This window comes from Myxocyprinus asiaticus, chromosome 23, assembly GCF_019703515.2.
Source record: "Myxocyprinus asiaticus isolate MX2 ecotype Aquarium Trade chromosome 23, UBuf_Myxa_2, whole genome shotgun sequence".
Taxonomy (NCBI): domain Eukaryota; kingdom Metazoa; phylum Chordata; class Actinopteri; order Cypriniformes; family Catostomidae; genus Myxocyprinus; species Myxocyprinus asiaticus.
Window position 1 is genome coordinate 18,485,429 of NC_059366.1, and position 72,089 is coordinate 18,557,517.

The window sequence follows — 72,089 nt, forward strand, 5'->3', positions numbered from 1 at the left end:
TCTCTCTCTCTCTCTCTCTCTCTCTCTCTCTCCCTCTCTCTCTCCTCCCTCCCCCTCTCCTTCCCCTCATCCTGTTCCTATTCCCTAGAAAAGGGGAATTAAGATGCCAAAACGGTTCCCCAGTCCTGTGGACCTTTCAACCTGCCGGTTTTCCCTAACCCTCTCCACTTTCTCCCACAGGCTGGTGAATCCGCTGCCGCGGGTGTGGGCGTGAAGTCTGGGCCGGTCTGCTGGAGCTGTGGGGAGCCTGGGCACTTCCAGGACCAATGCCCTGCGAAGGAGGTGGAGTCATTGGTTCCGGATCCTGACGCGCCACAGGCCGCCCCCGATCGAGCAGGAGCGTACCAGATACCATTTGAAATTGATTAGGTCATATCTTCAAGACTTGTGAATAATTATTTTGTCACCATTCACTCACCTATATCTTGGACAAATGGACAAATATTGACAAAGTTTTCTTCCTGTTCTACCCTGCTGTTCTAGCTTGTCATGTTTGCCTTCAGATATTGTAAGAGATTTCTTTAATCATCAGGCCTGTGTCATGCTGAACTCATATCATTCTCGTTCAAATAAAATGTCCAAACAAATGCATGCAAATACAGTCTCTAGTTATTTTTAGCACTTTTTGTGGTGTGGGGTTTTTTTGGTTAGTAAAAATGCTAGTATCTTTGGAATACCACTAGCCACAGTGGCCAGTGATCCAAAAAGTTAATGTCAAGCCCTGGATGTATGTCTGTCTTCACTAAGTACAGTATGTGCTGTGGTCCTAGTATGAATCATATAGCCCTCCGGGGCCTGCAGCTGTCTGTTTTGAAGTCTGAAGTGATGTGAATTTAGTCTTTCATGTGAATGACTTCACCAAAAAACATCAAGAATGTGAAGTTCAAAATGTTTGATGTGTAGATATATGTACTTACATGTTTTTATGCATTTCTGAATATCAAGTATGGCATGAATTATATATACAGTATAGATACAGTATACACTGGCGGCCAGAAGTTTGGAATAATGTACAGATTTTGCTCTTATGGAAAGAAATTGGTACTTTTATTCACCAAAGTGCCATTCAACTGATCACAATGTATAGTCAGGACATTAATAATGTGAAAAATTACTTCTTAAAATACTTCAAAGAGTTCTCATCAAAAATTCCTCCACATGCAGCAATGACAGCTTTGCAGATCCTTGGCATTCTAGCTGTCAATTTGTTCAGATACTCAGGTGACATTTCACCCCACGCTTCCTGTAGCACTTGCTGTAGATGTGGCTGTCTTGTCGGGCACTTCTCACGCACCTTCCAGTCTAGTTGATCCCACAAAAGCTCAATGGGGTTAAGATCCATTACACTCTTTTCCAATTATCTGTTGTCCAATGTCTGTGTTTCTTTGCCCACTCTAAACTTTTCTTTTTGTTTTTCTGTTTCAAAAGTGGCTTTTTCTTTGCAATTCTTCCCATATGGCCTGCACCCCTGAGTCTTCTCTTTACTGTTGTACATGAAACTGGTGTTGAGCGGGTAGAATTCAATGAAGCTGTCAGCCGAGGACATGTGAGGTGTCTATTTCTCAAACTAGAGACTCTGATGTACTTATCCTCTTGTTTAGTTGTACATGTGGCCTTCCACATCTCTTTCTGTCCTTGTTAGAGCCAGTTGTCCTTTGTCTTTGAAGACTGTAGTGTAAACCTTTGTATGAAATCTTCAGTTTTTTGTGAATTTCAAGCATTGTATAGCCTTCATTCCTTAAAACAATGATTGACTGACGAGTTTCTATAGAAAGCTGTTTCTTTTTTTCCATTATTGACCTAATATTGACCTTAAGAGATGCCAGTCTATTACATACTGTGGCAACTAAAAAACAAACACAAAGTTAAGCTTCATTTAACGAACCAAATAGCTTTCAGCTGTGTTTGATATAATGGCAAGTGATTTTCTAGTACCAAATTAGCAATTTGGCATGATTACTCAAGGATAAGGTGTTGGAGTGATGGCTGCTGGAAATGGGGCCTGTCTAGATTTTATCAAAAATGACTTTATTCAAATAGTGATGGTGCTGTTTTTTTTTTATTACATCAGTAATGTCCTGACTATACTTTGTAATCAGTTGAATGCCACTTTGGTGAATAAAAGTACCAATTTCCTTCCAAAACAGCAAAGTCTGTACATTATTCCAAACTTTTGGCCGCCAGTGTATATACAGTATATATATATATATATATATATATATATATATATATATATATATATATATATATATATACTGTATACTGTAGATAGATAGATAGATAGATAGATAGATAGATAGATAGATAGATGTTTTTTACAGTATATATTTGTCAGGTCTAATTAATATATATGGTGCCAGATGGGCTGGTTTGCGTATTTCTGTAACTGCTGATCTCCTGGGATTTTCACACACAACAGTCTCTAGAATTTACTCAGAATGGTGCCAAAAACAAAAAACATCCAGTGAGGGGCAGTTCTGTGGATGGAAACGCCTTGTTGATGAGAGAGGTCAACAGAGAATGGCCAGACTGGTTCGAACTGACAAAGTCTACGGTAACTCAGATAACAGCTCTGTACAATTGTGGTGAGAAGAATAGCATCTCAGAATGCTAGATTCTTTTGGAACACTAAAGAAGGTGTTTTAAAGACTGTTCAAGCATTTCTATCCCATGCAATGAAAGCTTATAGTGACCAATGGCTGTCAAGTAGGGGTTTTCAAAACTATAATATATCGTATAATATTTTCATACTCGACTAGTTGGTGGGTCGTCTCAATTACTAGTCAACTAATCCGTCTTAAGAAAAGCCCTGCATAATTAGGCTAGTTTGGGTCATGTCCACCAAACGCTTAGGTGATGTTCACATTTGATGCATTAAAAAAGCTAGATAGAATGCATAGGTCAAGGTGCATTTTTAAAAGTTGAACTATTTTTAATTTTACATTTCATCTTAAAGGAATAGTTCACCCAAAAATGTTAATTCTGTCATTATTTACTCTCATGTCGTTCCAAAACCGTATGCCTTTCTCTCTTCTGCGGCACACTGGCTGAATTCAATACAATGGCAGTACATAGTGATTCAATTTAACACTTAATAACTCACCCAAAGGTGTCATAAAAGTAATCCATGCAACTTTTAGGTGATATAACAAGTCTTTTGAAGGCCGAAATTTAAGTCATTGTTCACTTTCTTTTTCTCCCCAATTTTGGAATGCCCAATTCCCAATGTGCTCTAAGTCCTCGTGGTGGTGAAGTGACTCGCTTCAATTCTGGGTGGCGGAGGACGAATCTCAGTTGTCTCCATGTCTGAGACCATCAATCCACGTATCTTATCACGTGGCTAGTTGAGCGCATTACTGTGGAGACGTAGCACGTCTGGAGGCCCATGCTATTCTCCGTGGCATCCACGCACAGTTCACCACGTGCCCCACCGAGAGCGAGAACCACACATTATAGCGACCATGAGGAGGTTACCTCATGTGACTCTACCCTCCCTGGTAACCGGGCCAATTTGGTTGCTTAGGAGACCTGGCTGGAATCACTCAGCATGCCCTGGATACGAATTTGTGACTCCAGGTGTGGTAGTCAGCATCAATACTCGCTGAGCTATCCAGGCCCCCCCATTGTTCACTTTCAAATCAAATCAAATCAAATCATTGATAAAGTCCATAAACAGTGCTGAAATCCAGTGTTGCAGCTTCGTTAATAACATCAAACCTCATTGGCTCTTGTGCATCGTGTGACCAAACATCATGACGAAATGTTGTTTGGTCAAGAGATGGCTAGCGCACAAGTCGTATATTTTATTGTGGTTTTTAGTCCATTTTGAAGCTTGACAGTCAATATTAATTTTTGTAAAGAATTTTTTTATCAGAGTGAGAGTGTGTGATGTGGTGAATAGATTGAGTAATTTATAAGGAGAGTGTATGACTTATCAAGGAAGGCGTACTGATCACAATGACTCCTAAAATGTCACTACCAATCAGACATTAGAGAGAGGTGACTAAGAGTCTTTCAAGAGCCAAGCAAGTCAAAGGCACACATAGTAAGAACATACGCAAGTGAAAATGCATATGCATACATCAAAACACACCCATTTATACAGTAAATAGAGACATGCACAAAATTAACACACACAAATATCTCACATATCAGTTAGAGCACACATGTATGTAATAATCACTTAAAAAAATCACACAATCAAAAATTTTTGTTGTGGGTGTGTGAGTAGGAGGAGAGGCAAAGAGGATCTGATGGTCACTTCATCCAAGCATATGAGTCATTGAATCAGACAGCTCAGCACTATGAAGTTGTGCCCAAATGACTTATTTGTCCCCCAAATCAATGACCCAAGCACTAAAACAGATATGCTCACCTGTCAGTCTTTCAGATTCATGCCCTGCAGGCATCCAGCACATCACTGCTCATCTACTCTGTTACATTACATCACATCCTAATGCTGTTTTTAAATAGACAGAAGTACTGTACAGTATGCGCTGACCTTTTTTTTATTATTATTTTACAGAGCAGCTATTTTCTGTCCAGTCTGGTTTACAGTTGCATCAGGAAGTTGAGACCCATCCTGTCTGAGCCTACTATAAAGCTCCTTATTCAAGCTCTTGTCATCTTTAGACTGGACTACTGCAATGCTCTTTCAGCTGTCTTTTCTGCATGTGCAGTTAAGCCTTTGCAAATGAGCCAGAATGATCTATTTGGTCTGCAATTTGTTCAAGATAGCCTTTCCCTCCAAAACCCAGAAGTCAGTGATTGAGTAGTGCCTTGTTGTACCAACATATAAATGCACAAAATCAAATTCAGCGGTGTAAAATTTGGTGGTGGAATGATTTACCTAACCCTTTCCGAACAAAATGAGTACCTCTCTACCTTCAAGAAACGTAAAAAAAAAGAAGAAAAAGAAAAAAAAGCATTTGACACAATTAATGAATGCACTTTCTCAATGCACAACTCACAATTGTTGAGTTCACCTTCTGAATGCACAAAAACAAAAAAAAACAAAAAAAATGTTTTATTGTCTCTCATTGTCATCTCTAGCCTGTATTTATTTCCTTTGCAATTTTGAAACTTTGCATTGTGGCACTTTTCATGTTACTGCCTTCTAGTATGAATCACTTATGTAGTTGAATTGCTCACTCAAGCACACACAAGTTGCTTCAGATAAAACCATCTGCTAAATGATTAAATGTAAAAATGCTGTAATGTGAAAAGTGGATACATGCATTTGTTACTTTAAGGAGTCATTTATACCTGATCTAACCCTTAAAAATTACTTTAGTCTGTGTAACCTAATGTAGTCAGCTTGATTCAGCCTTTTAAAAAAACACTGAAACTTGAATGGAACCAGTTTTTTTAGACGTTACCACATGAAGCACATTTTTTAAATGTTTTTCAACAGTAATTTACCTTAAAAACTTAAATACAAAGATATGTCTTAGCATGGTGCCAGAATGTTGTCTGTAAATCTGGCTGTGTGGTTGTTATACCATTTGGGGTCCAAGAATGGTCAAGTGTGTAGATGAGCAAGTGACCTTCATATGGCTAGTTGAGTGAAAGAAGCAGATTGGAGAGACTGACCTGGAGTTTTTGCTGGGGTGATGGCATGCATTTAAGTGGTTTCTTTAGCTCTGTTGTGGGTCAGAATAAAGGTTTTGTGTTTGGTTTTAGGAGCTACAGAAAGTTTACAAATAAAGCCTTGTCTCTATTTATCTCTGTCTCACAAGACAGTGGTGATATGTCATTGCATAATGAGGCTGCATAAATGATGTACACATAGTTCTTCACAAGCTGACAATCTGACTCTACTGTGGTGAAACTGACAAGAAGTGCCATAATGTTACTCCAAAATATAAACATTATAATAAAAACCTCATTAATTCTCGATTCTCTGAAATATGACAGCAGATCTTCTCAGGATAGATTATGTAAATGTTTATGTAAATGTACATAATAATTATGTTTTATAATGTTTATATTGTAAAACGATATTGTTTATGTTTATGTAAATGTTTTAAAAATGGTGCAAGCCTATGCAGGGCCAAATTACTTAAAATTAAATAAATCAATAAATGCCCCTTGTATTTCATTTTAGCACTAGTTTGCGTCCATTGTAATTTTTAGCCATATCTTTGGTAACCCCATAAATCAAAATCAAAATGAAAAGAAAGAGCTTGCACTTAAATGGAAATAAATTCAATGATTTTTATTTAAACACAAGCTTTGTGTCTTTTCATTTAAGCACAAGCTACGTGTCCTTTCATTTTAAGGGTTACGGTTATCAATACATCAATCAACTACAGTAGGTGTCACCTTTCAAAATTGATTTTTTTGGACTTTCTGATTAGTTAGTTTAGACACATTTTGTTTTTCACTCTGCAGCTATGGCTAAGCTTGGTACAATAAGAGATTTCTTGTTAACTCTTGCAGATGAAGTTACCAGCCAAAATGTTGACAATCACTTAATTTTAACCCATAGAAAATGTAAAGGAAATGTTGGCTGAAATAAATGCTGTAAATGTATTTGCACTGGCTTGGGTGTGTGGACCATTCTCAATAGTCGGTATGTCAAAAGTCGATACTAAAATAAAAATAAAAAAAATTCACGATATGTGTTTCTGCAGTACCAGTAGTACCAACTCAATTCAATACCCACACGCTGTCTGACTGACACACAACTGCTTTCAAATGCTCACACATGAATTTGACATACAACAGGGGTGGGCGATATGATATGAGTCATTTTATATCACAATAACGATACATAACACTACGCAGTAAATTTTGGGAGGAAATTAATACAAATTGCCTTATGTATTAAATAATCATTTTGTAATGTTTATTTTTGAGTAATTCTGTCAGTGAATTAAATACTTTCAAATATGTATTATATATTATATAATTATATAATTAATTATATAATTTTCTCTTCATTTAGAGCTTGACAAAAGTCAAAGTACAAACGAACCCCAACTTGGTTTTAAATCATTCTTACCATTATGCTAAATTTCACATTATGCCACATTTCAGTCTGATATGTTGTTGACCATTATTATTATAAACTTTCCTCAAGAAACACAAGATCTTCTAGAGAATAATTCAAAAAAGAAAAACTAATGCAATGAAAAATTAACACTTCTTGCAGAAAATATCCAAAATTATGTAAACACGTTGCAGAAAATAAATATGAAATAAATATAAACACTTCTTGCAAAAAAATAAATAAATAATTGCAGCCGAATTAATGTGGAGTGCATCTTTTGCCTTTCATGATATTCTTTTGCATGCTTTATTTTGAGGTAAAACAAACTGCTTGTATTACGAATGATTCTCATTGTGCGACACAGTTGGCATATTATATATTTTCTGCTCTGTGTTGAGTTTGTGAACCTACACAGATGTCGCACCTCTTTTCATAACAAGCTCTTCTTCATTTTCTTGACTTGTTTGTTTGTTGTCCCGTTTTGTGGAAGTGTTTTTTCAGGATTTTTCCTGGTTCAAAAATAATTGAGTAGCATGAGTGATCCCACTCTGCGCTCTCCTGTAAATATCATGAATCCTGTTGGACTCGTGCTTCAGAGAAATCGCACGTGACGCTCACATGAAACACATATGCGCACATCAGATGAGAAGCATATTAAGCGCTTATGAAACACCGAACGCAAGATGAATGTAAATGAATTGTGGTATATGAGATGACAGAGCAGAGCACTAATCCACTATGAAGCATGCAGCACATGTAGACTATATATTTATATACATTTAAGCACAGCGTTTGTGCTTAATGATCACACTGGGCCATGTAATGAACTGCGTGTCCGGAGGTGTGAAGCTTCTGTCAAAAACATGTCAAAATAAAAGCTCGATTCAAAATAAAAGCTAGACACCTGAAATTGAAGAAAGTATGACATAAATACATTACAACTGTATAGTAAAGTGTAATATTCACTGTTTTGGTAATAATAATAAATAAAAATAATTAATGAATAATTATAATAAAAATAAAATTAAGCAATATATTACAAGCAAGAGTGCTGTTGTACTGAATAAAAGTATGTTAAAAAAATGAAAGTGTATGTTGAAAAGTAAAGTTGTTCTATGTTCATTTCTTAAAAGTTTTAGGAATTAATTTGATTAGACACTGTTTGATAATGAAATTAAACTTTAAAACATGGAATTGGTATCGAGAACAGTGAAATTTCATTGGTATCGGGACCGACCACTGAAACTTTGGTATTGTGGCAACCAGGGGCTGAAAAAAAGTCTCTTTGATATAGTGTACATATTATGAATTCAGAATAAATATGAAGTATTTAGCTAAAATTAATGTGGGATATGAACTTTTACAAAAATTTGTAAACAAAATTAACAAGTTTTGAACAATACAGTTTGGTAAATGGCAAAACGCCTTTCTGCTTTTGAATAAAACTGAACTAATGTTATAGCTAATTAGCAAATTTAAGCATATTTAAATAAATCTAGTTTAAACCATTTGTTTAAATCTTACTTTTGTCATATTTTTTATATATAACAAACTACTCCTGTCTCAAAATAGATGTTTATTTATTTATTTATTTTTACTGTTTTTCTCTGCAATGTCTAATAAATTTTGCATTTTTGTGAGTCAGTATTTGATATTTGCATAGAGGCAGTCCAGCCATCTTATAGAGGAGCCCCAGCCATCAGCTGCCCTCCCACCTGTAATTACACAGTAAGTGGGTAGAAAGATTCTCATTTGTATATGTGTATATGTGTATGCATGCAGCCATGACACGATTTCACATTAAAGATTAGTGTATTGGAGAGGATACATTTTTTTATTTTTCTGTGCTCTGTCTGTTGACATGTTGACAGCACACGCTATGGCTAAAAGAATTTGCTTAATGAAGAAATGTAATAATGTTTTATGGCTAGAATACAAATAACTTAGCTTTACAGTAAAAAGAGGTCTGTTCTACACTAAAACATTTTGATTTATTTCAATAAGTTTGGCTGTGCTAGTGCTACTTTTGGTGTTAATCAGGACAAATGTATAGGCTCATAGGGAGCAACAATATGATAATTTAGTTCAGTTTATTATTATTCAGTAAATTTCATTTGCGCAAGAGTCGCATTAAAACATCCAAACACACAATTCAACACAACACAAAAAGCAAAAAGAGATCAATATTTAGGTCAAGAGGTCTGGATTCATCAGGATATACACAAATAAATTCATAATTTCTACCCAATAAAACTTATTAAAATAATTGTGCACAAACTACAATGAGTTTAACCTACTGACTGCTACAGGGATGAACGAGTTTCCAAATCTTTTAGTTCTTCCCTCTGGCATTCTATACCTACACCCTGATGGCATAAGAACAAATTCTTTGTAAAGTGGATGGTTTGGACAATGCAGTATTGTATGCATTTTCTTTATGACTTGTTTGTTAGAAATTTCTTGTCAGCCTATTTTTACTACTCAGAGTAATATTATTAAACCACACCACTACACAATACAAAATAACAGATTCAATAAAACTATGATAAAACAATGTCATTAATACACCGCACACATCTGTTTTGGCAGTATTTATTATTAAACAACTACTACTGGACCAAGAAGCAAAGTCCTCCACCACCGGTCCATGAGACACCTCATGATCTTTCAAGAGACTCACAATGACTGTATCATCAGCAAACTTTAGTATTTGCTTATTTTCATACACACTTTTACAGTCATTAGTGTACAAAATATATAGTAGAGGAGAGAGGACACACCACTTCGGGGAACCTGTGGAGGAGTATAACTTGGAAGATAGAATACCATCAACTCTTACACTGAGTCCTATTTCATAAAACATTCACTATCCAACCTGTTAGGTAAAATGAACAGTTTAAAAAGCTTCTTAGCTAACACAAGTGGTTGTATAGTGTTAAAGGCAGATGTAAAATCAATAAAAAGAAGCAGAGCTCTAGTTTTAGGTGACTCTAAATATTGAAGTAGAAGACTCAATAGAGTAAGCATGGCATTCTCAACCCCCCTCCCTGCTCTATAGGCAAATTGAAGTGCGTCTAACATACCCTATACAGGAGATACTATATACTTCAGTATCTCCTGTCTAACAACTTTCTCAAAGGTTTTCATCACCAGAGAGATGAGGGCTACTGGTCTCAAATCATTTAACACTCTGGGATTTCTACATTTTGCCACTGGAACAATTGTAGCATGTTTCCACATATTTGGTACAGCTTTCATCTGAAGTGACATGTTAAAAATTAGTGAGAATATGTTACTTAATTGCAGACTACATGACTTCAACACTTACCAATGATATTATCCGGTCCAGGGCTTTTGTGTACTTTAATAGTTTAAAAAGCCTTGCCACCATTGATATTAAAAACAGTGCTGCTGTGAGACATCATATCAATCCTTAATTTCATCCTCATTGGGAACGTCTGAATTAAACCTTATATAAAAACTGTTCATGTCAATAGCTAGCTGCAAATCTGAAGTGTACCCCTCAGGGAAACCACATTTTTTTTCTCCTGGAGACCTGTCATAACTTTCATACCATTCTACACAGCTTTAAGATCAGAGCTATGTATATGCGTATACGTATCAGAGCATTAGAACGTCAGAATAATAATCTGGCTTCTGTCTATCATGAAATGTGCATTAAATCTGCGTTTCCTGAAGGAAATTGCACCGCTTGCAAGGCAGCAAAGGTATTACGTTTTAGGTAAGTTTAGGTTTCAGGATTTGGTTCTCTGTGTTTGAAATGTTGCATCAGAGCCGCTTTGCCGTTGTCATGACACACTCAACGTGCATATTGTGTGTTTTCTATCTTTGATATGCAATAGCATATAGAAAGACAAGACCGATCACAATTCAGTATGCAAATAGATGTAAACATTTTGAGCTTTCTATCAATGTATGTCAACAAACGAGAAAAATGTAATGAAGTTTGAACTGATTTTTTTGTACATTAACCATGTTATACAGAGATAGATGATAGAGCAATTGGAATTTTGCTGAACCATACTTTTGTACATTAAGCAGTTCAGGCTTAATTATATGTAGAAATTTGTGGAGAAGAATAAAAATAAGTATAGGAATTTCAATGTAGTGCTTGTCTTGCAAGCATTATAAAAATGTCAGCGTTATGAACCATGCTGGTCAAAATTAGTATACAGTATAGGAATGAAGAGGTATTTTCTCATCATTTCCAGTTGGTATGTGAAAGAAAAATATTTGTTTTTATGTTGATTTGTGAGCCTGTTCCAAACTAATCTCTTATTATCATTCCTCATGAGCTTCTGCCAGAGCTGAAGAAGAGGATGAGAGCTTCCATTACAATTAATGGGGGTAACACAGCATAGGAAAATATCCTGATGTTACCATGGTGATCTCAGTCTCCGAGATCAAAGGTTTAAGGTGTCATTTGGGGAATCAAAATGGTTGATTCCACATTGCTAGAGACTGGCACAATCTGAGACATTAACAAATGCTTTTTCAGCCATCACCAAACCCGCATTTAGATATATCAAAGGATCAAGGCTCATCAAGCACTTAACCAAGAGAGAAAATGAGAGGCAGAATTAATGGTGGTGCTGAAACAATCTGTATACTGTCCTTGAGGTCAGGTCACAATACGATCCATGGTGCTGGAGTAGTCAGGTCAAGTATTGATCAAATGGACAGAGTAGCACATGTCTACCAAGACATTTATTCTTGAAGAGAGAATGCACAGACAGGGATATAAATTATGGGAAAGGGAGAGAGAAAATCAAAGTGTGAGGCAAAAGGGAATTTATAAGTGGTCTTACTGTGAAATGGGATCACTGCTTCCCATTAGGGGGTTGTTAAGGTCTTTGCATTGACTCTGAACTGGATTCTGCAGTCATTCCTCATTTATTTGCTACCATATAATACACTAGTGTACACTTTCAGGCTGCAATGCAGCTCAGCTCATTTTCATTTAGCACAGTTCTTAAATACCAACCAGATTAGATAAGATGAGCAGTGGCATAAATGGCTTATGTGAATAATGTACAAAACTACAAATCACATTCATCCACTCTCTGTAATTCTTGGCATTAGCAATAGTGTACATAAGGTGCCTCTAAATGCTGTTGATCGAACTTAACTTGTACTGAACCCAGAATATTCCGATTCAACTGTTTGAATATTGGTATCTCTCATCATATTGCTGTTGCCATCATTTATAAAAGCAATATCCCACTCAAGTCTGTTCATTACAGTGATTTCATCACAGATAAGGGGGTTCTAGGCACAACATTTCACTGTGGTAAAATCACTGTAACACAATTGCCTATTTGATTATACCACCTCCATTTCTCTCTCAATTTTTCCTTCTTTCTCACTCACTTTTCTAAAAGCAGTGTGTTGATAAATGGACCTCAGATGAACGACTAGAGGAGAGTCCATCTGTCTGGATTGGATTCATATTTAAAGGCCCATCCTCATGCAATATTCATACACAACCACTGTGACATAAACAGATACATCATGCACACACACACACACACACATACATACATACAGTATATACACTCATCACATACACACACACTGCTTATGCCATGAATTAGTTGTGGTTGATCAGAGCTGAGAGTGTAAATAATTAAAGATCAGTATTGAGTGTAGAGGTGCCATGAATGAATTGTGAGAGATTTATTGACCAGCCAGAGATTTTCTGACCAAAAACCCCAAGGGCTTTGATATAAAACTAAATGTGCAGACTAAAAACCAGTCTCAGAGAACAGTCATGAATCTTAATCACTCCCATTATTAATTTTTAACCCCTATCCATATCCACACTCGCATATCTCCCTTTTGTCTCTATATTGCCACATTGGCTGCTGTGTCCTCCATAAACATTATGTTTATCCTCTTACACCTTATCTCTTCCAGACACACACACACACACACACACACACATTTCACTTCCGCTCACATGTAATAAATCAGAGTTGAGTTTATTACCAGTGGGCTGCCTGTGGGCAGTACTGCAGTGACAGCTTTGCATTATCATAATGGACTAAAAACTTAAAAGAGTCTCCCTTCACCCCAGTCCTTTGTAAAGTGGTATACGGAACACACACATACTGCTTCAGGTGAGCCCATGCTGCAGGTGAATGCACAATATGTTGATAAGTGACAATTGAGGATATTATTGAGTTTTCAGTTGAGATTAATAGTGACAGGGATCAAGCTGAATGTATTCAGAAATTGTCTTTAAAGTCAGAGTTCAATGAAGATTGCTGTAATGTCTCTGCAAGTTGTTGTGAAAGTAAAGGGCTCATATTAAAGCTGCTGTTCTGACATATAGTGCCTACTATGAGTGTGTCTGTGAAGCACTGAGCATATTAGAGTGTGCTGTTGATAAGTGTGCATAGTACAAATAATAGCATAGGCCTACTACATTTTTATAATGTTTTTGTGCATTCATACTGTTACTGCAGCCAAGTAACTACATTTGCTTGAGCAGCTTAAAGACAGCTTTATTTTTCCATGTAGGTAATGAACACATTTACAGTGTGTGCTCTTAGAAGAAAAATTAATTGCTCAGATGTTGTTCTTTCATAGCTCCTGAGGCATAATGTAATTACTTCATGACTTCTCATTTTTTATTCTTTTCAATGTCAACTTTTTTCAGATTTCTCGGATATTTATTCAAAGAAATACAAATATTCACAAATAAGAGTGTACTGTATATAATTGTTGTTGTTGTTGACATATAATTATAGATAGTAGAGCTACTCAAATTATGTGAATTGCATAACTCTATAAAAATAATTTGGTCTTGAAAGAATTTGATGAGTAATATTTGAGTTGAAATGTTTGACTTTTGGAGACTTTGTAATCTTGGAGAATCTGAGCAGATTTTGAGTCATTATCAAGATCTCTTCTGAAACTCTAGAGGAGTGTCATGGGATTGCTGGAGTATTTTTAACAATTTGATAATTTGAGAAGCTTGAGACTTAAGCAAAATTCTCAATTTGAATGGCTTTTAAGGAGAAACAATTGAGAAATAACTGTATTGAGATCTCACTTGTCTTTGCTATGGGCTGGTTTAAAAAAAATAAAAATAAATAGGAGCAGCTACTGTATATAGGGGAGTGCGGGGCTAGTTGTTCTCCTCTTTTAAAATCTACACTTTCATTAAACAGCCTATTAAAGGATTTTCAGCAAAATTTTACAAGTAGCACAAATTTTAAGCACAAATTGATTTATTTAAAAAGAAAAAGGAAAAGGTAAAATCCAAAAAATATCAAAACCTTGTTTTGGCCAACAAATTTAGTTTTTGTAATTAATAATATGTGTACATTTATTACATTTAAAACACATGACAACCAGCCCTGATAAAATTGTGACAATATTCACCAACCTGGCTTTCATGAAAAATACCTTCCATCCTAAGAACACATTTTAAACTCTTGCCTGAATGTATGCCAGTGTGGTTTAATTACACTGGTGGCCAAAAGTTTGGAATAATGTACAGATTTTGCTCTTATGGAAAGAAATTGGTACTTTTATTCACCAAAGTGCCATTCAACTGATCACAATGTATAGTCAGGACATTAATAACGTGAAAAATTACTATTACAATTTGAAAAAAAAAATTCAAACTTCTTAAACTACTTCAAAGAGCTCTCATCAAAAAATCCTCCACATGCAGCAATGACAGATTTGCAGATCCTTGGCATTCTAGCTGTCAGTTTGTCAAGATACTCAGGTGACATTTCACCCCACGCTTCCTGTAGCACTTGCCATAGATGTGGCTGTCTTGTTGGGCTATTCTCACGCACCTTCCAGTCTAGCTGATCCCACAAAAGCTCAGTGGGGTTAAGATCCATAACACTCTTTTCCAATTATCTGTTGTCCAATGTCTGTGTTTCTTTGCCCACTCTAACCTTTTCTTTTTGTTTTTCTGTTTCAAAAGTGGCTTTTTCTTTGCAATTCTTCCCATAAGGCCTGCACCCTTGAGTCTTCTCTTTACTGTTGAACATGAAACTGGTGTTGAGTGGGTAGAATTCAATGAAGCTGTCAGCTGAGGACATGTGAGGTATCTATTTCTCAAACTAGAGACTCTGATGTACTTATCCTCTTGTTTAGTTGTACATCTGGCCTTCCACATCTCTTTCTGTCCTTGTTAGAGTCAGTTGTCCTTTGTCTTTGAAGACTGTAGTGTACACCTTTATATTAATTCTTCCTTTTTTGGCAATTTCAAGCATTGTATAGCCTTCATTCCTTAAAACAATGATTGACTGACGAGTTTCTATAGAAAGCTGTTTCTTTTTTTGCCATTTTTAACCTAATATTGACCTTAAGACATGCCAGTCTATTGCATACTGTGGCAACTCAAAAACAAACACAAAGACAATGTTAAGCTTCATTTAATGAACCAAATTACTTTCAACTGTGTTTGATATAATGGCAAGTGATTTTCTAGTACCAAATTAGCAATTTAGCATGATTACTCATGGATAAGGTGTTGGAGTGATGGCTGCTGGAAATGGGGTCTGTCTAGATTTGATTAAAAATGACTTTTTTCAAATAGTGATGGTGTTGTTTTTTACATCAGTAATGTCCTGACTATACTTTGTGATCAGTTGAATGCCACTTTGGTGAATTAAAGTACCAATTTCCTTCCGAAACAGCAAAATCTGTACATTATTCCAAACTTTTGGCCGCCAGTGTATGTTGGCTTGTAAAACCAAGTGCTATAACAAAACCATGATTGTGAAAATCTAGTTTGAAGGGTAGAAAAAAAAAACAATGATTTAAGAGGGTTATGTTGGAGGGAAAAAAGCAATGTAGATTTTGCTGTACTAATGAATTACAGCAAAATTAAGTCTGCCATTGAAACAGGCCTTGGCATAGCATGATTAGTTATTCCCTAAATAACCTTCCTCTCCTTCATTAGTCAGTATCGTTCCATTTATCTGATCTGCTGTCACAACTGTTAAAATTGCAGTCTCATCAAGTGTTTCTCTGTACTTTCTTCAAAGGGATGAAAGGAGTAAAGCGGAAAGGGGAAACCCACCTACAGTGCACCGTGTGTGTGCGGAAGTAACACAGCAATGTGGGGGAAAGAAAGTGGAGTTCAGCTAAACAAAGCTTAATTCACCATGGGTGTATTATCAAACAAACAAACAGTTTCAGTTCATGAAGAATAAAGGAGTTTGTGGTATTGGTAAAGGCCACTGAGATTTGCTTTGCATGGTTTGAAGCATTTTTGAAGATGTTTTGTATCAAAACAATAATGTCTTTCTCGTTTAAATGCCAAGTGCCCTTTGCAAAGCGCTCTTCTGCACCTATATTCTCGTTCTCCTTCCCTCTTTCCCTCTCTGTAAAGGTTATGTATTTTTCATGCTAAAAATATGTTTTCCTCATGAAATATTGGTAAATGTGTGCCTGGACTGAAAGCACATTGATGTCCTCATGTATGGACAAAACAGACAAACTGCAGTACACACACAAACACATCCTTTTAACAGGGTACAGCAGAGTTTTTGTTATAAAATTTTCAGAGCCTGACCATCTACAATGTGTTCTGAGCAACACCTTGTTCAAGATTGTGGTTTTATCATCCTGCTTTAACTGTTGTTGTCCCTGCAGGAGATATTGATTTGCGAATGTTCTGGTGTCAACATCTCTCTCAAACTAAATCAAAATCATTTTTTGTTTCTTGTCTTCCCTTCAAAGTATTTCTCCTTAAAGGGACAGTTCAGTCTATATTAAATATGAAAACTCGCATCATTTACTCACCCTCCTATCATTCCAAACCCATTTGATGCAAAAGCGCAATATAAGTAGTACAGACAACTTGTGTGCTGTATATCAAGTCTTCCGAACTCATACAGTAGCTTTGTGTAAGAATTAGACTTAAATGTTTAGTCACTGATATTCTTCTCCAGTACGCTGTAAACTCGAGAACTGCTCCGACCAGATCATTGCTTTAGTGAGCTGAACTTGATAACCAGATCGATTCCGATTCATTTTTAGACCAGGAATTAATCAGACTGGTTTTGTGAACCAGATCAACAGATTAATTGACTTTTTCATTTAGTCATTTAGCAGATGCTTTTTTCTAAAAAAAAAAACATACAAATAAGGAATAAAACAAGCAATATACCATGCAAAAGTCAACAATATTTGCAGTTTCTCACTGTCAAGTTCCAATGGTTGCACTGGAACATTGAAACAATGAACATTGAAAGATTAATCGAAACAGACCTTAAAAAAATGGCTTGTTCATGAATCGAACATTGCTACTTTTCTTATGAACTCTCATGTATGCCCCAAGAAGAGCTAGGGCAGATGTCAAGATCTTCAGTAAATAGTGACGTAGCCTTTGGTCTGTTTCTCCCTCAAAGTTATCATATGAGTCATATCACTTTAATTACACTTTTACACTGCTTTTACACCCTTTTTTAAGCTTGAACTCTTCAGTCCCCATTCATTGTAATTGCATGGAAAAGAGCAACCAGTACACTCTAAAAATAAAATCTGTTAAATTTATGGTAAAATACTGGCAGCTCTGCTTGCCAGAAATTTATTGTAAAAAATATGGTGAGCATGTTTCAGACTTTATGGGATGTAATTTTGATGCCTGTATATTTTTACCATTCACTATCTTTTATTCTGTATTATTAAATTATATATACTTAAAATACTAACCTTCTGGAACTATAAAAGTCTGCTTTTCGCTTTGAAATGTATTGTTAATCACCAATAATTACAAAAGGCCACATGATGACCTTCCAGGAGCAATATTATTATTGCACATGTAGAGACAGTGCTCACTCACACAAACACAAAACATCATCAGGGTAACACATGTGGCACTAAAATAATGCATTAAACACTAACTAAACTGCATAAAATATAACACAGAGCACCCCAATGTACAAATGAATACCCCAATGATATTAAAAATAAGAAGAAACATATCTATTCCCATAAAATATAATGAAATGATGGGTCATGCAGGGACTTCTGGGGATGATCGATTATTGTTTTTCACCATCATTTTAACAATAGTTTATAGTAAAAAGTGCATGTATTCTCTTTTTAAACATAATATACATTTATCTGTTAATTATATGGTAAAATCATGCTTTTTAGCCTTTTTTTAAAAAAAAAGAAATATATATATATATATATTTTATGGTAAAATTACATGTATTGTCTTGTTGAATATATTATAATTTTGTATCATATATTTTAAGGTAACTAACTACCCATTAACCAATTAATGTTTGTTTTGTTTTGTTTTGTTTTGTTTGTTTGTTTGTTTGTGTGTTTTTTTTACTGAATTAAAAAAAAAACATTTCCATTAAAATTACGGACATCTTTTACAGTGTACTTGCTTTAAATTTCTGTTTGTGCTCCATTCACTAAGTAGAAAGGCTACAAAACAGTTACTCACAAAGTAGAGTTTAGGGCATCCCTTTACAAATAATGCACTTGTGGAATTTTACTTACTGTATGTAGAATTACATGATGTTCTCAGTACACACTTAGCAAATGTGAAAGATAGAGAAACATTTGGGTACAGAGGCAACATGATCACACGGGAGGTCGGCATGTTGTTTCCAATAGTTCCGATACACTAGGATCGGCGACATTATGCCAACTCACTTACCGCCGTCATGTCCTCACAGACATGTCTGCAACAGCTCCAGCTCAATTGCCTTCTCCTGTGGCACACCCAGAAGCGTGTGGCATTTGGATGCTCGTCACATCAGCGGGGAACATCATGGATCAAATCCCACTGTGATCAGGGAGTAATTGCGATCGCATAATCAGTGATGGCTGCTCTGAAGACGTGCATTTTCACATCTAACATAACATTTTTCATACACTAATGGTTAAGGTTAGGTATAGGTTTGGGTTGGGTTGTAGACTTTATAAAACAGCCTTTCCTCATATGTCCCTGTACAGCAGAAAACAACTCACTTCGCGGACATTACACCCAGAAAATGGCACTCACATTTGACCATTACGCCCAAGAACACTTACCGCTTTGGCCACATGGGGCAGTGTTCCGAATTTCAGTAAGTATACGCTGATTTTAGATAAAGAAAAGTTGACCTAATCTTTCCGATCTCACTGTGAGATCAGTTTGACAGGGAATCCAATGCAAAAAAGGTTGTAATAACAGACATATTGTGTAGGTTTCCTAGCCCTTTTTATGAATGAATTTGCATCACTTTTGATTACTGGATAAGGATTATAAAAAATCATTTTTTAAATGATGTTTAATTTTTTTTTATTTTCTGATGTTTCAGTTGTTTAAACATCAAGAGCAATTTCTAGCCAGTGAAATTTTTTAGAGTGGAGCATAGCTGGAGACATTTGTATCCACTATAGATATTTTTATATAGGAAAGTTATTAATTACTGTACTCTATATTAATTTTATTGCAAAAAGTTGTCATGTATTACATTTCAAATTCTTGTAATCAAATTACAGTTGCTGACTTTCGATTAAGCTAAGTACATTTAAGTATATTATTTGGGTTACATGTGTCTAAAAGAATATTTTTGTAGAATACATGTAGAAAACAAATTACATTAATTGTACCATCTCTTTGTGTTTCAGGGACAGCTGAAGCGCGTGTGCCTCCTAACGAGTCAATGAACAAAAAAACAAAAAAACAAAAGCTTTTCTGTGAAAATGTTTTAGAAAGTAACTGAAAAGAAATTAGTAATGTGAAAACTTTTCTGAAGTATTCAGGAAATTAAGTAATCTGATTACAATTTTAGAGAAGTAATTTGCAATTTGTACTGAATTTCTTGTTTTGGAGTGACTTACCCCAACACTGCCTGGAAGTAGCTATTTAAAAATTCCCTGATATTTCTAGGTTTTCTATGACTGTGGAAACCCTGCATATAAAAGGTTCAATGAGCATCTTGCCTTTGAGACATTGGATTTCTTTACTTCTAAATGGAAAATAATTTCAGTGGACATTAATCTGCTCTCCAACACATGCCAGCTGTCCATATAAGCATGTCAGACCAGGGTTTCACAAATAATGATTTTGTAAAGAACAAAGTGTGTGAACAAAGTACACTTGTTACTGCTTTATAGAAAAATCACATGATGCATCATATATTAAGTATTTAAATGAGGTGGTATCAGAATAACTAATCCTAAATTCCTCACTCATGTGTGAAATAACAATTAAGATCCATAAATTACCCCAAATTAATTTATGCTAATAAAAATAATGATAATTGTTGCTCTTCCACTTGTGGCAATAATTACAAAACTAATTTTGGCATTAACACTACAAGATCAGTCGCCTGAAGAAAAATATATCCTACCTTTTTTCCTGACGCTTTGGGATTTCTATAAGATATTGGGTCATCAACAGATTTTGAGAGAGTGTAGAATTTTATTAATGTTTTGCAGGCACTGTTTTATTACTCACAGTGTTCAGAGCTACAAAAATGTGTGTACACATTAAGAGCATGATGTTTAGCACTAACAGAGGACATGGCAACAACATCCAGAACAACTGGAGGGCAAAACAGACAGAGATGTATAGTTGGAGACAGAGTCTGCTTTGAATACACACTCACAAAGATACACACACATGCACACGCTCACCACAGATAACTGAAGGTTATCATTTTGTATTATATGGTAAGAACAGCCTGAAACAGACTGTGTTTAATACATATCCTTGTAATAATCTATTTATATACAAATAAATTCATAGATTTTATTTCTATATATTTCTTTTTTATTTCTACTACTATCTGGCTTTTGCTTTTGTTGCATGAGTTCAAAAACTGTGAGGCTGTCATGAAGAAAGGCAAATATTATTCAGATAGATTCAACTACAGGGCACAAAACAGAGTAATGTACAGCTCTACTATATAACAGATGTTCAAAATGGAGACGATAGAGCAGTCTCTATAATAAAGGCTTGTGAGCCTAATATAACATCCAGCAAAAGACATACCACGTGTAAGCATTTAAATAAAACAAGCAAGCAACAGCTGAAAGCACACCAGGAGATTGCAAAAAAAAAAAAAAAAAAAAAAAAAAAAAGATGACAAATACAATTTGTACACAGATGTTTTGAGAGTAGGGTCAAGACATAGTATGCTATCTCAGTTTGCTTGCACACACAGCTACTGCAGTTTTCTATTCTCTATTAATCCATCTCTGCAAATCAAATAGTCTGAGATCAGATTATTTGATCAGAAAGGCTCTGAGATCAGATTAAGCAACTAATTTTCCACATGTAACACAAAACCATCATAAATGACCTCTTGACTTAAGTCTAGTACTGTGCAGAAGGCATCCATGGTTTGTGTTATGAAGACTGTCTGACGGAGCTGTCAACAGAGCTTTTTCAGCCCCTTTTCCTCCTGAAGAGAGTTCGTCAGACTGATTTCCAAATATGGACTGCTTAGTCATAGGAGCTCAGATGAGTCATGCAATTACACTAACACAAAGATCACAGACATCTAACTATTTGCAAAGAGAGATAAAATGCTCACTTGAATACAGATAGGAGAGATGAGTTTGAGCCTGTGGGCTACTCTAACTAATGACTCTGAACAGCTGTAAATTGTAATGGCTACTGTATTCCTATTTGTTAATGTATAAAAATGTACACATGCTCATTTGGAACCCTTCTTTGTTGGGCACATTGGCATTTATTTTTTGTCAGCTATTGCAGAGACAGCTTAGTTCAAGTCAAGAACATTTCACAGTATCATTATAGGCTAATTCCAAGTAAAATGGCTTCTGGATGGATAATTCTTGAGCAAATCTTCAAATTCTTTTCAACTGTTTAATCTTCAGACATCTATGCTTTGGTTTGTTTAGTACTGAGTTAAATTCAGGTACTTCACATATAAATGCATTTACTGTAGAAATAAAAACCTCCTAAAATATTAACACACAGTATGTAATATTTTTCTGACAGCTATATGAGCTGTATGATGACTTCATTATCTTGGCAAATTAGTGTCAGAAGCTGATATCATCATATTTTTCTTACCACCTATTTTTCACTGGAAATAATAACCAGAGAGATAATACCCTGCGGTTATCTCATAGCTACAATAGTGATACTAGAATTTCTGCACTTTGCAGTTTAAAAAATCTGCAGGTGTTTTGATGGTTTTCAAGAGATCATTTTCAAGTTAGATGAAATCTGTTTGATATGGCCATTAATGAAATCAAACTTTTAGCATTTCCTTTGCAAAAACAAAGGCTGCTGCTGGTAATATTCAGTTTGCAACAATGCAGAACCACAGTAGACCTTCTATATAAGATTCTAATCCTGCAATAAATCCAACCTGGTCTCACAGAATCACGTTACCATAACTACATTTTGCAAATAAGATTTTGTGGCTCATTGTACATATCATGGCAGTTTCCTGGTAAAATAACAATAATAACTTTTATTCACTTTCATACAAATCATGAGTAAAACAGCTGATTATCAGTTCATAAACACTTACTGTACTTTTCGCTCTATCCCTTACAAAATGCTTTCTTAAGACATCAGCACACTTTTACTATAGCGCATGACTTATGAGTAGAGTTGTCAGCTTTCTACCAGCCAAATGCTGGACAGTTTAGCATCTGTGTAAAGCAGCAGCTGATATCTCACACAACTCATGTGAAAGATGTCTGTGTTTCAGGTCTATTTCTCTCAATGTGTGAAATGTTCTCAGCAGGGTGTGAGACACCAAAATATTGGACATATGGCGTCCCATATAGATTCAATACGAAATGCAATTTGGCAACCCTGCTTGTAAGGTGATACAATTTGACTTTTGCATTACATAACCAACTTTATTTACAAGTTTATTCGAGTGTGATCAAGTTGCATTGAAGCTCTGCTGACAGAGTGTTGTACTGAAGAGCATGCGAGTCCACACGTGAGCCAAAATTGTCATAGAAGCACCACAAAAAGACATGGTTGCTTCAACACTTATTTTTCATCTTAAATTAGCTTTTAATGACAATGTGAGTTAGATTTAGGTTTAAGGTTTAGGTTTTGCTGATTTAGATAGAGCATTAGCCTTAAAAACCTCATCTGTTAGGTAGAACAATTAATTACATTTTAGCGCCACACAGGGGACATTTCACCTCAGAACTTCCGTGATACGTGTAATGAACCACATCATTTCATTTTGCAAATATGTTGCCTCAGTCACATAATGTTTATGAGATCAGGCTGAATAAATCTGATACTAGGTACAATAAAAGACACATCAAGTATTAAGACATCCAACATTCAGGTCTCACGCATCCCTTTCTCTCAATGACTTATGCTGCCAGATTGAGTGGATGGAGAATTAACAAATGGCTTAGCAAATATTACTAGAATCGAGTCCCTCTCCCACTTGCACAACATCTTTAAAGATACAGATACCCAATCCAGTAGACGAGGTTAAAGAGGCCAAATGCAGTTGGGAAGAATATCCGAGAGTAAGAGTCGATTTTGGAGACATGGACGTGCATTCTGTTCTCACGCCAGGCTCCTGTGCGACAATCATCAAAGCAGCAGAAGAAACTGGTGCAGTCTTTCCCGTCCAGACATTCATATGCATAATCGTCATCTTCATGATAGGGAGCAATGTTGTTCATCTGCAGCAGGGATGTTCCTGGTCTGATGTTCACCATGCTGGGTTTCTACATACAGGAACAGTGAAGTTACTACCCCCTTATTTACAAAAACAGTTACTTTCATAGCTTCTACACAACACGCTCAATTTGAGTACAAACAACTGCAAACAAGAGTACAATATGACCTCTGTTAACCTGAACTGTGAATAGGTATTTAGCTTAGTTAGTAAGCTAATAAAGTGAACATGTTATTGATCAGTTATTGTATAGCAGGTGCTTAATTATCTGTTGTGTGCTATCTTAAAGGTGATGTAAGCAGTGTTAGGGGCCGTTCAGCCGGAACACGTTATTGCGTTAAAAAAACTTAAGTTGAGCAGTGTAGTTGAATACAGGTGTCTTGAGACCTGACACAGCAACTTAAAAATGTGCCGCTACTGTGCAAGACACAGCACAATGGTCAAAAATGTCCATCTTATGCATGTTTACATAGAAAAACTATTGGAAAAACAGAGCAAAGAGTGCAAAAATGAGCAAAAACTTGTTCAGAGCGAACGGCCTCTTAGCGTTTCTGGATCTTCTGCCAGACTTAGCCACTAAATTAGACACATCTTCTCTTTCTAAATCTCTGCACTACAAAGATACTATTGTAATCAGAGATGGAACAGGAATACAGCAGTAATGGGGATTTTGATTCATCCCAGTGACTTGAGTGTTTTGAATCCGTTCACCAAAAAGATTCATTCAGACTCACTCACTGATTTGATCAGATTTCTACAGATATTTAGTCCAATAGGTGGCAACAAATGAGGATCTACTGATTTGTTGATTTAACTGAGTCTTTCACAACTGGAACAATGGAAGTGAACGAGAATGATTCATTCACTTAAAGCTACACTATGTAACTTTTGGCCCTCTAGCGGTTAAAAAATAAAACTGCATGCGTCTTGCGGAAGAACATTATTTTGGTTGTAGTTCGACTCTGCTCCTCTGCGCGGATGAATGTGGTTTGAGGCACCGGTGTACACAAGGAAACAGGACATCTTATCAGAGTGAATGGACAAATAAATAACGAAAGAAAGGAAAAGACGGATATCCGAAAACATCAGATACGTGCCATATCTTCTGCTGTTGTTTTGACTTATTATAAACCTTGATGTTTTGAAATAAATGCCATTACAAAAGTACAACGTTTGTTAACATTAAGACATAACGATTGCTAGTCTGATCAGGTCAAACGTTGTAAAGTCTTTATAACTGCAGGATATTCTGGCCAAATTGACAACAATAGTAACTAATTTATAGATTGTCATTGTTACCAACCAGTGGTCAACATCATTTCAAGACTCACATGTCCTTGGCAAGTCTAGGACTAAAGGATTTATTTATATAAATTATTGCCGTTAGAAAAAAAATACACACACGTGCTAGCAAGTGAAAAGTTCTGCACCAATTACAGTATAATTACTGTATTTCACTACACACACACAGACGTGAATGTATGTGTGATAACACAACTATATACCATATCAATAAAATATCTTACCTGTTGAATAAGAAAAAAGCCATCTCTGGGTCACTTTTAAATCCTTTCAGATCTCGGAGTTGTTGCCACCTCTGAAAAGCCAAGCTGTTGTTGATTCGGGTTTTATTACGGACTCTGTCACTTTCCCTTTTTGCTTGTAGACTCTGCTCTGTTCGGGGTTTCTTTTTTTTACAACCGCCGATTCTCTGGAGGTTTGCCGTTTTGAATGATCCATGGTCAATTTTTCTCGTTCGTTGTGACAACTAACTTTCAGCTTCAGCTACTCCCACACGTGCGCTCCAGTAGCCGGAGCTTATTTTCTCTGTGTACGGATATGACGTCAACACGCACGGGCGAATGACGTATGTATGCAATTTCCTGTGAAATCTGTCCCGACAGCTCTAAAATATAAATCATTATTATAGGTTTATCAAAGTGTATTTGGGTAAAGACATGGTTTGGAAGATGGATTTTTGTTGCACTCTCTCATTAATAACATTTTGTTATTTTTTAACAAAAAAAAGTTTCATAGTGTAGCTTTAAAAGATTCATTTAAAAACACCAACATTACTAGTGTTTTAGTCATACACTGCAGCAGGATGCCGCATCCACATCGAAAGCAACAGTGACAAAATAGCATTCTCGCATGAATTAACTACTGACAAAAGTGCCTCAAAGTCTTCTGAATGGCTTAGGACAGGTTTTCTGTCAGGTAATAGGAAAAGTTTTATGTGCCATTCCAAAAACTACTGCTTATAGCACTTTTTAAATGAAGTTCATTCACCTGTGCATGACTTGATTTGGTCTTCTTGTTCTGGCGATTGCTTGTGAAGTAGTGCAGAGTCCCATATTCCATTAGAGCAGCAAAGGTGAAGATGAAGCAGACAGACACGAAAAGATCCATGGCTGTCACATAAGACACCTTTGGCAGGGACTTCCTAGATATGGTGCTTAGGGTTGTCATGGTGAGCACAGTTGTGATACCTAATCAATCAAAATGCAGAGCACCTGAGCATCCCTATTGAAACATTTCTTTCCTTTTATCACATGCATTTGTGTATTCTCTTAAAATACAATGTAACCTTTTTGCAGAGGTCAATTGCATATTTCTGCTTTAATTTAGCAGGGTAAATGTAGAAAACATTTTTCTTTCTCTTAATGTATCTAATGTAATAAATTTTTATATCACTATACTTTGTGTTGTTTTACCTGTGCATTAATTACATTTTTTTATCAAACTAGTCAACATTGTTGCAATGGGGTTTCAAAAACCGCTGCTGAGGGAGTGACAGTAATTTTTGTATCTTTCTTCTGACTGCCATAACCAATCTCTCTCTATTTTTGTCCTCTTTTGGAAAGTCATGGAAACATATAAGAGGATTTTTTTCTATTGCTGTTGGAGCACAAGAGAGCACTGCACTAATATTCACTGTGGTCTTCCATTATCTATTATATGTTTCATATCCAGAAATGTGAAAATAGATCATTCATGTTTCTATTGATTTGCACTGATTCTGAGGCTTGTCAAATACCTAGAGATGTTCTGGCTGGTACAGCATCCTTGTTGATCCAGAAAGAGACCCAGGACAGAACTACAATCATACTGCAGGGAATGTAGGTCTGGATGGTGAAGTAGCCCATTCTCCGGCTCAGATCAAAGAAAATGGTCATAACAACATACTCCCCTAGTAACACAAGACATTTGAATGAATGAATGAATGAATGAATGTTACATTTACACTACCGTTCAAAAGTTTAGGGTCACTTTTTTCACATTTTAGAATAATAGTAAAGTCATCGCAACTATGTGATGCAAAAACTCGCCTTTACCAAAGCAAAAAAGGGCTTTGGACCAAATTAGGCATGTGAATGCACGATTTTGCCATAGCATTTTAGAAAAACACTTGTTTACCTATGATAAATAATTATGCAACTTAATTATCAAAGTTACAATTAAAAGAAAATTCTAAATCTGGACATGACGCTTCTGTGAGTATGTTTGTGTTACACACCAGACTGAGTATTTGCCACATCAGACGTATTTCGTAGGCCGACAAAGGCAAATTGGTAAAGCCTCCAATACCGCTGGTCTGCAACCTCAACTGAACGACGCTGCCATCTATACTGGATCTCATTCTTTGGATACCCATCTGTAAATGGAAAAAGGCACATGCAGCAGAGTACAAATGACTCTCCATTTTGGTATCCACATTGCTTAAAGTTACAATGATGGCAGAAAGGCACTGAGGCTCACACAGTAGCCCTTCCGTTGACACTGCCCACAGGGAATGATGACACATGAGAAGCTGAGGCATGAAGCTAATAATGGATGGAGGGGTGCACAGACTGAGAGCAGGAGAGAGATGGATGGTACTCTGTCCTCACTCATTGCAAGGTTGGAGGATGGTAGTTTGTGTAGACCTTCTGCAATGTTCAGGATTGGTTATATATAGGCAATGCATGGTTGGCTGACAGAGGTAATGCATGGGGATTGGTTGCCTGGCAGCACTCAGGGCAGGCTTGAGGCTGAGTGACAGATTGACATAAGAATTTAACACCTACAGCTTGAAAACTCCAGAGGGCACGAATGTTCATCCATGGGAAAGTTATGCAGCTTAAGGTAGCATTCCGCATTAATAGTCAACCTAACAAAAACAGAATAATAGACAATAGCAAAACAAAAAACAAAACAAAAAAAAAAAACTTTGATTTTGACATTTTAGAGGTACATTTTAGAGGAAGTGTATTTGTACTATGACATTGAAGTGCAAACCGTAACTCTGATGTAAAGGGGTAGTTTAAAATTGTGTTATAATTTATTAACTCTCATGTCGTTCCAAACACGTATGACTTTCTTTCTTGCCTGGAACAGTGTTGGAAAAAATATCTTCAATTTATATTACACTTCAAATTACTAATTACATCTATACAATCTTAACAATCTAACTAATTACTTTTATAAAATTGTAACCATATTACTTTACTGATGACTTCACCGGAAAAGTAATCACAATACTCATTTTACTTTTAAGTAAGTTTATGAAACATTTTTCGCAGAAAAGGTTCTGTTTCAAAATAATGTCTGTATTTCATCCTTGTTCATTATTGCACGCAATGCATACGCTCAGCACTACAAGTATCTCCCTTACAATGACTTATGTATGTCCTTCAGCTGTCACAGAAATGCAAACAGATGTACATATGAACATAATTCATGTTTTAAATTCTAGATTTTAGAAATGTGTAACCCAAATGATGTACTTAAAGTAATTAACTTAATTAAAATGTAATGTGCTACACAACTTTTTGACTAAAGAAGTAATTAGATTACAGTAATTTACCCATTCACCTTCATTGAATGGAAAAGATTAGCTTGGACACTCTGCAAAATGTCCCCTTTTTTGTTCCATGGAAAAAAGGAAGTCATATGAGTTTGAAACAACATGACCAATGATGCATTCACATTACAGAATTTGTATTTTTGGTGAACTTTGATTGTGTCTGACAGAAATAAATTGAATCAGATGTAATGGCTTAAACAATTGCTGCAACAAACAGTGGGTGTAATTTTGTACAAAAGCAAATGCTACGGGACAGGAATCCAAGGACACATACTTAAGTTGCACAAACAACATTCACTCAGCTCTCAATGTTAACCTTGAACACACCTTAGAGTGTACATCACTCTTCCATTGCTCCAAAGGCGGAGAAGGCGATTGGGTGTTGTGATCCAGTGGGCGTCAGATTTACGTGAGTTTCGGAAAAATGTGTCAGGGATCCAGATTTTTCCAACCATGTTGCTGTTGAGCATGAGGAGATTCATGGAGCTGTTGAATTTAAGTCTGCTGTCGTACCACGTCTGAGCAAAGAAGATGTCTATGGTGTACTCCTAAAAATAATACATATCACCAAACAAATGACAGGTCTTTTAAAACAGTCTTACAGTTGCTTTTATAAGTTATGCAATTATGTGTGTGTCATTTGTGACAGTGGTTATGAAGGTTGTATAATGGATTCAAACAAGCAGTAATGACTAGTTTCCAGTGTTGTATTAATAGCTCTGAAGATAAGGAATTAATTTATGTTCCAGCTCACCATATTGATGGGATCTACTGGGCCAATGCTGTTCACATACACCGCCGTCTCGATCACAGTGGGTCTCACTAAAATATAATATACAAGCTTTCAGTTTCAAATATGAATATATTCATATTACATCTATTGGTCAGATGTTTTTTTTATTTTTTTTTTATTGATTTTTTCTGAAGAAGATGTGAGTGGTGCTTGGTCGTGCAAAAGTTGCCATTATGATCCTAGGGTGTTTTTACAAGGTCGCTAGGTTGCCTTTTGAGACTTGGGTATTCTTTATTCTTTCTATTTACTATAGGCCTAATTACTTCAATGGAAATGTAATGTGTTACCACTGACACTTACATGAGACAACAAAAAAAAAGGTCTAAACATAAACCGTAACAAGATAACACTGTAATTCATGGCTTTTCAAAACTTCTGTGTACAAATTTGAAGTTGGCTTAATGGATCAATAAATGTAAACTTCATATTATGTGACTATAAATTGCTTTTCGGTTTTCCAAAAGGGATAGTTCACCCAAAATTCTCTCATTATTTACTCACCCTCATGATATCCCAGGTGTGTATGATTTTCTTTCATCACCAGAACAGATTTGAAGAAAAATATCTTAGCTCAGTAGGTCCTTAAAATGCAAGTGGATGGTGATCTGATTTTTGAAGCTTCAAAAATCACAGACAGTCAGCATAAACATCCATACGCCTCCAGCTGTTAAATAAAGCTAATATTGATCTTTTTTCACACCAAAAGTGATCGTATAGCTTTAGAAGACATTAATTTAACCTCTGGAGTCGTATCAATGACGTTTATGCTGACTGTCTGTGTTTTTTGGAGCTTCAAAAGTGAAATCCCCATCCACTTGCATTTTAAGGACCTACTGAGCTAAGATATTTTTCTTCAAATCTGTTCTGGTGAAGAAAGAAAGTCATACACACCTGGGATATCATGAGGGTGAGTAAATAATGAGAGAATTTTCATTTTTGGGTGAACTATCCCTTGAAATGAGACCTTACACATAGCTGGTCCCTAGATATGGTTTAGATCCCTCTTTCAATGGAAGTGTACAGGGCTTTTCACCCATTTTATCGTCTGACAGGAGTAAATCCCTGAGGCTGATTGCTTGGGAAATGACTAACACGCCACTTCTCAACAAGCCGCACCATTTGGGGTATCATTAACGTTATTGGACATGATACACATCGAAATATAATGCTTGGGTATTTGTTTATGGTTTGTTCAAATATTTAATCCTAAATATATGCAATAAAAATAATCATATAAGAATGAACTAATAATCATAAGTATACTGTATATTCACAGTTTCACTATAAAAACGGTACACAAACATATTCATTTATTTACATTTTGACAGTATAATATACAGTACAGCAACATGTATTCTGCATGTACTGTAAAATAATGTAGATCTTCTGTAGATTTAGTTTAACAGTCACACAAATTACTCAAAGCTGCCTAAATCCTCACTGCTGCTGTTTCCAAAACATCAAAAGGAATCCAGTCCTAAAGACATGATAAATAGCACAAACTCTTTCAGTCCACCTTACTGAAATCACCTCATCACTTGCTCTGCAAACTGATTAACTGAGTTTGTCTCATACTTACACTCTGCCCTTCTTTCTCAGACACATGAAACACAGATAAAGAATGAAGATCAATAGTGATTTGGGTGTATTGTACCCGAACACCACTGTGATAAATCCTCTTAAATAACTAAACTGTATTGAGTTGCATTGCTTCAAGAACACTGATGCACTGAGAATAAAGTGACCTGCACAGTTTGGGTGTAGAGGGAAACATCAGCAAAATCTTGATACCGAGCACCTCTTCGTTTAAAAATAATACTGCTGATGTTAGTGTAAAAATGATGATTACAGGAAAATTTGGAACTGCTCAGTGTGTTTTATTTTCATAGCATTTTTTTCTTCTTCACATGGCTTCATAATGATTTCATTATTAACATTTTGCAGTTACTTTTGAATATGTATTTGAACTGAAAGTTTGCACAATGTTCTCAGGATAAGGGTATTTATATATATATATATATATATATATGCATTTCAGGTCAGGGCAGGTTGTCACATTCTTACTGCAGCAAGTTGTCACATATGTTTTAAATGTTATAAATTCATACAATTTATTCATTACAAGATGTGTTGGCAAAAGCAATGGTTTGGTATTTTTGTTCACAGTTTTGATAACTTCTGAAATTATATCTGGTACTGATTACAGATTACACAGCTAAAATGGTAATCAGTAATGTAATATTTTATATTACACTTTTCGGTATTCTAATCCAATTACTTGGATTACTTATTGCATACTTTGATGAAAATCTAATTTTAAATGTACCAATTTACATTCCTTTATACACACTTTCGGTAAACATTAGTCAACATGAAATCAAACAGTAATTTCGTATTTGAAATCCATAAAACCTCCTTTGGCAGTTCTTTGAAAGTCAAAAATGATAGTTAATGTACTCTATATGTAACATGTAATTCATTTAAGTAACTTGATTCTGATTATGCTTATTTATAAATGCAACGTAATCCAATTATAAGTACTTGCTTTTGTAATTTTATTACATAATCCAGATTACATCCAGTAATGAGTCCATTACTACTCATCACTGTTTGCTGTTTCATAAATTGCACTGTTTCTCATAATTGTTCTACTGTTTACATTTTGATGAAAAGCATATTTAGCCTATAGGCTGTTTAATAGCAGATTCCATTGTGGCAAATGACTCCATACAAACCTGCCTTTGGGGCATGTTGTCACAAAAGATCAATACGTGTTCAATGAACTGAATCTTTTTTCCTTTGTAACAATGCTGTACATTTTCAAAGCTTGTTTGTAGACAAGACTTTATAGACTGTGCCTAACTGAGAAATATTTACTGGAATGAAAAGTGTGACAACTAGCCCCGGTCTCCCCTACTGGCTGCGAAGGTGTGCTTGAGGGTCAATAAGCATGCAAACTTATCCAAAAATAAACTGATGACTTGCCTCCAATATCTGGTCTCAGTTTGTTGTCATAACCCTGCAGTAATTTATTTAGGATAAGGGTGACATCATTCTCGTAGACCTTTGGTGATAAAACCCAAGTTTTATTGATGGGAACATCCTCATAATCTTCCTCCTCAGCTTTGCTTGGGCCAAATGCCATGCTGTCATAAAAACAGAAACAAACAGACAAAATATAGAGACAGAAAGCAATGAGCTAAATAATTGAGCAATATCATATGAGAGATAAGAGTTAAAGTGTGCCCAGAGAAATCAGTTTACATTAGAAGTTTGAAATCTCTAGTGAGAGTAACTGGTTTAATGATGTGAATGTGACAGACAGAGGGAGAAAAGGAGAATTTGTATGATGAGTTTCACAGAAAGAACAGATAAAAGAAGTCATCAGTAACTGTACAGTAAATTTAAAGGGGCAGCTGTGACAGCAGGACAGAGGGTCTTTTAAATGAGTGCAGCGCTGGAGATACAAAGAGGAGGTTCTAATAAAATAATGCAGTGATTAATGAAGATGTGTTCTGGCAGGAGAGGGAGGGAACAGCTGAAGGTGAGGGGTTTACATTTTCACCCACAACTCCCTCTCACTCACTCTCTCTCTCTCTCTCTGAGAATTTGGTGTAAGCTGTTCTAAATATATTCTCTGAAGCATTATCTACAGGAATGGACATATCAGTTATCATTTGTAACTGAGCAGGGACAAATTCTTGCCTCACATGAGCCATTACAATCAACCTGAATTGTCTGTAACTAATTATTTTCTGATGTCACAACATAAGACTTTTTCTAAAGAGAAATGAAAGTGGTTAACTTTGCACGTCATAGCTCCTTGAATGCTTGATATCTGGGATAGGCTCAGGAGATGACCCTGTCCCAGAGCTAACGGGCGGTGAAATAAATCAACTGCTTACATCTGTTTCATGAGACACAGAACACATAAGTGTACAACATGGTAATATCAATTCTGATTTTTATCTAAGGAATCAAAACAAGATAGGCATTCCCATACATATGCAATTGATAAAAGAAGCAAATATATCAATAGGAAGTGTCCCTGTGAAGGAGACCCAGGTGGGTGGAGAGAGTAGGATATTGATCCCTGAAGGCAGAGTGCTGAGCAGTTCAAAAGCAGACTGTCAATGGAAATTTCAGGCTAAATGTTTTCCTCAAATGTTCTATTCATATTGTCTGGACACAATAGTAGCCTTTGAATGATCTTTATCTCTTTGAGGCTCTAAAACAATCTCAGATCGTCGTGACAAACTGCATAAGGGAATAGGAGGAATAAAACAGTGCAAGCCTTTATTCTATGAAGCTTTTTCACATTCCCTAAAAAACACATAGCCCACACATCTCCCAAGCGCCTTGGATAAACCTCCAAAAATCAGCTGAAGGTAAATCAAAGTAGCCCGAGCCAAGTAAAGTGTGTGCGATAACTTATGCATATCGTAACATTTCAAACAAGCAATTCATTGGGACTTTTGGGAATACCTGTCCAATTTGACTATTTGGTGTTGCAAAATCTAATAGAGTATTTGAGTGTTGCTAATGCTGACTAAAGTAGTCTCAAGGTTGTTTGGAGACTGACAATGCGCGTCCGTGCTATATAAAAAAGACGACAACCTCACTATTAAATGCTCGAAGCAAAAATGACACTGACAGTCTGTACGATCTTTATCATATGTATTACACGTACGAAGACTTGCACTTGTCATGAATGACAGCTATCGCTAAATGTTTGGATGAATGAAATCGCGCTAAAAGAAGAACGCGAAACTACAGAAAACCTTTTGCACTTCGAGTGACAGAAGCACGCTGATCATTCGCGACTTGGACTGTCCAACTGTGTGGGCTATTTTAGAAAAATCGATTGCACCCCGTGTTTCTTTTGCCCCCTCTGAAGCGAAAACTTACCAGACTCCAAGCAGACCGGCCAACAGCCAAACCAGCGCCTCTTTTCTCCGGCGACGATGCAGCACAACCATCGTGCGAACGCTGTTGATACGAACCAAATGTTCTTCGAAATGAATGAGACAGCTTTAATAAGACGACGAACCCTTTGTAGCGTTCAACAGATCCCACAGAAAACGAAAAAGATTTACGGTGTTCCCGTCTGCGTATGCTTCCAGCTGGTGTATTTGACAAGTGCATAGAACCGCGCCGCGCCGCGCAGTGTGAATGTGAATAGTGAATGCGGGATTTCGCTGACTGCGACACGGCTGCTTTGCAGCTTTCACTGAGCGTTCTGCTGAGTGAGACAGACTCGATGAACCGGGAATTATTAGAAACTACCTCCAGGAAAAGAGCTGACTGCTCTACCTCAGAGAATTTACTTCAAATTGTGATTAATGAAACCTTTAGTGAGTTTTGCATTTGTTCGGGACTAAGAATGGGACAGATAAATATGCGACATTTTCAGAAGCGTCGCGCCAAGACGTGAAAAATGTGACCACATAGGCCTACTTACTTAAAAAAAAAACGGCCCAGTTTGGGGGAAAAAACTAATTAAATTACAAGAAAATGTGTTAATGATGATTACATTTTACAAACTACAAAGTAACACTACACCATAACTACACGCCATTGTCACACTTTTTTAAGACCTTTATAGCCCACATGACTTTTTGGTTTGTAAGTAATTCTCATCCTGATTCACACAGAGGATAACTGGCTGTTCTTGCAGTTTTAGAGCTGGATGATTTTCAGCACCATGGAGAGCTCCATGTTGCTACAACAGCAGAGAAAGAGCACATCTGGCCAGAGATAATTTCCTCCTCTCTTCATCATCACTTGTGTTCTGAACCATAAAAATAACTACAAATGGTATTCAAAATGTTCTCGATATGATGTCAGTGTTTTCAGAACTTCACATTAGTATATTTCTTTCCACATTTCATAGTAATAGGCCTAATTTTTGGTAGTCCCCTATAAAGCTTATAATGGAGTCAATCAGCTTAGATTTATGTTTATTGAATAATTTTTATTTTATTGGTTTGTTTGTTAGTTTGTTGTTGTTGTTGTAACTGTAATTCCATTTATATTTATTCCCACAAAATGTATTGCCATTTTCATTTATAAAATGGTTTACATTTTACATAAGTTTTTTGTGAGGGTTAGGTTTAGGGTTAGGGTTAGGGGATAGAATCTATAGTTCATACAGTATAAAAATGATTATGTCTATGGAGAGTCCTAATTAGGATAGCCGCACCAACATATGTGTGTTTATGCTAAAGTAGCATACTTTGTATTCAGGTGTGCTCTGATGCTCTGACACAAATGAAAGGAATGAATAAAATCCATGATTATTATGTCAGCTATTAATATTCAGAGACAAAATGATGTGGTCCTGAGACATGCAGAAAGATGTTCTCAGATGGACACACACACACACACACACACACACACACACACACACACACACACACACGTGGTGCAATATTCTAACTCCACAGTTTACTATAACTATGGAAATACTCAAATAACATCTATCTTTCTATTACAGATGGAGGTTTTAAATTAGCTTTACTGTCAAATGCACTTGTTAAACTTATAACTTCAATATTTGTGGTAAATTATTACGTTTTAATACAATTACAAACAATATTTACTTGCCATAATAACATACACAAAGACCCTGAAATACTATATATTGTACGTGCGCACACACATACATGTACAACATAAACACAGAGAACAAACAGTCAAGTTCTGCCACACTCCTTTCAGTTGCCAGGCAACTCAGCCAAATCCTTATTCATGCTAGGCTGGTTTCGCTGTGGAGGAATCCCAACCCCATTACCTTTCCTCTTTCCCCCTATTTTTTATCTTTCATGGAACCTTTTATTTTTTTCATCTTCCTTCTGAAAAAACAAACAAACCCTCAAACAAAACCATATACGCATAAGCAGACACAATCACAAAGACGTCTGAAAAAGTAAAACAGAAATCTGTGATTTTCTCTATTGCTACCACTGGTAACCTTGTCTTTTCTATATTACTCTCTCACAATATCTTAAAGGAGAGATTTTTTAAAATATTGTATATGTCATTTTTATTTAATTGACAGTGGCAATTAAGAAGAATTGAGGGACTTGTGCTAACAAAGCATAACAAAATAGCCACAACAGAATGGTGCTAATTCATTACATGACTGATGTGGTGTTTGGACTGGCAGAACATACATTTATAGTTGCTGCAAGGCAAATGATTACAGATACAGAAGATGTTGACAGATTAAAGAATGTAAAAAATAATGTGCTTTAATTGTGGAATCATAATAACTATGTGTTGTAATGTGCTATAACAAAGTGTCTTGCTGTAATACTTTCTTATTGACTTGCTGTTGTTGAGCATTAATTTGTACCAAGTTGTTTGTTCTCTCTCGCTGTTTATTACACAAGACAATATTTGTGTTATTTCTGTTTGTGTGGAGGAATTTAATTAGAAAAAAATAATGAAATACATTAACATAAAACAAACAATTATAATTTGTCGCTGTAATTCTGCACATATGTGAGAGATATTCATATATACTTGACAAGTTTCAAAACATCAGGGAATGCCATATTGGTCCCCCTTATTTGTTTATGCAAATTATTAATTGATTTATTTTCCTTTGTGGAGATTTAATTATCTTTTTATTGTTTATTGTCCATGGGCTGTCAGTTCAGGGATCTATTGTAAACTTGCCATGGGTTTCAAGGCTTCAAATAGCTTCAGCCTGTTCTCAGACACAACACAAAACACACTTGTTTGAATTCTCTGACTTTGTGAACTTTCACATCTGATAAACCTGCACAAAATCCTCACAGATGTTGCTAAAGGCAGAACACTTTGTTAATGCCTCTTGACAGAGGGTCAGAGTCAGTTCCACCTTAAGAAGGGCCAATAAATGAAATCCAGCCTAGTTTTTGAGTCTCGCCTCTGGTCAGGTCTGTGTGTGTGTGTGTGTGGACGGGTTTGGGTGGTTTACAAGGACATTTTTTTAGGTTACAAACTGGCAATTACAAGGGTATTATGTAATAAATGTGGTTTATGAGGACATTTGTAGTGTCCCTATAATTCAAATTGATTAAAAAACATAATAAATGATGTTTTTTTGAAAATGTAAAAATGCAGAATGTTTTTTGTGAGGGTTAGGTTTAGGGGTAGGGTTAGGTTTAGGGGATAGAATCTATAGTTCATACAGTATAAAAATCATTATGTCTATGGAGAGTCCTCATAAGGATAGCCGCACCAACATGTGTGTGTGTGTGTGTGTGTGTGTGTGTGTGTGTGTGTGTGTGTGTGTGTGTGTGTGTGTGTGTGTGTGTGTGTGTGTGTGTGTGGTCACAATACTCTGTGTGCGTGGGTGTGTATGTGAATGTGTGCACAAGTGGACACATCTGTTCTGACAGATGCTTGTTTGTACCCAAAGATATGCTTTTCCAAAAGGTGCAGAGGAGAGAGTGGAGGTTAAAAGAGTACAGTCTTTGTCTCTGAAATAAGACGGCAAATTCTGCGGGCATTGATAGCTGTGTCTCATACAAGCAGACAAGTCTTCCAAAATCAAAAGAGATGAACTGAGAGTGCTGCTGTTATGTTATTAAAGGGAGATCACAGATAAATGCAAAGTGACTTCCTTTTCCCCAATTCAGATAATCTCAAATTCTGCTGATTAGCCAAAGGAGAGTCAGCTATACAAAAGCTCTCAGACAGAATGCAGAGATGGATAAAAAAAAAAGAGAATGAAATGGAGGAAGAAAATATGGATTGAGTTGGAAGTGGGAGATGAATTTGACCAGAGATGCTGGCTTTTAAGAGTGGCAAATAAAAGAAGCTGTAACCAGCACACAGTGAACTTTTCAATGTAAATCAGCTCAAGCCACGTCAGCTCACAAACAAGAGTCAGTGCCATTCCTCACCCCCAGCCGAGTCTAAGAATTTAGACTGCATTTAGTCGCTTGCTCTTACGTCTGAGTGTTTTGTTGTGTGTTTGAATGGGAGTGTGGGTCATGTTTTGCCAACATTGTGGGGACCAAATTTTGCCACAAGAATAGTAAAACCCAGAAATCAACTACATTGTGGAGACCAGGCAATGGTCCCCAGGAGGAAAACAGCATATAAACATATCAAATAATGTCTTATTCAAGATGTAAAAATGCAGAAGGGTTTCTACCAGGTTTAAGTTTAGGGATAAAGGATATAAAATATCATTAAATAATATCTTATATAATAGTTAGTTCTGGTCCTCAAGTCTGATTCGACGAGGTATTCCAAGAGTACTGATACACAGCACTGGGACGTATGGACCCTTTCACAGACTGTGATGACTGTTTCCTCCTTAACAGCATAATCTAGCAAACCTTTTTTATATTTTACATTTTTTAATTATTTAGTGTACATTTACTGTAAAACTAGTTACTACAGCTGGGATGAGGTTTATAATACAGTGGAAATAAAAAAATGCAGTTTTTTTTGGTACATAAACAATACTCTGAGAATGATTTTGTTCACAACCTATGTTTATTTAAAAATAAATAAATAAAGCTGGGGTTTAAGACTATATGGCAGGGCTCAGTCTCTTCAAATACTTTCTTGCAGGGTCCAGATTATCCAGATGAATATTCACCGGTGACCAAACTTTTTTCCATATTCATCTTATGTTACACTTACATTGTTAACATGACAGAACACTGTTAATATGCGTTTATAAGCAATATAATAGAGAGGGATATTTAAATAAAAATTTTAGGGTCAGGCCATTAACTCTTCTAAAGGTCTGTCTGAGGATTAAACATGGCCTCACACCCTCAACCAGGGACTAAAAATTTATGTTTTTCATTTCGGTTCGCTCGGAGCAAAAACAGACTTTTTCATTCTGGTTCAGAAGTTCTGCAGCCTCCTTTCCAAATGGTAACTGGTTAGAACAAAATAAAAGAACGGTTAATAATGTAATTTTTCAAATGGCAGTACTCTGTGCTATGGGGTGGGTGAAATACCAATTGCAGTGTCTCCAGATCTCGGTAAGAGAAACGAGCAGTATGGTCTGGAAAAACAAGCCCAAAATAAGCCCCTTGCCTCACCTAAAATAAGTGAAAATATGCAATTGAATTTTTTTCCTTTTTTTTTTTTTCTGTGTGGTGGATTTATCAGCATAGAAATCATAACAAGTAGTTAATTAACAGTTAAGTATTATTTTAATTACAGATCTGCTTCTGAGTCAAAACCCAACAGCATCATGTCTGTATTAATGCATCATATCTAACAATAATTCAGTGAAGACTTGGAAACAACTGAGAAATACTTTTTACCTCTAATAATGTTTTCCTTGTACCTGGATTAGCTGTGCATGTATATGTAGTAATTATACATTGTTGTTAAAATTTTCATTCACAAAATGTGACATCCACAATGTGGAATTAGGCAAAGAAATGTGTGATGCAGCAGTTTCCTTCAGGATCAAAGCACTTTTTATTTTTTCATGCAACATGAAGTGGTGTAGTTCCAAAAATTTACTGTGATAAACTCTTTGGCCTTTAGTTTCATGAAAAAATTATCGGAACAAAATTAACCGGTTATGACTGGTTACCTGCATTTAGAAATAAAGTTTTCACTCCGGAACAATTGAAAATCACTTTGTTCCGGTTTTCAGTTACCTTCTGCTAAAAATTTCGTTCACTTTTCGTTTTCGTTTTCATTCCTTGAACCGTTTTTAGTCCCTGCCCTCAACTAACAAGTAGGCTTTGATTAACTTTACTTTGAGAGTAAAATCACAATGTAGGGTTCTTGTTTATTGAAACTGTGGAAGAAAATTTAGATATGCTAAAGTCTATCTTTGACAGTGTCTTTTTTCTATTATTCTCCCATTCAGTGAGGGGGGAAATCAGCCTTTCCATATCCTGCACATATTGTGAATTTGTTCATGAGCCAGATACTTGTGTAGATAATTATTCATAAACGGAGAACAAACTGATTTGATGATGTTCGGGATTGAGAACGCTGAAACAAATCAGCATATATGCATGTATGCAGGTTGAGTGACGCTTCACATTATCACTTTTTACTGGCACCATGGAGAAGAATGGAGAACAACGTGATAAAATGTGTTCAGCTAAAAGTTACTGGTTCATGTTTTGAAGAGGAGTGTAACTGAACTATGCCCAGACAAGCTTAAACACGCATGCTCCTGTCTGAGACTAGACCACTGCATGTGCCACTGAGTGTTGTTAAACTCACCGCTGAGTTCTGTGCAGAGAGCGCTCTGATTTTTCAGACTGTGATGCGATTTTGTCAAAATCAGTCCAAGGGTCAGATAAAAGGCGGGCCACATTGAATCACTCACTGACTTACTTTAATTAAAGAAGTGGTGGTACTCAAGAAAATATGCTGGTAGTCTGTAGACTAAATGGTAGAAGTGCAGGTACTGCGTACCGGTGAGTACCTGCCCACTTCAAGCACTGCTCTTGGAGCAAATGGGAACACAAAAATGATATTTGTTGTGGTCTCTTATTCATCGCTTTATAAGTTTACACTGCAATAGTTTACTTCTGCATTCCGCACTATAGTAATGCGAGCAGTGCAGAGGACTAAAGGTTAGGGCCGGGTATTGATACAGATTTCCCGATTCGATTCCGATTCACAAGCTCTCGATTCGAATTGATTCCGGTTTTGATTCAATTTGTTACGATATCAGTTCATATTGGTATATTTCAGTTATAATGTCCACTTTGCTTACATATGAAAGAAATTCTCTCCCAGACAATGCTGTTAATTATACAAGGGACCTTCAAACTAGTTACATTACGAAAATATTATTTTAATAATTATAATTTATTTGTTTTTTTATCATTTTGGTTATATTTGAGCTTTTTTAACATAAACAAATCCATCAATCAATATAATATTATATTGAATATATTATATTTTGTGACGTTTATTGTTTACATGTATAATTTGTACTATTTATAAGTATTTACACTGATTTGTTGAACACGTGCAAAAAAAATAGTAGGCCTACTGTATGTTTAAGAAAACTGGCTGTTCTGTGATGAGCATATGTAAATGAGCTTATAAAGGCTTCTTTACCTTATCAGTGCTATGCATGATTGGAATTAAATGTTTTTTTTTTTTTTGTTTTTTTTATATAGCATTAGAAAGGGTATTAAAAGAGACATTATTCAATGACAAATGGACTGCATGGATCTCGTCTTTGCACACGCACACGCACACGGTTACTCTCAACACGCATTGAAAGTATGCTGAACTTCTTCCTCACTATACAACACAATCACTGGTGAGCGAAATCTGAACATTTGCCAGCCAGTGGCTAATCACAGACATTTTTAGTCACATTGTATGAAATTCGGTTGCAGATGAGAGTGATTTCCTCTCATTGTAGTGGAGGGTGGCGCACAGAGTAAATTATCGATCTTGGGATTTAAGAATCGTATCAAGATCGTTCAAATGAAGATTGTGATGCATCGGAAAATCGATATATTTACCCAGTCATACTAAAGGAGAGGGATTTTGAGTAATCCCTGTGACCTTGCATATTTTTGCCATTAGGTGGCAACAGTCTTTCATGTGTTATAACTGACTTCACCTACAGTCATGGACACGCATCTGCATTACTTTAAGAATAACAAGCAGTCAGATAACCAGCAGCCGGGATGGTCATTTTCACACCAAAAGGTTCATCAGAACTCCAAAGCAAACCTCACCTGGATTTCAGTGTTTCCGGAGACTTCGCAGTCTTCCTTCTCACATAATAACATAATTTCAACGCAAAACAATATTTCATGCCTATTTTTATTTTATTTTATTTTTTTATCTATTTGGTAGGTAGCCATGTAACAAGTGGGATCATGTGAAGTCAGCCGGTCATTATCGCAAAATAAAACACTTCAGGAGTTGGGGTCCTGCCTACCCTGTTGTGGTTTATTTTGTGATAACTTGACTGCGATAATTATCCCTTTGATGATATCATAAAAACAATAGAAGTCATTGGAAAGTCAATGCCATTATAGAAAAACAAATTTGTTTGTTTTTTGTGTGTGGGCGGGTTTGGGTGGTTTATGAGGAAATTCTTTCAGGTTACAAAATGGTAATTACAAGGGTATTATGCTCTAAATGTAAAAATGCAGAATTTGTTTTTGTGAGGGTTAGGTTTAGGGGTAAGGTTAGGGTTAGGGGATAAAATCTATAGTTCATACAGTATAAAACTCATTATGTCTATGGAGAGTCCTCATAAGCATAGCCACACCAACACATGTGTGTGTGTGTGTGTGTGTGTGTGTGTGTGTGTGTGTGTGTGTCAGTGAGAAAGAAAAGCAGAGAAACAACGACTTTTACAGAGTCCAATGTGAAAAAAGAGGTGGGCGTTTACACAATCGCCCAAAAGAAAGGAGATTAACTGAGCCATGTTGACTTTGACAACACTTTATTTCAGTCAACAGGGGAGCTGTCTTTTTGCCCAGGCAGAAAACTGAGAACAGTATGGCAAATTGAAAAGCTGCTAGTGAGCCCACAGTATTGTAGTTCATTCAAGCGTTTACACTTGTCAGGATTGTTTATGTTAGTAATGAAAATTCTGCAATGGTTTGTCACATGATATACTGAGCATATAGTAAATTAATGCAAATTTTGGTTCCCATTAATATAATTTTGTCTGGCATCATTAGGCATATGTCATATTGCGAAGCCCACTACAGCCAATTTCTGCATTAATCATCAAGCGGTAATTTACATAATATACTGAATTATACCTAATAAACAACATTATGTCACTGTTGCAACAAAGCTAATGTAAGTATCTGCGGCCAATGAGTAATCTGGCATGGGCCTTAAAAGCTTCATTTACATCACATGTAAGACCAACATACTGCTCTCACACGTATAAATAGTGCTTATGCCAGAATTTCAGTACATCCATGTTCATTTCAACCAAAAGACAAGCAAAACAAAAATGTGTCCAAAATACCTGGAAATTTGTAGCAGCAATTCCCACTGAATACAGACCAAAGATACAGAAGTGGCCTAAATGCAATGTAAATTCGTCTTCACTGATCAAAGCATCCACTCAAAACCATAACAATATCTCCTTCAGGACAATGCATTTTGGTACTTTGAACAAAATCATTGAATCATTTAGCTTTAAACCATGTGTGGATGTGCAATTTTATAATTAATGAGGCTTTGCTCACAGTTAACAAAATCTCAGAATTTTAAATGCACAGGTGATTATAATGATATTCGTGTCCATTAAAAGCTAATATACAAACAAATTTAAAGCAAGAAATAAAGTGCCATATTTAATTGACTTTAAAATGCTACATCAGTCAATGTAAAGATGCAGTGATCTTTCTCACAGATACTGAAGTGCAGTTATGACAAAACAACAAAGCGTACATGTTGAACACTCAATGTATACACATTTTATTTTAAACACTAGATAAAGGCAAAGAGAAGTCTCCAATACACCATAACTGTGAGCTTACTTTGTAATTTAGCCGAAATATTGACGTATACACACTCAGACTTGCCTTGTTTAGATGGCGGTTGATGTACTAAATTTATAAGTATAAACCAGACATATGAGGTCAGTATGCGACAAATGATCAGTTATACTCAGAAGTCACACAACTACATACAAAAATAAAGTTGTGAATATAAGTTATTTTGTACAGTTAATGATAAAAGACCCGCATAATTTCTCTTTAAATTTTCCTGGCAGTGAAAAGATTTAAGGAGGCTGTAAAGAGTCAGGAATTTGTACAAAAGTTTGGTACTTGAGATACACCATGTGTTTGTCACATAAATAGGCCTACTGCTGTTGTATATAATGATTGTATATAATGTTGGATATTGTAACTGCAATAGCTAATGGGTCATTGGGAGGGGACCATATTTTTAATAACAGGTTCTCTGTTGAGATATGTGGCCCAATAAACCAAGTTAAAGCTGCCAAAAAGTACTGGGAAGATGATGCGTGACATACGGTCAATCTTGCTGACACTGTTGAAGGTCTTCTTTGCCTCTTTAGCCACTGGTTGAGGTTTACTAGCCTCTGGTGTGACACTCTTAGAGACAGTGGGCAGAGCTGAGTCCTTGGCAATGTGGGGTGCGTAGTTTGCCACAGCAACTGCATAAGTGTTATTCTTTTTAAGAACAGATGTCTGCTTCTTCTGAAGTCAGAAAAAAGTTAGTTAATGCATTGATACATGACACTGTTCAATCAATGAAATCAAGCTAAAGGTTGATTTTAAGTCTTTTAGATACAAAAAGGACAAAAATGTAGACATAAGGCTGCACGGACACACATAATGTAAAAGGTTTTCTTTACTAATATTTAACAGTCACTGCTAGTTATGAACCCATCTGTGTATTATTTTGTTTTGTTATATGATAAGTCTATAAGTTGGCTCACATAAAATAGCTTGGAGGTCTTAGGGGAAATGAACTGTTTGAACTGTTGAATTAACTGTAGAGGTTTCCTGCCAGCAGCATCCCAAGGGGGCGTTCACACAGGATGCATTCCAATGTTCGGCACTGTTTTTCAATTGTTTGTCTATGTACATGAGTTAGAGCAACGTGATCTCATAAGTATTTGTGGATATTCGCATTAGGGGTGTAATGATATGCTCTGACAACGATTCGATTCAATTACGATTCTTTAACTAACGATTACAATGCATCGTGAAATCTGAAATTTGGTCATGATTCGATTTGATCTGATTCGATACTATTATTTTGGAATGATTCATAATTATTAAAAAAAATAATAATAATATGCACAAAAAAGATTCAAAGTTTTTACTGAACATTCCTAATATAGACAGCACAGAAATGCACCAGACTTGAGCACAAAGGCCGCGGATGCATTTAGGACCAAGGAGGTTTGGCTTATACAGTTATGTGTGGCTGCATACATTAACAAACAATGCATTATATGATATGCATTATAGATATGAATCTGTTACATATTGACATAATGTGGTAAATAGTGTATAGATATGTTACATGCATAATAGATATCCGATATGAATAAAGGATAACAGAATGTCTGATGCAACATAATGACTTGATGCAAACACACACAAACAGACAGTAAACTGTGAAAAACTTCCATTCATCCATTTTATCTTATGTATTGTAGGTCCACGGGGTGAACTCAGCCACATAAACTTTCTTTATTTCAAAGTGTGCTTTCTTTCCCTTCAATCTCACATGCTCCGCACCATGTCTGGTGCTAAGCACCCTCAAAAGAACCTTCAACCCTCAATTGCAGACCAGGGCAAACTACTGCCCGTGGGTCGTTTTTTCATTAACATTAACAATCTTTCATTTATCTGACTTTGGAACCTATCGCGCATCCACAAGCTTTTAATATGCTCTGGGTTGCCAGATAATAGATGCAACACCCCGATCAGAGATTTATACTTGCACAAATTGGAAATATTTAGCCTTATGAGGAAGTTCAACCTGCCACAGGCGCTGCTGATATAGTTCTACTCAGCAGTCATTGAGTCTGTTCTTTGCACTTCTATAACTGTCTGGTTTGGTTCAGCTACCAAGTCAGACATCAGAAGACTTTAAAGGATAGTTCGGACTGCTGAGAGGATTATTGGCAGTCCCCTACCCACCCTGCTAGAACTGTACACATCCAGAGTAACAAAATGGGCTGGTAAAATCAATCTCGACCCCATTCATACAGAGCACTGAGCACCAGAACATCCAGGCACTGGAACAGTTTTTTCCCACAAGCCATCCACCTCATGAACAGTTAAATTCAGTGCTCGAACCTCCCTCAATTCGAGCACTGATTTTAACTGTTCATGATGGGGATGGCCTGAGGGAAAAACTGTTCCTATGCCTGGCATTAGGCATTAGGGACCCCCCATAAGAAGTCAAAAATAGATTGAGGGGGGTTCCCCAAATATTTGTATTTTAGTAAAGATAATAATGACAATATTATTTAATTTAAACAGTTAGGATACGGTAAATTTCGTGAATTATTTATAATAATCAGGGCTCTACAGTGCAAGTGTTTTTACAGTAACTGAACTAGCTGATCTAACGCCTAAAGTTAGTATGAACTTATTATTGCAGCCTACCATCAATAGAATAAAATAAAACTCCCTAATGTATCTTCCCTCATATACCAAATACTTTTAAAAGAGGCGCACATAAAAAGTGTAGAAACAATTATAACTAAAGCTGTATATGTTTTAGATGGTGTGAATACATTGATATTGTACATTTCAACGTCTATCCAAATGTACAAAAATTTACCTAGTGCACGTTATGTACAAATATCTACGAATGCTAATGAGGCCACACTAGTTTGGACATGTTTGGTTGTTTCATTGTATCTCAATGTTTTTTGTTTTTTTCTTGAGCCATGAGCGTAGCATGTTTCAGACACCGGGTCAAGTAAAAAGTTCTTAATTTTAAAAAGCATCTAGCTCTTTTTAATCAAAAATGTGTCTGGTGTGAACAGCCCTTAAGTTTACTCATCTAAATAACACATCTCTTTCAATGACAATGATCAAAGCCACCAGATATGCCACACTCCACAATCAAAGTCTAGTCTGTGTTGTCATGGTTACCTTATCATTGACAATGCTCTTGCCATCCCAGGCCCAGCCACGCTTGGTGAAGTAGTTTACTGTGGCGAACTCGATGAGAGCAGAGAAAACAAATGCATAGCACACAGCAATGAACCAGTCCATGGCTGTGGCATAGGCCACCTTTGGTAAAGAGTTGCGAGCGCTGATGCTCAGAGTGGTCATCGTTAGGACTGTAGTCACACCTAGAGCAGTATAACAAAAAATAGTGGTTGTGATTTTGATTCATCTCAGTGACTCGAGTCTTTTGAATCTGTTCACCAAAAAGATTCGCACAGATTCATTCATTGACCATATCTGCAAATTACACCTTTGCACCAGTAGATGGCACCAAATGGCCGTCTTTAACATTTTGAATTAGTAAAATGGCACAGTCATTCACAACCGGAACAAGTTTAATTATCCTTAGTTATAATTTGCGTGTCTACAATTTAGCGTCGAGACTTCAGCACTTTCAGAGTGTTTAAGCATCATAAACATTTTCCTTCAAATGACAACAAAGCATATCTATCATATTGTGAACTGCTGAGCATTACTTTTTATAAAGCTATACAAAAAAATACTAGCCTAAAAAATTTCAATAACGTCCGTATTTCACTATGTGATCATCACTAACTTTTATTCATAATTCATCCAGCCCCTTTTCTTGTTGAATGAGATTGACGAAGTGAATGACATGCAGTTCCTCCTCTCGTTCAGCTGAACAGCAGATTCTCATTCACAAACAAGATGACTTGATTCATTCAATTTGTTCGCGAACGAGTGTACCAGGACTTTCAGTTCGTTCATAAATGAGATGACAAACTAGTTCAGTGAAGGGTGTATTCGTTCAGTGTGTCCAACCAATGATATGCTCCTTCACAGCCTGCTCTCGAATGCTATTGGCTTGCGCTGTAGTCAGTCTTTAAAGCAGGACAAAACAACGCAAATGGAATTTGCATGTCTACAAATGAAGGCACTTTAAAAATAGAGTTTAAACACCATGGGCTCTATTTTCATGAGTGTGCTAGGCACAACGCACTAAGACCGTTTTCACCACAAATGACAGGTCTTATTTTCCTATATTTTGACAAATCATGGGCTTAACTTTTACCAAGAACCAGAAAAAAGTTCATGAAAAGCCAAATAATATCTTACACACTGCACCAAAGAACAACATGTAATTTTAACTGTATGGTCTTCAGTCATTTTTATACAATCGTAAATTGGGGATTCTGTTTTGTGTATGCCTATAAACTTGTCTTTCACCCCTTTCTCTCTTTGATGAGCGCAATTGAGCTCACATGCTGAACTGAATGAACGACATGCCTCATCTAATTCAGTCAATCAGCAGATCTTTGCACACGAATGAGATGACCGAGTCATTCATTTCATTCGCAAACGAATTTACCAATATATTCAGTTCGTTCATGAATGATACCTCTCATCTCGTTTAGACTCAAATGAGTGACTCGACTGGTTCTGTGAAGGGTGTATTCGTTCAGCGAGTGAAACAAATGATATTCTCCTTCACAGCCCACACTCGAATGCTATTGGCTCACGCTATAATCAGTCTTTACAGGCAAGAAAAGTCCAACTAGAGCTCATTGGCTTCTAAAGGAAAAAGCGCCAGTGAATGAGAAATATTAGTCAGTGTATGGAGGTAACCAAGAACGATTCGTGCACTTAAAAGATTTGTTCAAAAAGACTGTTTTGTTCACGAATGAAACATCACTAACAAAAAACGAGCTCAGAGACTGTTGTGTATATACAGTTACCGCATTAGCACAGTGTGCCTAACTGCAAATAATTACAAGCAATTATGCTGTTTCCTTCATTTGTTGAGACCCATTAACAAAAGGACACTGATGGTAGGCAGGGGAAAATAAAAACGGAACATAAATTAACATTAAATAAGTTCAGATTTGTAAAGCCATCTTGTTGACAGCACAGATGTACACGTGTGATCCTAAATTCCCTCGGCTAATAATATTAAGTTAATTTCAGCAGTCAGTCACTCACATGCTCTGAGCGGCCCTATTGTCCTCATTTTCAACTAGCTCTAATGTTGATGTTTTTATTATTCTTAAAATGCAAATATGGTATGTTTTTTTTTTAAAAAATACATAAAATAAAAAATTTTAAAAAGCTATGAAAGCCCAGCTTAAGCATAACTAAATGCAGTGAACTAAATGTATTTAGATAGCTGACATGAAATACTTCTGGGAAGTTGACATGTCCTGCGGTGTGACATGCTAAACTCCATCTAAAACTACTGTAGTTTAAACAGCATTTTATAGAGCAATTCTTTTATAGTTAACATGCCGTTTTCAAGACCTTATTGCAGGAACATTTAAAATGGAAATAATGCAAAATGGTGACCAGTCACATCACCAAAAATACATTTGTTGCCTTATATATTCATTTAAAAATGCAAACCTAAAATCTTTTAAACAATTGACATGTTATACGACAACAGTCAAGAAGTATGTGTGTTTAATTTAAATGCGTCCTTTGAATGCTATTGGCTTCCTTTCACTGAATAAGCGAAGGCCAAGGTTTAAGTAGCATAATAGTATAGTAATTAATACACACATACATACATGTATACTGTACATAGCTGCATAGACAAATACACATTCATCTACTAACATAAACATACACAGACCAATAATCTGCTGTTTGTGCTTGCAGCTATTTTAAAATACATCTCTAGAGTTTGGAAGGAAATTGAAACTGCTGGAGAGAACATACAAAATTACACACCAAACATGATCTCTACCCATGACTGCGTCAATAATTTAATCAGAACAACAAAACCAGCATGCTAAATTCATTTACACGAAAATAAGTACACAGCCAACAAATAAATATGTGGCATTTGAGCATTTCACTGAATTAGAAAACTTTCCACATTATGTTTCTGATACACAACAACATTATTTAACATTTTGTTTTCCACAGGAGAGATCTAAACACATGCTAACTCACCAAAAACTGTGCGTGCAGGGACGGATTCTCGGTTGAGCCAAAAAGAGACCTGGGACAGTATGACCGTCATGATGCAGGGCAGGTATGTCTGAATCACAAAGTATCCAATCTTCCTCTTCAGATGGAAATGGGCAGTCATCACTGTATATTCACCTACACAGTGGGAGAGAAGCAGAGAGAGATGAGAAGGAGACCAGATGGATCCATTTTCTTGATTGTTTGAGAACATCTTTTATGAACAACATGTTGTCAACTTACCAGTGCTGGATTTGATGGTTTCCTTGCCAACTGTCTGTCCCATTAGGTCATATTGGTTCAGTCTAGATCCGTCTGGAGCTACTTCCACTGATAAGGTGGCATTACGTGTCCAAACATATGTCACCTCCGACAGAGTGTAAGCATCTACACACAGAAGAAATGTGTTAAAATTAAAAACTGAAGCTCAAATAGATATTTGTGCTCGTCAGTTACATTTTTGCGACATGACATCACAAGATGCACTAGGACCAATGGGGTTTGATGCTATCAAAGTGGTCATCATATTGATTTGATGCTGTATATGGAAGTTGATACAGTAAATAATGAACCTAAATTTCATTCTGTTCATCACACAAAGTTATCATATGCCTTCGGAAGACTTGGAATATGAAGCATGAGTCATGTGGACTACTTTTATGACACTTCTGGATGCTGCTTTTTTTTAAAGCTTTAAAGTGAGTCACTACCAGCTGCCATTGTATTGAAATCTAAGATCTAAACATTCTTTAAAATGTATCCTTTTTGTGTTCTGCAGAAGAAAGAAAGTCATATGGGTTTGAAATGACATGAGAGTGAGTAAATAATGAGAGAATTTTAATTTTTGGGTGAACTATTCTTTTAATGTCACATTCACCATTGCGTTGTGAAATTCTGCAGGCAAAATACAGTCATCTCAATGGGATTCTGTGCGATCAGGAATTTCACTTGATGGACCTCTCGTGATTTTGCCTGAAAAATTTTGCAAGGGTGTATGAGACAAAGCCATGGTAAATATTCGCCAGTGGCAAGAAGCTTTATAAGGAAATTCAAAATCAAACCATCCAAAAAAGAATTTTTTAAGACCTATAATAAATATATGGATTAAAATTCAGTTTGAAATAAATTGCATTATTGTGGCAGATAAATAAAGCATTGATTAGACCATATAAAAAGTGGTTTAAGACCTCAAATTTTTGTTTGATTTATTCTCATATCACTGAACAGGCCTAGTTGACAGCAATCTGTTTTGCACTGAGTTTGTCAATGCTTGCGCAATTTAAATTGCCACTTTATGTACATGTGCATGCATCGACGGACACGTTTGAAGCATCTCACTGGTATTCAGCGTCACAAATGCTGCATTTTAAGGACGCTGTGTCAAGTTAAAAGTAGTAGAAACTTTGAAAATCACATCTCAAGATTCTGTTGTATTTCCTCAGTCAGTGATTCTCATTCTGTGCTTGTGGCTGTGCTGCTTGTGAGGTTTGTTGAAACGGCTCGCAAAAACAGATGTACTTCCAGCTTCAACTGCTCATATGGTAGGAAAATCCGTACTTTTATTACGGAATTTACGTACGTGTCGGGGGCATGATAACTTGCGTTTTTTTAACGCATTATTTTTTATATAAATAATCGCATTAAATTAACACGTTAAATTGACAGCCCTAATTGTTACCTTAGTGAATGTTTACCATCAGACATTCATCTAGGATGACAAATGTTTTTTTTTCTCCAGAAGTCCATGTGGTAGCACCTATGAGGAATACTCGCATTAAGCCACCAATACAAACAAAATAACAGTGTCTTGTTCACATTTTTGTGACAGGTGTTGTTTAACCGAGAGACTGGCACATCTTGTATATTATGCTGTGAGTGACACAATGACCACTGTTTTCCACTAATATGCTAGGAGTGAAAATATATTTTTGTAATTAAAACAATGTAAAATACAGTTTCCTGGGTGCTAAGGAATGTTTATGGCTGGTAAATATTCTAAATTCTCTCGCCATTGGCAGGTGTGGCAAAAAGTTAATTTTGAAGTTTTGTGTGTGTACAACACTAGCTTAGTGCACTATGGAAACAATATATTTTTTTTTTGCATTTTTACTTACAGCTGCCAAATTTAAGTGGACAGGAATGGAAATCCATTGGAAAGTCCTCAAGATGCATTGGACATTCAGCTTGCACTGTCAGCCTGTTGTGACAAATGCACACACATACATTACAACACAACAGTCACAACTCTGTGTTGTTGTGCAATTGTGAAAGATGTGCATTGTGTGTGCACCTCATAGTGTATAACAGAGTGCCGTTCTCCATGATGCGCAGCAGTTTGTTAGGCATGGTCATGTTGTGAGCCACAGATTTCTTGCCGTTGTGAAAAAAAGTGTCTGGCGTCCAGATTTTACTGGCCATCAGGTTGTTAAGACGCAGGATGTTCATCGGCCCATGAAACTTCAGCCGCTCATCTGTCCAGCGTTGGCGGAAAAACACATCCACTGTGTATTCCTGAGGACAGAGAGGAACAGGGACTTTTGAAGCTAAGGGGCTTTTCAAACATGACAGGTTTTTATGCTCAAAAACAGCTAGATGAAGCGCAGCAGCAGAATGGAACTGAACACAAGGTTCTCAAGACGATATTTTCAAAAGTTAAACTTCTTTAAAAGGTGTGCTCATTTTTTTTCCTCATTAATAAACTTTAACTCCTAAAAAGATAAATAGTACTTAAATATGCTTAGCATCATGTTCATTTGAGATGAAGACTCCAGTTATATCAGTAACATAATAAAAGCTGTTTTATTTTGCATAGAGTTGGGCTGCCTCATGGCTGCTGTCATTTTGAGTTCACTTTCTTTTTTTATTGTTATTAATGGCAAAAACTCAAAAACTGTTGCTCAAATACTACTAGCTTTATCTCAGTAACCACCCTTGTTATTGGACCCTGTCACTCACAGAATAAATTAATAATTGCTACGGCATCCACATCCAGAATAAGTCTATGACGACTTTCAAATCGGTCAGCGCAACATAAAAAACTGAAACATTTACTTGACATGGTATCTTAAAAATACAGCAGTCAGAAAAACAAAAAAAAACTACGATGCTGGAAAAAAAAAAACAGCCAGCTGTGGCATAAAAGAGGTCTGTCTAGCACGTTTACATAGACTAATTTTTTAAAATGCGTGATCGACCTTTAGGAGTACAATAGTGCAATTTTCTAAAGTAGCCTAATGTTGTGTGCACCAGTTTCTAAAAAACAAAAGTATAAAAGTACATAAAAGACAAAAAGAGCTCCCTCTGCAAGCGCTAGTCATTTTTCAGTTCATTCAATATGTTCCTCGTCTGTGGGAAATCGTGTGAGTTTGAGAAATCTTTCTCTCTATAGGACTAGAAAGTAGCAAAGTGTCAGAACCATTTCACATCACTGCATATCTCCGAATCCCTTGGGCACTATACTGCCACACACGACCCCTGAGGTGAAGGCGGGCATCCAGTTTCCATGGCAGCAGAGAGACAGGAAAACTCAATATAATGCACGTAAGAGATCATACTTATTCACTCCCACACTCAAACACAAAAGATAATACTCTGTGACAGTACATGCTGTCACTGAATCGCCAGGGCTTCCCAGCACTCACAGCACCCATCTGTAATGCATCATTTCCTTCTTTTCCTCTCTACATTATCAGCTTTCACAATGCCACAATCCTTCTCGAACAACAAACCTATTACGGGTCCATACTAAGTTAATTCCAGCAAAGTAATACAATTTAAATCCTACATCTGATGCAAACTTTGGGGAAAGCTTGTTCTGGTCGTTTGATATTCTTGCCAATGTCTTGTGACCTTTCTCTTCATTATGCAGGCCCCCCCCCCCCCAGCAAATATACAATTCTAGTCACTTTCCATATTGTCATATCATGTCCATGAAGCCTGAAGGGAGTGACACAGTAAGATTCATGTATGTATTCAGTGTGTGTCTATTTTAAGGCAATGTTTTGGTGATGAGCTGGAATACTACAGACTGATAAGGCCAATAAAAAAGACATTTAGGCAGTGCTCTGTCAGACAGTTGTCCAAACAAGATTTATGTGACACAAACATTAGATATAATACTAAGGGTGTACAATATAGGCTACAGTGGGGTCCGAAATTGTAAAACCATAGTGAAAATGCGTCTATTTTGAATTGTTTTAATTAAGTGAAAAATTGAAAATTCTAATTTCAGAATTTGTATTTGAAATGTCCCCCATTTGCTTTAGTGTCAGCATGCACTCCAGCTGGCATAGACTATTTAAGTTTGTGCAAAATCTGAATATCCATGTTATTCCGGCATGATTTGAGAATTTTTCCAAAAAGCATCTTGTGTGCATCAATGGAAGCAAAGACAACGGTCAGTGTCACATATTTTGCTTACCTACAGTAATGCATCTTAAATTAAATCTTAAATATTTCTTTAACATTTTGTCAGTGTTTTTTTATTTAAAAAAAAAACAAAAAGTGTTTAAATAAAAACAAAAACGTCTGATAAATTTAGTATGTTTTAGAGTTTCTCTGCTTGTCTTTTTACTTATTTATTTATTTATTTTCCTTTTTAATATTATAGTAAAGATTTATATATCGACCATCAAGGATATCAGCCATAAAATGAAAACTTGTATTGAGTAAAGGCCATAATGTCTATATATAGCCCTTATAGGCTATGCATCCCTATAGCACCTAGGAGACAATAATCGACCAGACCAAAATAAAGCTGTAGAAGTGTACACAGCTTTCACATACCGACCGACTGACCAAAGGAACTATCCACACAAGACCACACAGGGAGCTTAAAAAGGGATGCAGGAGGGTAACGAGGGAAGAGAGGTGGGGCAAATAAACAAATAACAAGGCAAACGAGGGGGTGGGGTTAAGAAACGAGACAGAACCAACATGAGCTCACATGGCCAGAGAAACCGACATAAACTATGTGCTCACATACACACCACGAACAATGAGACATGGGTGTCAGGATCCAGTCACAAAGAACTATTGACAAATTGACATAAGTGTCAGGATCCTGGCACACAGATGAATTACAAAGAAGTGCATTATTTTAAAAATAATACAAAAACCAACTTAATAATACTATAACATAAAATGCAATTCTTCTAACACATGAAAGTATCCATCAGAGCAGTGGAGAACTGAGATACAGAGATTCAAGCACCGTACTCAGGTAAACCATGATTTCCCAAGAACAGCCAGAAAAGAAAAAAGAACAACATGACAGGAATAAACTAGCTTAGTATGGTTATCATCCTGACATAATATGCTCATACCAAGTCAAGAGTACAGATACTCCTAGTCCAGAATCTGTGAGTGTTCGGTGGGGTTTAGAAAATGCTCACAGAGCAGCAAAAGACAATGAATAAATAATGAATGAAAAATGCTTTTTCTTCCATTTGGACATTTTTTCTTTATTCTAAATATTTGAGAGCAGAGAGTGTGAAGTTGGGTGCAGATGAGTACCAAGTAAAGCTTTTAGCCAGTAGCAGGAACCAAATGCTATGAATAGACAACTGATGGAAATCAAAGACTAAGAGAGGGAGATGGTGAGGGTATAAACAGAGAAAGAGTGGAGGATCTGAATATGATAAACAGGAAAATATGAAATATTTGTGATCATTGATTTAATTTGCACTAGATCTTTTGCAAGAAGAGAAAGGTCTTACCATGTCTGTATCTGAAACTGGCCCAAAACTGGTCACATAGATATCGGTCCTTACTTCTGTCACCCGGTCTGTCACACAGCATATGAAACTCCAAATTTCAATGTAATCAACCAGAAATGTGACTCAATTGACATTAGAGGAATAGTTTACCAAAAATGAACATTTTGTCATCTTACTCTCATGTCATCATGTCCCTATATTATTTTTATTTTTTCAGTAAAATACCAAATGAAATGTTAGGCAGAATGTCCAAGTTGCTCTTTTCTGTGTAACGAAATTGGGTGTTGATTTATGCTGCCAAGCTCCAAAAACAAAACAGCACCATATTAGTAGTCCATTTTACTTATGCACTGTACTGCAAGTCTTCTGAAGACATAAAATAGATTTGCGTGCAGAAGAGACCAAAATTTAAGCTGTTATAAACTCAAAAAAATTAACTTTCCCTATCGACCGTTTTACTCAATTCTCCCATATTCATATTACTTAAAAATACAAGTAACCAAGGGAACTTTAATTAAGAGGTCTGCGCGGGATTGATTTTTCAGACCCGGCCACGCCCGCTCCCGCGAGATTCTGTCCCACTGCCGCTCACTACTGCAAAAAAATATGTCATGTTTTGTCCCGCTCCAGCCTGCAAAAGCCCACAGGAAGAGGTCTATGCAAATTTTTCAGTCCCGTTCCCATTCTGTCCTGCTCCTGCCCGCTCTGGTGTCACAGGCTATTTTTTCCAATTCACCGTAAAAAAATAACGGAGAGAGAGAGAAGCATGTTTCGCTAACAAATATCTGATTTACTTGTGATTGGTTTCAAAGTTGTGTTTCTACCTTTCTTTAATAAATAAATAAATAAACATCTATAGCACTAGGGGATCCGCCATCATGCTCAGACAATTTTCCCTTAGGTACTTGCCGCATCATGGAGCATGAGGAAGAATTTGCATGAATTAGCCACCAACCCTGCACCTGTAAATCATTAAAAAAAATGACTGTGCAACAGATGAATAACACGAATAACATTCTGTACATTAAAAACAGAAAATACATTTGAGAAACTTGTATTTTATTTTTAGATATTTATATTTTGCAGGAGTCCCGCGAGTCACTTCTTTCCCCCTCTCCCGTGCACAGATCAGTGTCTTCCCCCCTGCACCCACACTCAGCAATCAAAACTTGTCCCGCGACGCACTGTATTGTGTTCGATTCTCGCGGGAGTGTAGGCCTCTACTTAAATTAACTGAGCTGATTCAAGTAAAAACATGTACATTGGGACAACATGAATATTTTTTTTTTTTTTTTTTTTGGTTAACTGAAACTGGGCAGAGGATTTCTAGTTTCTAGCATGCTTTGCATGGGACTCAACAGGGAGAGTATGACTGGCTGTGTCCGAAAACTGGAAAATGCTGCCTTCAGAGGCTGTATACAGAGGTAGGATGGAAATAAGGTGATTTTCAAACTGTTCTGAGACAAGTTTCCTTAATCAACAGCATTTGTGGCATAATGTTGATTCCGACAAAAAAAAAAATTTTGACTCATCTCTCCTTTTAAAAAAAATAAAATAAATCAGGGTTACAGCAACCGACTCCTGTGGCAGGGTGTGTAAATATGTGCTTGTGTCCCTGTAAATGTAAGGACTAAAAAGAAAACATTCCTAAAAATCTATCTAACTAATGGTAGATGTTGCATGAGCCGTTGTGTCTTTCATGTTACAGGGCTCAAAGCATATAAACAATGGCAGGGGGCACATAATATATATTAACTCTGACACACAACACAGGCAGGATTTGTTGATTGTTAAATGGGGCTGAGACTGGTTTTGTTGTCCTCTCCTTCATTCAGTGGTCTCTTGGGTATGACTCTAACGATCATTTTAACAGCTCATTATAATTAGTTTAACAATGGTCAAAATTAGGTCAGATTGAAAAAACATGCAAACATAAAACGGTATGTATGAAAATCCTGAACACAAACAATATAACTATGACTGTAATATTGCTCATTAACACATCATTAGGAGTATAGAAGTGTAATACCTTCTTTAGGAAATTAAGTTGTTCAGTGAAGCCGCACATGTAATAAAATGACTCAAAGCACAGCACTCATTCCCCAATTATCACACAGCCGAGTCTAAAACTGGAGTCAACTCACTGCTCTTACCTCCGAGACCAGGTCTCAGCCTGTTGTCATAGCCGTCAAGCAGTCTGTCCAAAATCCTTGTGAAGAGGGTAATGTTGTTTTTAAAGGCATCTGAACCTGACACTTCTGCTTCAGATCTACACAAGATACATTTGGTAGCAAAAAGGTCTGTTAGTTGTATTTACACCATAGTATACATGCATATTAATGATGATAGACCATATCCGCCAGGCCTGTTAATCTGTCAATATCTGTCTTATTTGGACTAAGTGCTAGCTGTCCCTTGTGTAAGGTCCAACATTTCCAGACAGCCTTATCAGTGGATGAGAAACAAATTCAGTTTTGTTCTGTTCTGCCATTGAAATACAATACCCATACTGGTTGACCACTAATACATATACAGAGAATATGAGAGAAAGCTCTCTAGCACTCATCCGCATAGTGCTCTACACACTTTGTCCAAGGAGGTTATGAAGAGACCTGGCAAAATCACAGACGAATTTATCCAAAGCGATTTACAGTGCATTCAATGTACATTTTTAGATAGCAGAACCAAAACACCTGAGACTTTATCTCAGGAAACCTGCCTCCAAATAGACAATCTAGAGACCATTTCCCTTTCCCCCTATAGGTCAGCATGCAATTTTTCATGCATGTTTGTGTAATTAGATTTTGTTTTCAGTTAGCAATTTTATTACCATAAAACAGACTTTAGCAAATCATCACAGTGTCATAATTTCGTTCATTTATGCTTACCGTCCCCGCCACAGGGCGAGCAGAGAAAGGTAGATTAGGAATCCATGCGAATGGCCCCATCGCCGATTCATTGTCGAGTATTCCCTGCCAGAGAAGTAATTTCAGTCGGAATGAGTCAAAACTTCCAGTGATTTGTATTTTTGATAGTATACGTTTTGCATTTGTAAGTCCAGAGCACATTAAAGCGCGCACGCAGATCTCCAGCGCGCACAAGTGTCAGATGCGCGGAAGCCAGACTACGAGCCGTTATAGGTGTCAAAAGTTTTAGTGTGAAAATTATTCAGATATAACAACCTTATACACTTTTATTTTAAACTTAGACAAATTGTCAGAATGAAAATAAAGTATGAAACTGGCACGGTCTCTTCGAATAGCCTTGGATGGTTGGGGCGTCCGCCCATTTTTACTGCTTCAGGAAATCGACCGATCGTTTCCAACAAAAGATAAATAGCTATATTTACCTTAGTCGTTCGGAAGTGTCGCACAAAGCGAAGCTTCTTTGAGACAAATAAGTAAGAAAAGTTGTGCCCCTGAAGCTTGCGCTTCCAGCGTTGTATCATCCGTATTATTCAGGGAAACTCCCAGGTTGCGCGCAAATGCATATGGACTGGTGCTGTGAGAGTACAGTTACTTGAGGTATGTCCTCCTCTGTGATAATTTACGGGGACATGATCCAAAGGTGTTCCCTGATCGCCAAGACACACAATCCGTCTGTACCCTGTGATGCTCATCTGAGGGTTGGACCGGCTTGGATGAAATCCACATAGGCGTGGATCAGGAGAGCATCACGTTGCCAAAAGACGCAAGAAGGGACACCGGGTCCTAGAGCGTGGATAGCTTCACATTTGTGCCCCCTGGAGAGCGCATGGACATCGTGTGGTAAAGGCTAAATAAACTTAACTTTTGTCCTATTATTATTAACCTTTATTCTATCCTATTATTAATAGGATTCATTATGACAAAATATGAGTGAAATACTTAAGTAAAGGTACATTTATTGATAATAAAAACACAATTGTTTCTCTTTTTATTTCTTTCCTCATTTCGATATCAATATCAATGCACATGTTAGTGTATATTAACAGTAGCCTATTAGTATTATTAAGTATAAATAAATATTAACAATATTAACGTAATTATTGTTTATATATATATATATATATATATATATATATATATATATATATATATATATATATATATATATATATATATAAACAATAGAACAGTCCTGTCACTCTGTCAGTCTGGGATTCTGTCTGACAGGACCGTGACATCATCGTCCCATGTCTGACTTGTGTTTCATTGTCTGTCTTGGTGTGAGCGCACAGTTTCGGTTGATTTCCCTGCCGTGCGCTCTTCGGTTGGTCTTGTTTAATGTCCAAAGCATGGTGTCTGGATCCTGACTCTTCCGTCTGGTTCGGTTTCGGTTTTGGTGTCGGGATCCGGACACTCAGGTTCCATGTCTTGTCTTGTATTGGCATGAGTGCATTGCGCTTGTCATCTTGGCGGCATGCACGCGTCAATAATTTATGTCTGTCTCTCGGACTGCAGACGTCCTTTGTGCTCACTTTGCACTGCACGCCCAGGTCGCGAGCTGTCTTCACGTTGTGCTGAGGTTCAGTCACTTCGGTCTGAGGTTTCGGGTGTGTGTGGCCAAACTCTCACACAGGTGTCCTGTCTTGTTGTGTCGCCTGTTGCGTGCATCGCGTGGCGTTTGCTCAGGTTTTGTTTAGTGTGAGAATGTGTTTTGTGTCTTGTGAGAGCTTTGTTTTGTTTCTGCATTGCTGCGTGTCTCTCTGTCTTGTTATACCCCACCTCCTTGTTTGCCCATTATTGGTTTATTAGTCACACCTGCCCTGTCTTATTAACCTGTTGATTTCTCTCCTTATTTTAGTCTCCTCGTGTTTGCTGTCCAGTGCCAGATCGTCTTGTTTTCCAGTTGGTCTTAAATGTTCCAGTCGGTCTAGTCTTGTTGGTCTGTTGGTTGGTTCATGTTATTCCCTGTTCCTGTGTGGTACAGTCAGTCCTGTTCCCCATAACTTCTGCCCCAGCCTGGATTAATTTCTTTACGTTTTCCCCTACGGGGTAGTTTGTGTTTGTTTTTCCCCCTTGTGGGAGTTTTGGTTTGTTTTTTGCCCTTTTTGTTATATTGATAATTCCTTTGTTTTTTTACTCTGCATTTGGGTCCTGAGCCTCTCATTCTCTGCAATTTCTGACATTTAAATACACTAAGTTAACTGTGCCTTTAAGCAGCTTGGAAAATTCCAGAAAATGATGTCAAGCTTTAGGTAATTAGCCAATTAGCTTCTGATAGGCTAATTGGCTAATTGGAGTCAATTGGAGGTGTACCTGTGGATATATTTTAAGGCCTACCTTCAAACTCAGTGCCTCTTTGCTTGACATCATGGGAAAATCAAAAGAAATCAGCCAAGACCTCAGAAAAATAATTGTGGACCTCCACAAGTCTGGTTCATTCTTGGGAGCAATTTCCAAATGCCTGAAGCTACCACGTTTATCTGTGCAAACAATAGTACACAACTATAAACACCATGGGACCATGTAGCCATCATATCGTTCAGGAAGTAGACACATTCTGTCTCCTTGAAATGAACGTAGTTTGGTGCAAAAGTGCAAATCAATCCCAGAACAACACCAAAGGATCTTGTGAAGATGCTGGAGGAAACAGGTAGACAAGTATCTATATCCACAGTAAAACGGGTCCTATCTTGACATAACCTGAAAGGCTGCTCAGCAAAGAAGAAGCCACTGCTCCAAAACTGCCATAAAAAAGCCAGACTACAGTTTGCAAGATCTTACTTTTTGGAGAAATGTCACAAAAATTTGACTGTTTGGCCATAATGACCATTGTTATGTTTGGAGGAAAAAGGGTGAGACTTGCAAGCCGAAGAACACCATCCCAAACGTGAAGCATGGGGGTGGAAGCGTCATGTTGTGGGGGTGCTTTGCTGCATGAGGGACTGTGCACTTCACAAAATAGATACACATCAAAACTTTCTTGAGGAAGGAAAATTATGTGGATATATTGGAGCAACATCTCAAGACATCAGCCAGGAAGTTAAAGCTTGGTCGCAAATGGGTCTTCCAAATGAATAATGACCCCAAGCATACCTCCAAAGTTGTGGCAAAATGACTTAAGGACAACTAAGTCATGGTACTGGAGTGCCCATCACAAAGCCCTGACCTCAATCCGATAGAAAATTTGTGGGCAGAACTGAAAAAGCATGTGCGAGCAAGGGGGCCAACAAACCTGTCTCAGTTAGACCAGTTCTGTCTGGAGGAATGGGCCAGAATTCCAGCAACTTATTGTGAGAAGCATGTGGAAGGTTACCCAAAATATTTGACCCAAGTTAAACAATTTAAAGGCAATGCTACCAAATATGAACAAAGTGTATGTAAACTTGTGACCCACTGGGAATGTGATGAAAGAAAAAAAAGCTGAAATAAATCATTCTCTACTATTATTCTACTATTATTATTTCACATTCTTAAAATAAATTAGTGATCCTAACTGACCTAAGACAGGGAATATTTTCTACAATTAAACGTGAGCGGTGGTGGCATAGTGGGCTAAAGCACATAACTGGTAATCAGAATGTTGCTGGTTCAATCCCCACAGCCACCACCATTGTGTCCTTGAGCAAGACACTTAATTCCAGGTTGCTCTGGGGGGATTGTCCTTGTAATAAGTGCACTGTAAGTTGCTTTGGATAAAAGTGTCTGCCAAATGCATAAATGTAGATGTCAGGAATTGTGAAAAACTGAGTTTAAATGTATTTGGCTAAGATGTATGTAAACATCTGACTTCAACTGTATGTCAGGACCCATGTATTGTAGCACATAAACACACACACTTTTGCCCAACACCAAGTTAATAATGTTGAAAGTTTTCATTTATGATTACATAGCAAAATGTTTTTTTTTTTGTTGTTGTTGTTTTTTTTTTTAAAGCTGATGTGTGTAAAACTCATAGGTTTATATCAACTAAAAGTGTAACGTGTGTGTGTGTGTGTGTGTGTGTGTGTAAAAGTGGCCCGTCCAGCCAGAAAAAGGAGTGAGTTTGGGTAACTGAACAATTTTTGTAAATCACAATTTTTGAACGTTAAAATACTCACTGTTTCAAAAGTACAGCCACGTGACATAAACATGATTTTAGTGTGATAAAATCACTTATCCTTTTCTGTGTAAAGTTATAGCCAATTTTACAACTTCATTGCCATGACCATGTAATGTCAACAAACCCTAAAAACCTAAAATGACTGTAAAAATTATGATTTAAACAACTTTACAGCTAAATTAATACATGAGTTTTAACAGAAGAGTTAATGCAAGTGCTTTTATATAATTAGAAGTTTCACATTTCTGCCTTTAAATCCTCGAAAAAAAAAAAAAAAAAAAAAAAAAACAATGGCCACTTTCACCACCATTGAAAATGCCCACAATTTTTGCTTTTTGTTATAAAGAAAAGGAGGGATGACTCTAAATTTGTCTACGTTTTGTTGTAATCAACATTATGTCTCAAATGCAGCCGATGGAGCTTAACTTGTACTGAACCCAGAATATTCCTTTAAAGAGAAAGTCCTTCTGCTGGAATAGACTAAAAGTTAAACAATCGATTAGTTTTGTTAATCAATTAAGGTTGCTCTGAAAATAAATTTAACTTGCATATATAACACAAAGTTACATACATTAAATAGGTAAAGTTTCTTGTTGGTAATAAATAGGCCTAGGTAGTTACCCAGGAGCAGTCTGTGGTTAAGTGGGATGCTCAAAAGCACAGCTGTCATAGAGAATGTCAATTACTCTCTCATAATATGGGTTACCACTTCCAGAGTTTTTGTATGCTACTATTTGGGTAATCAACCCAGATCTTAAATCACTACACCACCATCACCCAAACCTGCCTGCCGTTACAGTTGTATACATCGATAAACCATTATCAAACAAATGGCAGACATTAAGATTGATGAAATTTAATGTAAGTAAATATACATCTAAACAATCATATTTATTTACTGATTATTGAAAAGCTATGCAGAGGCTCTAGGAAAATCCAGAGAACAAATATCCCTGTGTGTATGTGTAAACAGCACGAAGAACCGCTCAGTAAGTGTCATTTTGGCACACATGGAGAAACAATCATCTGAACATTTGATCCTATTTGTGTATGGAAGTGAGAAAGTCTCCAAAGGCTCCACATGTTATAATGATTCAAGCATTAGCAAACTGTCGTCAAACCAGTTTCCATGGCAATGCATCACACAGACGCATTTTGCAGGATGCTGACGTAATGATTTTGTTATTTACTTAACATGAGGCATATGCTTGTGGCATCTTGTATGCAGAGGCGTATCTGCCATCGGGAGCACCAGGCGTTTTCTAGGTGGGCTGCTGGGTAATTCTGGCCATCGGGAGAACCGGGACTTTTCCCAAAGGGCTGGACGCGAAATAGGCCGAATGGGCCGCGATAAGCGGAAATGGGCCGCCGTGTTATGCAGAAAACGGCGCCGCAATATGCCAAAGGGGGCAGCCATATGCAGAAAAGGACAGCGATACCTTAAGTATAAGATGAGCTCTGAATAATCACAAAATGACAAATAATTGCAAGTTGCAACAAATACAATACCAGCAGCTTAAATAAAATCAGCAAACAGGAAAGCTATGAGCAGTACATATTCATTTGCATAATTTATTCATACCACAACGCATTACTGTGAGCTGAAGTGTGGCTTCTTATCACAGTATTATTAGACACAGATCACACACCTTGCTGAATAATGCTCATGCCTGACAGAAATGCAGAAAACAAGTCATGAAAAATATTACTTTGTGGCTATTTGAGTCTTTGAGGGTTACTTTATTTAAAGGATGGGAAAAACAGTGCCTGTAAAAGCATAGGGCTTTTCACCTTTTCTCAAGAATAATCTGGGGAAAGAAATTAAAACACTGCTGATATAAAGACGCAACAAACTCACAGAGTGAAAATATGAGCAATTAATCTGCAAAATATCTGCAAAGATCTGCACTTTAAGAGGTATGTTTATATTTTATATATACTGTATTTATATTTGTTTATATTTATATTTGTACATATTCTGGCCAACTTTCTGTTTTCGTTTATTTTTGTATTTTTTTTAAAAATATTTACACATAGCTATGTCGGTAATTAACATGAAATTGTAAGCATTTCATCAGTGTCCGGTGGTGTGACACTTTCTTCATCTAACTATTTTAAACAACATTTTATGATCTTGTATAGCTATATATACATACTGTATATAATATATTATTATTATACTTGTTGTTTCCATGACCTCATATTAATAAGACAATAGTTAATTTGCACTTCTAGAAAAAAGGCGAAAGGTGATTAAGATCTTTAAAAATTGGAAGAAATGCTGACTTGTCACAACACCTAAAATATACACTTTCCCTTGTTCATTTACATTATAACTTAACAACATATTATTTATCTGAGCTATAAAGTGCTTATTTTTAGTGCTTTCTCTAATAGAATTCCACTCATCACATTTACAGTGGTTCTGTAGATGTTTTAAAGTTATGACAATTTTTGCACTGGTGGGGCCCGTTGTCATGACTAACAGTAAATAGAAATGTATTTTTTCAACACAAAAATTTTAAATTGAGCCGGAAAATTAAATCAATAAAGTGGTGTGTTTGGGCCGCTCTGGGCCAGAAAGTCCAGGCCCACGTTTTATTCCCAGTCCGCCCCTGCTTGCTTGTGAGGGTCTGAGTCACCATGAGTACTTAACAATATTTGTGAGTTAATACATACATCAAAGTGCTTCATTTGAAATATAATGATTTAGAGCAGGGAACAGTAATGAAGGATTTCATTTTTGTATTTATTTGTTTCATATTTAGCACAGTTAAAAATGATTTATTGATTTATTTAAAATGGTAGTTTAACAAAAGTTTAACAAAATGTTGAACAACAAAAAATGAAAATTATTTCATCATTCACTCACCTTCATGTTGTTCCAAGCCCATATGACATTCTTTCTTCTGTGGAACACAAAAGGAGATGTTAGGCAGAATGACAGTCTCAGTCACCATTCATTGTATGAAGAAAAAAAAAAGATGCACTGAAATTGAATGGTGACTGACACTAACACTCTAAACTCCTTTTGTGTTCCATATCAGATGACAAACTTTTCTTTTCTCTCTCTCTCTCTCTCTCTCTCTTTTTTTTTTTTTTTTGGTGAACTATCCCTTTAAGATAAAGCAAAGCAAAAATGAATATGCTGCATAATTTGCTCTGAAAAGTCTGTTTAGGCATCACTGTTAACAACATTGCTACTTTTAAACTTCTCTTTAATTTTTCTACATATTTTAATATTAACCCAGAAATTAAATACTAATAAAAACTTGATTAAATATGGCATGGTTAATGTAATTTGCCCTTCCCTGATGTATTCCCTTAAGATATTTGACTGAGGTGTTAATTAATGCATAATAATTCCTATATAACCATTTATGGCACTTCAAATCAAACCGTTTTTTTTTTTTTTTTTTTGTCATGATCTCAGTTTTGGTACAAGGTCTCCTTCTGTTGGCAAGAAAGAGCTCTGCAACATTATCCACAAAAAAAAAAAAAAAAAAAAAAAAAAAAAACATCAATCAGAGGAGGCAAATCTTTGATCATGATCATAATATTAATGCCCAGCATCTTGTTGGAAGTGTTAAAAAAGACTTCTACAGTATGGTTCAGTTACCAAGCTACGCAGAGTTCGAAAGTGATCTGATGGAAGACATTGGGATTAGGGGATAACAGCTGTTGGAGTTTGAGGTTTCAGTAGAAGGATGTTGATTTTATATTCAATATCAATATGGTAATCTGTTGGTTTTAGGGAATAAAGACAGCACTTTGTCAGGCTTCATGCAGTTATTATTGATATCTCCACAAATATTCAAAATGTATAGCACAACACAGCTGAACTTGTTAACATTTTTGTACAAAGAGTAAAAACAGAACTATGCTTAAGATCAAAAACAAAACAATAAAATTTGTTTGCTGTAGTCAAATAATTTTATCAGCATCTAAAAGATAAGTATTTTGTTTTAAGAATATTTGTCCAAGCATGAAGTAAGTCATATTCATATAAAAGTTCACTCAACTATCATTCATTAAATAAAAATTTAAAAAACAACAAAAGATTTTGCTGTGTCCACACATGGCTACAGAAAGCTACCTAAATGGTAGGCCTATATCAATTCATTCTGAAAGAAAAAGATAATCAAAAAGAAAATAACACAACAAATTTAATAATCCATGGGTTCTAAAACCAGTGATCAGATTAACGATCACAGCCCACTACAATTCAATAACAAAAAAACAAAAAATATCTGAATACTGCATTAGAACCGCAGAAACCTTTGAATTCTTACATTTTTTCACAACACATCCTGGCTGATCTGCTACAATGACAGTCACTCATTTTTTGCTGCGCTCCCTCCTGAATTTCAACATGTTACCATGCTCAGCTTTAGATATAAAGGCCACTGGGTGGAATCAGTGGCTTAATCAGGGCTCTTAGATAGCCAGGAGAATTTAAAGGTTCTCCACTGCACCTCTCCCGCCCTTGTAAAAAATCAACATGTTTTAGGTGAGTCCATGGCTTGGCAGCACCGGCTACAGAATGGCACAAAAGAACTTCTTCTCCCTGAAGGGGTTCTCGGATGCAGGCACAGGGGAGAGCAGGGGGTCCTCTTTAGAGTGGGCTTCACAGTATGATGTCAGGTCTGCTGCTGCTTTGGAGACCTGAGGTTGCAAACACATGTTGTTACATCCACATTCACAAAAGTCCTGTCTTGTACAGTATTTTTACTCCTAACCAAGTTGTCAGATTAATTGGTTAAAGACCTCATGAAACCGCTTGATGAACACAGATTTCTTTTAAGGTGGGACATATAGAACGGCTTTTTTGGGGCTTTTTTAGATAGCCAATTGCATTCTGTTTACGTCACAGCCATGAACCATGATTTGCAATGTGATAGTCAGTTGCAGGCAGTATTAGGAGGAGGGACATTCTCATTCTAGAGAGCATTTGATTGGGTACAAAAATCTGTATGGAGAAAGATGAGTCATCAATATGTTTGGACCGTTTTTCCTGATAATAAATATTGTACATTTTAAATGACAATATCTGCTAAATTACTTTGGTACCACTTTACAATAAGGTTGTATTTGTTGACATTAGTTAACAACATTGGTTATCATGAACTAATAATAGGCCATTCGTTTTTCAGAACATATTCACCTTGGTTAATGTTAATTTAAAGGATTGTTCTGGGTTAAATACAAGTTCAGTTGTTAAAATTCAACTCAATCAACAGCATTTGTAGCATAATATTGATTACTACAAAAATTAATTTCAACTCATCTCTCCTTTTCTTTAAAAAAAGCAAATATCTGGGTTACAGTGAGGCATTTACAACGCAAGTGAATGGGGGCCAATTTTTTATGTTAAAATACTCACTGTTACAAAAGTTTAGCCACAAGATATAAACAATATGCGTGTAAACATGATTTTAGTGTGATAAAATCACTTACTAACCTTTTCCGTGTAAAGTTATAGCCAATTTGACATCTTTGTTACCATGACGATGTAAAGTCAACAAACCCTAAAATCCTAAATTGACTGTAAAAATGACTATTTAAACAACTTTACAGCTCAAATAATACATGCATTTTAACAGAAGAGTTAATGTAAGTGCTTTTATCCAATTATAAGCTTCAAATTTCTGCTTTTAAATCCTCCAAAAATTGGCCCCATTCACTTCCATTGTAAGTGCCTCACTGTAACCTTAATTTCTGCTTCTTTTTAATTTTTGTAAAGAAAAGGAAGGGACAAGCCTAAATAATTTTTTGTGGTAATCAACATTATGCCAACAATGCTGTTGATTGAGTTTAACTTGTATTGAACCTGAAATATTGTTCATGATAACTTATGTTAACAAATGTTTATTACATGGCTCTCTGCAATACTCGATTCTGATTGGTCAATGGCGCCATCCGGTGGTCAGATATTGCTCTGTAACAACCGCACAACCAGGGATTAAGAAGTATCAGATCACTCATCTGGGTTCTGCGAGCCGTCTCTCCTGCTTCTCGACTCACTATGCGATTTCTAAAAGTAAGCTAATAAAATAATTTCAACTCAAATCAATTTTTCATGTGCATTTTTTTATTTTTTGGCAAGTAGTCTTGGGCTAATAGGCTGAATACTGAGGAGTCAGATCGCCATTTTGCAAAGTAAACACCAACAGAACTCCGATGCAAACCAGAGGTTGATTTCAGCTGTTCAGTGATTTATTTCTTCTCACATAATTACATAATTTCAGCGCAAATAAATGTTTCATGTCCATTTATTTATTTATTTGGCAAATAATCTTGTAATAAGCTGAATACTGAGGAGTCAGACGGTCATTTTCCCAAAATAAACACCAACAGAACTCCGATGCAAACCGGAGGTTGATTTCAGCTGTTCAGCGATTTCTTTCTTCTCAAATTACAACTTCAATGCAAATCAATATTTTATGTCCATGTTTTTATTTATTTGGTTAGTAGCCATGTAATAAGCAGGATAATGTACAGTCAGTCGGTTGTTATCGCAAAATAAACCCCTTCAGGTTGATACAAGACCCCTCCACTACGCATCGGGGTCCTGATCACCCTGTTGGGGTTTATTGTGTGATAACAACCACCTGACTGTACATTGTCCCTTACATAATTACTTATGTTAACAAATAGAACCTTATTACAAAGTTTTACTGTTAGTTTAGGCAAATTGTAGGTGTGCACTTACATATAGATAGCTTCAAAGCTAATAAACATGGACTAAAACCTTGCTCCAGACTAAAAAACTCCAAATTTGATTTCGTGTCATCTTAATTATGTTTAATCTGATGATACGTTTAATATGCTCACCTTTATCCTGTCGATATTGGCCTCCATCTTGAGCTGCTCCACCAGTTTGCGAGCCTGGGCAATGCTAGCAGTGTTGGTGGTGGCCATGAGGCTGCCGATTCAGCACTGAAACACATGAGGAGAAGAACGCATGGATTTAGACAAACTCAGCAAGGTCCAAATTTAGCATGTATTTAAAGATTACAAAATATAAGGAGTTGTGTGTTCTTTTTCACTAACTTCTTGCTATGAACAGACAGTTGCTCTATGGTGCTGTGTCATTGTGCTATGGCATCATGGTGACTGATGGATGAAATGGTTTTGATAGTTGTTGTTGCTTCACTTGCAGTGTTGCATTTAGTTTCAGACAACCCTGCTGAAAATACCTGCTTAGTCCAACATACATTTCTATGCTGGTCTGGACTTGTTAGTTCTGGTTTGCTGCTGGTCTGGCCGGTGAACTAGCATAGCCATGGTAAACTCAGCTGGAGTGGTTGGCTGAACAAAATGGGCCCCGTTTATACCTGGAGATGTGTCTCGGGTGATCTGATCAAATGTGGTGAGGCATGATCAGGCACAGTGGTCAAACATAATGTTGTTTCGGATAAAAGTTGTTGACCAAGGAAGCCTCGCTGGTTGACCTAGTTAAGAAGCTTGTTGAGGACACTATCATCTCATGATGGAGACCAGCAACCAAAACACAATGTATTCTGGTCAGCAATGCTGTGCTTTAAAGCAGGAAATACAAAGTGAAAATGCAGCATGTGAGCCTGAGACTGTACCTTATATCCTTTCCAACTGTCTCTAATTTACAGAATTGTAATTGCTGGATATGTGGCGGAAAGTGTCTCTAGGTAACTGTGAGCTATAGTGAAAATGTGAGTGTCTTGTTTGCCAATACATTGGGATATTAAATGTTCCCACAAGGATAGTAAAACCTGAAACAAACTGTCTCCACAAGGAAAACAGCTTAATAAAGATAGTAAATATTGTCAACAACCCTCCTACAGTATATGCGTTCAAGAGAGTTATTCTTCTGTTTTTTGCTGATTCACATTCTTTGTGCATATCGCCACCTGTTGTGCAAATATAATTTATTTATTCTTTTCCTTTGCTTTATCCCTTCCTTTTTTCTTTCTCCTCCTTGACCAGTAGGTGACGATATGCATGAAGATTGCGAACCACTAAAAAGCAGAAGAAGAAGAACTCGGTCCTCTCATGAATGCACATAGGAGGGCTGGTGAAAGTGTAGATTTATAGTTAAAAAAAAAAAAAAAGGACTTAGATATTGATCTGTTTCTCACCCACATCTATCATATCGCTTCTGAAGACATGGATTTAACCACTGGAGTTGTATGGATTACTTTTATGTTGCCTTTGTGCTTTTTTGGTGCTTCAAAGTTCTGGTCACCCTCACTTGCATTGTATGGACCTACAGAGCTGAGATATTCTTCTAAAAATCTTAATTTGTGTTCAGCAGAAGAAATAAAGTCATACACAAATGGGATGGCATGAGGGTGAGTAAGTGATGAGAGAATTTCCATTTTTGGATGAACTATCCTTTTTGAAAATTTAAAAAATTTTAGATTTAGGGGTAGGGTTAGGGAAAAAGAAAACATCATTAGCTCAGTATAAAAGCAACAGAAGTAAATGAAAAGTCCCCACCATGATAGAAAAGCAATGATGAGTATGTGTGTAAGTGTACATCTTTTTTTTCCATGAGGCTTTGCCAGATGGGTATTGATAGCACATTGTGACACACCTGTCATGACTGTGAGCTCAAATGTCTGTGATGTATTGGAGTTTTTAATCTCAGCCGGCCCTCCTGCAGCGAGGTTAAACATAAAGGCCTACTGCTGAGAGTAAACAGCAGGGGGCGCTAGACTGTCAGCTGTCACAGTGACCTCATTCTAGGTAGGTAACCCATTCTAGGTAATGAGTCCAGCCCAGCCAGAAAAACTCCATACACTCAAACAACAACATTACAGAAATTTGTATTATATACTCTACATGTTTTACATTTTTTACTCCTCTCTTACAACTAAAAAAGACGATAGTTCACCAAAAATTGAAAATTCTGTCATCACTTACATGTTGTTCCTGTTCCCAACCCGTATGACTTTCATTTGCCAGTGGAACACAAAAGGAGGTGTTAGGCAATATGTTAATCTCAGTCATCTTTAATTCACATTGCATCTTTTTTCCATACAATGAAAGTTAATGGTGACTGAGACAGTCATTCTGCCTAATATCTCCTTTTGCATTCCACAGAAGAAAGAAAGTCATATGGGTTTGGAACAACATGAGGGTGAGTAAATGATGACAGAATTTTCTTTTTTGAAAGAACTATCCCTTTAATGAGGGTGGAAATGAGAGGACAATCCAAGCTGCAATGAGGAAAACAAGTTCATCATGGCTTATTAACCTCCCACTTGTAAACCGATTCAGATGGCATCCAAACGTTTATGAATAACGTTCCCCACTCTTATCACATTATCTACAATTTTATTTCCAGATCTTATTACATTATGATTCTACGGTGAATGTGTAATTTTGTATGCAACGGAAAATAACATTATCAGATAAACAAAGGAATAGATGCTGCTAAAGGGTGAATTCGCCCAAAAGTGACAATTCTGTAATTTACTCACCCTCATGGTGTT

At 36.5% G+C, this 72,089-nt stretch overlaps 3 protein-coding genes across 10 annotated transcripts in view; all 3 read right to left on the reverse strand.

Moving 5' to 3' along the window:
- Positions 1-20,428: 20,428 nt before the first annotated feature.
- Positions 20,429-34,390, reverse strand: LOC127414280 (gamma-aminobutyric acid receptor subunit gamma-1-like). The gene is made up of 9 exons (XM_051652206.1): positions 34,194-34,390; positions 32,271-32,431; positions 29,247-29,314; positions 28,820-29,040; positions 27,714-27,796; positions 27,164-27,301; positions 26,684-26,836; positions 25,936-26,135; positions 20,429-23,695 (listed from the first exon to the last, which is right to left on the reverse strand). Exons 1-9 carry the CDS (start codon positions 34,262-34,264, stop codon positions 23,420-23,422), a joined length of 1,371 nt encoding a protein of 456 aa, XP_051508166.1. The 5' UTR covers positions 34,265-34,390; the 3' UTR covers positions 20,429-23,419.
- An 8,302-nt stretch (positions 34,391-42,692) lies between these two features.
- LOC127414272 (gamma-aminobutyric acid receptor subunit alpha-2-like) lies at positions 42,693-59,179 on the reverse strand. Its single transcript, XM_051652192.1, has 10 exons — positions 58,937-59,179; positions 58,476-58,559; positions 57,741-57,856; positions 55,588-55,655; positions 52,161-52,381; positions 51,985-52,067; positions 50,114-50,257; positions 49,856-50,008; positions 46,868-47,070; positions 42,693-44,443 (listed from the first exon to the last, which is right to left on the reverse strand). The coding sequence occupies exons 2-10, from the start codon at positions 58,544-58,546 to the stop codon at positions 44,147-44,149; spliced, it is 1,356 nt and encodes a 451-aa protein (XP_051508152.1). The 5' UTR covers positions 58,547-58,559; positions 58,937-59,179; the 3' UTR covers positions 42,693-44,146.
- A 6,932-nt stretch (positions 59,180-66,111) lies between these two features.
- Positions 66,112-72,089, reverse strand: part of LOC127414279 (guanine nucleotide-binding protein G(I)/G(S)/G(O) subunit gamma-2-like) — a 19,606-nt gene continuing 13,628 nt past the window's right edge. For 2 of the 8 annotated variants that reach the window (XM_051652202.1, XM_051652203.1), the window contains exons 3-4: positions 69,448-69,552; positions 66,128-67,278 (exon numbers count right to left, since the gene is read on the reverse strand). In XM_051652202.1, the coding sequence (XP_051508162.1) occupies positions 67,150-67,278; positions 69,448-69,534 (216 nt within the window). In that variant the 5' untranslated portion in view covers positions 69,535-69,552 and the 3' untranslated portion in view covers positions 66,128-67,149. The other 6 variants (XR_007892771.1, XR_007892773.1, XR_007892770.1 and 3 more) reach the window with 4 other exon arrangements.

Bases quoted from the DNA above. Each gene is read 5' to 3' on its own strand.
- LOC127414272 (XM_051652192.1), bottom strand. From the start codon at position 58,546: ATGAATCGGCGATGGGGCCATTCGCATGGATTCCTAATCTACCTTTCT. The intron at 50,258-51,984 runs GTAAGTAAAAAT...TTCTGTGTGTAG, and splicing joins TCCACTTAAATTTGGCAGCT to ATGCTTACACTCTGTCGGAG. The intron at 47,071-49,855 runs GTGAGTTAGCAT...ATACTGCTCTAG, and splicing joins CCCTGCACGCACAGTTTTTG to GTGTGACTACAGTCCTAACG.
- LOC127414280 (XM_051652206.1), bottom strand. From the start codon at position 34,264: ATGGTTGTGCTGCATCGTCGCCGGAGAAAAGAGGCGCTGGTTTGGCTG. The intron at 29,041-29,246 runs GTGAGCTGGAAC...TATTATTTTTAG, and splicing joins CAGTAGATCCCATCAATATG to GAGTACACCATAGACATCTT. The intron at 27,302-27,713 runs GTAGGTGTTAAA...TTCCATTTACAG, and splicing joins CCCTCTGGAGTTTTCAAGCT to ATGGGTATCCAAAGAATGAG.